At 36.6% G+C, this 72,089-nt stretch overlaps 2 protein-coding genes across 2 annotated transcripts; both read right to left on the reverse strand.

Annotated features, from left to right (window-relative positions):
* Positions 1-14,943: 14,943 nt before the first annotated feature.
* LOC120015035 (protein NO VEIN) lies at positions 14,944-38,477 on the reverse strand. Its single transcript, XM_038867222.1, has 13 exons — positions 37,557-38,477; positions 36,393-36,730; positions 35,173-35,854; positions 34,391-34,510; positions 32,226-32,394; positions 28,145-29,910; positions 26,138-26,350; positions 22,626-24,893; positions 22,196-22,308; positions 18,470-18,869; positions 18,083-18,397; positions 17,348-17,605; positions 14,944-16,450 (listed from the first exon to the last, which is right to left on the reverse strand). The coding sequence occupies exons 1-13, from the start codon at positions 38,229-38,231 to the stop codon at positions 15,317-15,319; spliced, it is 8,451 nt and encodes a 2,816-aa protein (XP_038723150.1). The 5' UTR covers positions 38,232-38,477; the 3' UTR covers positions 14,944-15,316.
* Positions 38,478-45,693: 7,216 nt separating this feature from the next.
* Positions 45,694-55,112, reverse strand: LOC120015684 (TBC1 domain family member 13-like). The gene is made up of 9 exons (XM_038868212.1): positions 54,641-55,112; positions 54,448-54,540; positions 53,854-53,958; positions 52,449-52,598; positions 49,501-49,599; positions 49,219-49,347; positions 47,339-47,518; positions 46,401-46,517; positions 45,694-46,127 (listed from the first exon to the last, which is right to left on the reverse strand). The coding sequence occupies exons 1-9, from the start codon at positions 54,938-54,940 to the stop codon at positions 45,963-45,965; spliced, it is 1,338 nt and encodes a 445-aa protein (XP_038724140.1). The 5' UTR covers positions 54,941-55,112; the 3' UTR covers positions 45,694-45,962.
* Between the last annotated feature and the right edge of the window lie 16,977 nt (positions 55,113-72,089).

The raw sequence follows: 72,089 nt of genomic DNA on the forward strand, positions 1-72,089 counted from the left end.
CACAATGCATAGAAAGTGGCCAATCTCCTAGTGACATGTGACGGAGGCAAGGAGGTTTTTTTATTAACCAGTGTTCATTTTGTAGGATTTTGATTGGTTGCATGCTTGAAATCCGGGGATTAGTTCACAAAAATCAGGACTATCCAAGATTTACTATCCAAAAGGCTACAATTAAGGGAGTCTTGGTCCTAACAAATAAATCCTTTTCAAACGTGGTTTGTTGGATAACTATCGAGATTTTAGTAGGATTATATTAAAGAGAACCTTGGAGAAATGAAAGTCTGTTAGTTGAACGTCCCAGTTTTCTCTCAAACTTGTTTCCAGTTGAAGCACGACTCTACGAAGCTCAAGCCACATTCGTCCTGCACAACTCAGAAGTTCACATTTTTACATGATCTTTCGTGTAGAAGCAAACACGAAATGATTGCCATGAGCCATGTTCCCATATTTTCGACCATGAACCCTGAAGACTCACGGAGCAGAGACTACCACGACTTCCAAGATAGTCCACTTCCTCCTTTAAGAATAAACACGATGATAGGTATGATAATACCTATTGTTTTTGGTAGAAATATCCCCCTCTTAAGCTTTCTTTTGATAAATAATGAGTGTATTTATGTGTTGATTTGTATTTTGATAGGTTGATTGCGGTTTGGATGAAAAGCGACGGAAAAAGGGCTGAATTGAAGAAAATGTCCACCGACCTTCGTGTGTTCAAATAGTCATAACTTTCTATCACATTATTGGAATCAACCGCAACAAAAGACATTGGAAACTAGACATCTCAAGCTTTCCGTAGAATCTAAAATCATGCAAATCGGAGGTCATATGGAGAAGTTATGGTCATTTGAATCATGTGCCTAGGGGTAACGCGCCTAGGCGTGCGCCTAGGCGTGGCGCGCCTAGGAGCACGCCCAGTCTAGAGAGTCGGACTTGAATTTGAAGTTGTGCACGCCTAGGATTGCGCCTAGGCGTGGTGCGCCTAGGCTTGAAAACAACGCGCCTAGGCGCAAAAAAAAATTTCCTGGGGTTTTCAAGTCGTGATTTGTCCGAGCTGCGGGAGTTTTTAGACCTAGAATAGAATTTCTGGGGAGCGAAAGCAGAGGGAGAGGCGACTCTTGGAGCTAGGAGGAGAGATTCTTCAGCTCAACTTGGATCTACTCAACTAATTTGGTTTATTCATGATTTTCTCATCTCTCCTTTTGTGTTTTTCTCTCATTATGTGTAACTAAATCACTTGTGCCAAGGCTAGGTTGAAGCCTTGGGTTTGATGATTTTGTTTATGACTTGATTCACATATATATGAGTTGATTTGGGTATAAATCTTGTGTTTCTATGTTTGATTGCAATTTCTTCATGCTTGTGGTGTTTGGCCAACACTTTAGGTTTTTGGATGAAATTGTTTGGAGAATTTGCTTAGACAATAATATGTCAAGTAGATTATGCTTCTTGAAACACTTGATTATGAATGTGTCTCCCTTTAATTAGGTGACAATTTGTATGAATCCTAATCTCCATAGAACTTCATGAATTCCTATGCATGTTTAGACCAATAAGATGGCTAGAATGTATTTAGGAATATCTGACCTAGACCAATAAGATGGCTAGTAATCAATTTTAGGGAGATTTGGCTTAAGTGCGCTAAAACCGACTTAGGTACGGATTCGTTATGCCCAAATTAGCAAATATGTGTGTGAATTTGTGTCATTGCAAGTTATTTCACAAGGGGGATTCCAAAGCTTTAGTGTTTATCTCATTTGCATTAGTTACATCCTTATTCAAAGAAAATACCAAAAATACTTTATTATTTGCTTGTTTTAGTTTAATTACCCAACCAAACAATCTTGAGTTGAACTTTACTTTTGTTTGCATTGTCCATACGTAAATACAAGTATAAATTTGGATTAGATATAACACCGTCCCTGTGGATTCGACCCTTGCTTATCATTGTGCTGTAGTCGCCGACTAGTACACTTGCTAGTAAGGTTAATTTAGACCCAACACACGACCAAAGAGATGCTGCCATCATCCTCATTTTCAGAAGCAAGTTGCGGTTATGAAGCTCACTAACCCGGTCACTGTATCCAGTAGCAAGAAAGTTGTTTTACCACAATCACCATGATGTCCCACGAATAATACTTGAAGAAGAATAGAAGAAGCGTCCATCACTAGGCACTATAAAAGAAGAAGAAGAAGAAGAAGAAGAAACAACAACCCACCCCGCGTAGAACACATACCTACCGTGTTCAATCCTTTATTGCTTTCTTAGGCATGGCTCTGGCCACTTATCTTTTTATTTATAATGGCTCCGCGCCAACTAGTATTTAGCTTTATCTTTCCAGGCTCTACGGCTATGTTTTAGTTTAAGCTTGTAAAGCACGCCTACATCCCAACATGTATCCGATTTCAATGAAGATCTTGATGCATTCCAGCAATCGTTGTTTTTCATTTCATTCTAGTAGAAGTGCTTTTCACTTTGGTGATAGTCTTTTTTTTTCCTACTTTTTTCCAGATTGACACTCCATGCATTTTAAATCCTTTTTTCAAAAGACAAGCCTAGAACCAGCAGCCTTGTGTTCTCTAACTACGCACAGTCCATTTGGTACAGAGGTCAGATTCGGTGTAAAATCCTACAACAATCCTATCAATTCCTTTGGGCTAACAACAAGCCCTAGCATACCTGTAAATCCAACATCCATATCCACAAAACTCCTCTTCCCAACAACCAGAATTATGATATCTCCTGTCCAGAGCAGAAGATAACCAACATATTTTTGACACACCTGGTGGGACTTGAAGTGTCAGTTGCTTGTAGTCATGACAAAGAGAACAAGAAAAGCAGTAATGGGTGAACCAGCTAGAGACCCATCTACGCCACCTTCACCAAGGGAATCACATAAAACTTCTAGTCTACTCGTTTCGACGAAGACGTAGGAGAAGGTAATGTGAGCCCTGTAATCGTCAAACTCCTGAGCTAGGAAATCTCCTCGACAAACCATAGTTTGATGCAGACCCTGAAGCAGATAGCCAAGAACCTGCAGTAAGCTTGTTAGCAAACTCTCCTACAAAATCATGAGGCTTTTCAAAGGAATTCCCAAGAGTTCCAGCAAGTTATTCATTCAATGCAACAAGGCTCACAGTAAGTTACATTTTCAGAACCTATTCCTCAACAACCAGTACAGACCATTCAGCAGCCAGCTCTACCTTAACCGTCGCAACAACTCCTAACAAGCTACCTACCATGTCGAAGGTCAGCCAATCTTCTTCCAATCCCAGTAGCAGCAATGGCCACCCTATTATGACTAACCCAACTCCAGTTTTTGTAGCTATTCTTCCAGCTCTAGTACAAAATATTCCTAATCTTGGAATGCCAGACATGAGTTTTTAGGTGATGCCTTCTGGCTCCACTTCTTTAACTCCACTTACTATCGTTCCTATCACTGGCAGCACCACTGTTCCCTTGGAGAGAGTAGTATTTCCAACCACAATAGCAGCAACACCAACCTTACCTCCAAGTTAAGCTCGGTGGGCAGGGTTCGTTTGGCTTTCAGCAGCATTATCGCTAGCCGCAGATGATTAAGCGACAAACTCAGCAAGCGGTGAACAAGAATAAGGTCGTGAACATAGTTCAGGACATGTTAGGCCTAGGTGCTTGGGGAGACCCATGTACTACAAGCCTTTTATTGAGAGAGTAGACCATATTCCACTTTCCAGAGGATTTCGACCTCCTGATTTTTCTTTGTTCTCTGAAAAAGACACCTAGTCAGCCGTGGAGCACATAGCTCACTTTACTATTCAGTGTGGTGAAGTTAGCTCGAAGGACGATTACAAGCTCAAGTTGTTTAGGAACTCTCTCACTGGTATAACCTACTCTTGGTATATCAAGTTACCCTCTAACTCTATTAGTACGTAGACAGAAAGAAGAGCCAGAAGTCACGGTGGTGGATTTGTCAAGAATGACTAAGCTTTTAGAAGAGCCAATTGAGTCGTTTTTTAGCATATTCAAGGAAGCCAAACTTCGATGCAACACTGAGATTTTAGAAGGAGAACTGATGGCATTGGCGGTGAAGAAGATTCTCGTTCAATTCAGGAAGAAGTTCGAGGACTTGGACTTCCAAGACTTTTCTCATTTGACTGCCAGATCTATCCGTTAGGAAAGATTCCTGAATGAAGAACAAGACATGGCCAATTTATCCAAATGAACCTACTACAGGGACTAAAACTACATGGTGGCTAATATCAACAATGATCTTAACCAGGAGGTGGTTATAGCACAGATTCTAAGTAAGAAGTCCTACATTTGTAAAGATATTGTCAAGTCAGAGCCTCCTAAGCAACCGGCTGCAGATCATCCAAATTTTATGCTTATAACATATCCAAAACAGAAAAGATCTTTGATTGCCTCTTGGCTGACAAGATGATCAAGCTACCTCTTGGGCATAGAATTCCTCCTTTTGAAAAAATTCAAAAGAAAACTTACTGGAAGTATCACAATTCTTGGAGCCACTTTAACAATGATTGTGTAGCTTCCAGGAACAAAATTCTAGGAAGGATAAAGAGAGGAGAATTTATTGTTCCCAAACCAGCAATGGGATTGGATTCTGATCCATTTCCTCCGGTGATGGGAGCCCTCATGGTTTCAGTCAACATAGGCGAATCTGGAAGATGTTCAGAAGGCTAGAGCTCCTAGCAGACACTAGAGACCTTTTGTCCAGACATGAAATCCTAAGGAGTACTTGTACAATCAATAGTTTTCATAGAGGCTGCAATCAATGAGATCTTCTAGAAGACTGAGGTTTTGTTCAGAATGCAGACACAGGATATCCAATCAAAGACAAAATTTACAGAAAGATGGAAGAGTCATCCCAACTACGAGGAAGAGATTGAAGGCTCCTTTCCAGAAGTCAGAAGATTCATGCTCAGGTCTAGGGGGCAAGTTCAATACAGGAAAGGTAAACTCAGAAGGTTTTAACCAATTTCAATAGGGTAACAATGGAAAAGGGATCAAAGGAACAAGAAGGTTCGATGGCAAACTAGTGCATCATCGTTCAACTCAACATAGGTCTAGGATGGTCAAACCTCTGGCTTCTCCTATCAATATTTGGGTAAAGGTCCAGCACCGAAGGATAAACCTACACTCACTAAGACTCAAAAAGAAGGTTCCAAAAGAAACAACAGAATGAGAGGAATACTGCAAAGCATCCTCAACAGCAGTTTGAAGAGCTTGCCTGGTTCCTATCTAGGCAGTCTATTGAAGAATACGTTTAGTTCGTTGCTGGTGATTTTTGCCTTTAGCCTTGGGAGGAATCGACTATCATTCACTTTTCAAGCAAGCGACTCAATGTCCAGCAAAAGAATGCATATTCAACGGAGGAGTTCGTACCAATAGGAAAATCAGAGGACAAACACTCTTGACCCAAAAAAGATAACATTTTTAAGGCATCACCCTACTGTATAGCAGGAACAGGGCTTGGGGGCAAGAATGAAAACTCTTCTACAGACCCAATGTATTCCAAAGATCTCTCCTGCAATATGACTTATATTTTGCCAAAGGATATTAGAAATGTTGAAGCAATCCCAATAGAAAGTCTATCTATCACGGATCAGCCAATAGTTGCTACTATCCTGAAAGAGTCAATCAAGTAGCAGAACTAGAAGTCAATCAAAGATGAATCAAAGAGACATTCTCTAGAAAAGTCTCGAGGAAACCAGCCAGTGGTGATCATCCATGAAGAAGCTTCTACAACTTCAGAAGATGAGGTATCGTCCTTTGTTATATTTGAAAAGCCAACACTCAACATGATTCAGCACTTACGGCATATGGATGGAATGATGGTCAACAGGCTCTTGGTGGATAATGGATTAGCAGCAAATCATATGCCTCGATCTACTATGCACAAAATTGGTAGGCAAGAGTTTGAATTGGTTTCTACAAAATGCCAATACATCAGACTTTCCAGTAGGTATTTTGGTTGTAAACCTCACTATTGGCAACAAGACTACTATCACTCCGTTCTTCGTGATTAACTCACATTCTTCGTACAACCTCCTATTGGGAAGAGACTGGATACACTTCTACATAGCAGTTCCATCCTCTTTACACCAATATGTGGTGGTCTGGAATGAGAATGACATAAAAGTGATCAAGGCATGCAAAAATCCATTTTTACCAATAGCAAACTATGTAGAAGCCAGGCTTTTTGATGAATACATTGGCAATCTCAAAGTTACAGGCTTGGAGAAGCAAGGCAGACCCAAATCACTTACCTTTAGCAAGGAAGAGGTAAAATCTATCTACACTCAGGTTTTCGACCCTTTCATGACTAGAATTTATAGGCCGATTACCCTTATCATCTAAGAAGTCAATGATGTTGAGATCGCCAATAGAAGTTGAATAGGCTCAAGCCTTGAAGGTCACCATGCAGAAGATTACCTCCTACTTAGCAGAAAAACATTTGGAGAGTTTGTTTCAGACTGACTCCCCAGTAAATGCAACAGAATTTGTCTTGGAAGAGGACCAATAAGAATATCATGCTCTCCAGATAAAGGAACTTTAGGCAGCTCTAGCAAAGCTAAGTGACCTGAAAGCTGACGTTCAAGATCCCCTGGACGAAAACAATTTTGGAATAGAAGAGTCTCCACGACAGTTGTTCATCAGTCAACTCCTGCCTCCAGATGTCAGAGAATAGATGATTCAATTACTTGTTATTCTAGACGCAGATTAGAGACATAAGATAGAGTTTATATGTCAGGTCTAGTGAAAGGATTTCAAGTGGAAATTTCAATTCTTTTTGAAGCTTATTTTAGAGTTTTTGTTTTGTTTTTTTTAATGTTTCTTCTTTTCTTTTATTAAGATAATATTATATATAACATTATTTATTTTTTCAATATATAAAATATCTCGAATTCATAAGTTTAAACTTTAAATTAAATTTAATAAAAAACTTTATCAAAAAATTATAAAATAATAATCTACAATGATTCATACAGTGTTCATTTTTTTATATAAATTTTGTTCTACCTTTTAAACTAAATTTAAATAGATTTTTCACAATTTATAATATAGCATCAGATATAAGATTCATCAAAACCTTATCACTTGTTTCACAGTTTATAAGCTAACTTAATTTTTCATAACTTATAAGCTAACTTATTTTTCAGAGCAAATAAGTACTACCAAACGAAACCAAGATATAACCACACTATCTTAAGTTAAAATGCCTCCTTCATTATATGTTCCCAATTTAAATATATTTCTCTTTTGTCATACTAAATTAAACAAAGCAAAAATGAATTGTTTGTAATACGATAATCTTTTCAAAAAAGCTTACTACATCAAAATTATGTAGTACTTTGACAACTTTATTTATAAGGGTTATGAAAGCGTGTGTGTTTACACACACTCATTAATCAACAGTTTAGGAAAAAAAGTTACGAAATAATAAATAGAGACCAAGCATCGCAAGTTGTACGAGCAAAACCCAAATAGGAAAAACCCCGAGTCTATATAGCGATCAACCTTCGAAAAAATCTACTATAATGAACAAAAATTACAAAGGATTTACTCAACATCAATTAACACAATTGTACATCCTAGATCCAACGTATGCTTCGACACAACATGAATCCACCTAAGTTGCAACCATTTTGGAGTCCACCAAAGCCTTGTAGTGTGTAGACCATCTTTTAGAATCTACCAACATGAACAAGTTATCCACCATGAGCTCTTCACAATGACGGTCTGCACCAGCAAAAAATTGGTAATGTTCGAGGTATGTGTGATGCTTGTTAAATGAGTAAACAAAATGCAACTTCTCATAAAATGGTTATCAATATTGGCACATCAAGACAATTTGAACCACTTCGTATGGATCTTATATTACCGACGAGAATCGAAAGTATTGGAGGTAAAAAGTATATTTTGGTGATTGATGATGATTTCTCCAGATATATATGGGTAAGATTTTTGCACAATAAATTTGAAACATTTGATGTATTCAAAGAATTATTTCTCTTACTCAAACTGAAAAAATGAATGATGAATTTCATCTATGCAAACGCAAGTCTGACCATGGTACAAAGTTTGAGAATACTAAGTTTGATAATTTTTGTAGAAAATATGGAAATAAACACGAATTTTCTGCCCCAAAAACACCACAGCAAAATGGTGTAGTGGAATGGAAGAACGGAGTTCTGTAAGAGATAGCCAGAACAACGATTCATGCAAAGTCTCTTCCTTTGAAATTCTGGTTAGAAGCAATAAACACTTCTTGCTACACTGCAAATTGGGTTGACATAAGACTTGGTACAAAGTTCACTTGTTATGAACGTTGGGAAGGTAAGAAACCCAAGGTAAAATATTTTGGTGTTTTCGGGAGTCAATGTTTCATTCTGAAGAATTGAGAAAATATTGATAAATTTGACTCTCGGAGTGATGAAGGAATATTCTTTGGGTATTCTATCAATAGTCGTTCCTTTTGTGCTTTTAATAAAAGAAGAAAAACAATAATAAAATCTTCAAATGTAGTTGTAAATGATGATCTAACTAATAATTTTGATGAATAGGAACCAGATACTGTCTATGCTACCATACTAGAAGACCTACCTGAGGAGTCAGAAGTGAACAATCAGCCCTGAAGCATGAGAACAACTAATGTAACCTTTAGGTCACCTACATCAAGAGACAGTGTTCAACCAGAAAGTATTCTGGAAGTTAATATAGCCTCTACGCACCCTACCTCAAAATCTGTTGAGTCATCTCATTTTGTTAAACTAAATCTTGCTAAAGATTTAGTGATTGGTGCTGTGTCAGCTCCAATGAAAACACGCGCGTAACCAGATTAGGAATGAGCTAAGTCATTTATGTTATGTGTCTCATATTGAACCAAGAATGTTAAAGAAGCTTTAAATGATGATTTCTGAGTTAATGCTATACAAGAGGAGTTAAATCCGTATACACGTAATTGCGTATGGACACTTGTGACTCGACCAAATAATATAAATATCATAGGCACCAAGTGGATCTTCAAAAACAAAACTGATGAAATAAGTAGCATTACTAGAAATAAGGGTAGGCTAGTTGCTCAAGGCTAAATAGCGCATTCTTGAATGGGTTCTTGAATAAAGAAGTGTATGTCAAGCAATCACAGGGTTTTGAGGACCCTCCGCATGATTATCATGTGTATAAAGCTCAATAAGCCTTTATATGGCCTTAAACAAGCCCTGTGCGCATGATATGTAAGACTCACCATTTTTCTCTATAAATCAAGTTTTAATAAAGTTATTGTTTATAAAACACTGTTTGTAAAACGTGATCTGAAACATATTTTGGTAGCACAAATCTATATGGGATATGTGTTATCCTATTATGATTAATCTTGATAATAATTATCATACTTACCACTGGGATTATTTTATTTTTTATCTCTCATCTTGAATCAGGCAAATGAAAAGAACATGTTATTCGACGATGTGTACTGTACTAATCTCATTTTATGAATTCATGCCTTAGAGATTTCTTAAATTTTTTACCTATAGATATATTGAACAATGTCCATGAAAATGAAGCTTGCCAAACAATATTGGAAAGGGCTACGTCATCAATACTCTTATCAAAACCAAGTATTCTCCTCTTAAAATAAAAAGGAATATACTCTGAAAGAGAATATCTTTTTGAAATAAAACCAAGTTATGTGATTGTGAAAGTCACCAATAAAAATAAGAAAATAATAACAATGCATGAAAAATGCTTTATGAGGGATATTAGATTTGAAGATCTTTTGGGTCATAATTTTTTATTATCCTGTACTTGCAATGAAAACTTATAAGCTCTTGCAGATTCACACACATTGCACAAGTTGAACAACATGCTTCAAATTTTGTTATGCTTGAATTCATGAGATGTGGCAACAAAATTCTTTCACACAATTTATTATGATTGTTCATCTTTGTTGTATCGATCAAGCATAAATGTTTGTATAATTATAAATCTCATCTTGGTTTATGTGACATATACTGACTGTCTGAATGAATGAATATTCCTTCTTATGTTAATCTCTTGAATTTTTATCTCGACCTAGTTCTTTGGTTCTTTCATAGTTCATCAGTTTTTCAAAATGTGTCAATTTGAGGTAACCGAGATGTAAACGAGACAAGCTTTTAACGAACTATTCGGGCTCGAGCTCGATTAGGCTTGGCTCGAATTCGTTTAAGTTCGAGCTTGAGCCGAGCTCGAACAAAGGTAAAGGCTCGTTTAATATTCGAGCTCGAACTCGAGTTTTAAAGTGTTCGGCTCGAAAGCTCGATAAGAAGCTCGGTAATAATTAATTAAAATTTTTAAAATATATATATACATTAAATATCAATTAATTATATAACAAAAATATTAATATGATTATTTTTGCGTGTTGATTCCACAAAGTCAGCATTCTAATGTAATTTTTGTGAGATTATGTTTGATTAGGGTTTATGCGATGGTTAAATGCTTGAGATAACATCATTCTTGTTCGAGCTTGTGAGTTCATTCAAATTTTCGAGCTGAACGAGCCGAGTTCGTAAAAAAATACTCAAGCCGAGCTCGAACACAATTTTGAATATAATGTTCTTAGGGTTATTATCGTATTTTCCTGTTTATGTTAAAGTGTTGTCGTTTTAATGTTTTCCCCTTCTTAGGTGAAGTTGTGTGGGTTATTGCCCTAACTTGTATATCTCAACTTCCTCTGTTTCTCTTCTACACAATACTTGTCGTTTTCTAGTATGAGATTGAAGGTACAAGTTGCATCAAATATCATAGGATACCCCACCACCTCTTGCATATGTTTATCTGCTCTAATATTCTTCTCACATAACATTATGGAGAGTTAGATGAGAGACATTGTAGGCTTGTGCATGCTATTCTTACTGGGATATCCATTTGTTCGTCTTCACTTGTCTTTCATCATATTATGAGAGTGTTAGGGAAAATCAGGCCTGACCCATCAAATTTCCATTTTGGGGGTCCTGTTGACCAAAATGTTGATTTCTATTGAAACTTCTGAAACCCATGACATTGTTCCTATTATGCCACCAATTGATGTTAAAAACCGGTTTGCGTAGAAAATAATTGGATCTTGGAACCTCTATCATTTTCTAATCAACTTCTACGCCTAAACCCATTGTCGTCAATTCTGAAGCAATAGTTGCCCTGCTACCCAAGTTGGAACCTTGCAGGTATCTGTTGATTCCCTACAGGTTCTTATCACTACAACGGTCCAAGAATTACAAATTGCTAGGTTAGAGTTTGCCACTGCCGTGGACTAAATAGCTGCACGCCTGCACAAGTGGATCGAGATATTGGTTTACAGAAGATTCAACATAAAGATCTTCAAGCGAGAGTGACTGTCATCTGGAGCACTCAGGAGAAGGGTGATGAAATTCTCAAAGCAATAGCTAAGAGCGCCAAGCTTAATTGATGTACTTGCCAATTGAAGAGAAAAAAGGGGAGTAGGATTCTGATTTGTTTTGTTATGGTGGTTGATACTTAGGATTTGTTTTGTTATGGTTTGATACTTGTTTTTGTCTGATGGTTTTGAACTACTAGTTTTGTGATGTTGGTTTCTGTGTTTGAGAAAAATTTAACATTTTTTTGCTACAGTTTTAGGGTTGAGTTTCATTGTTTAGCTTGGGACTTTTTGAAATGAGGACGAGAAACATTTGTTTATCTTTGCAATTTTCCATAGTCCGTTTGACAAAGTCTTACTCTTGTTTTTGAATTGTTGGTATGAGCTGTGCATATTAGTTATGTTTGCTCTATATGTTATTGATGTGCTAGTTATATATATACATATAATTATACATCCTTTACATGCAATCTTGTATCGTTTAGAGTCAATTTGGGATTGATGCTGCCTAAGAAATGTATATTTGCACATTACAGGTGTTTAGGAGCATATCGGACGAAAAGGAGTTAAGTTGAATCGAAGATTGAAGATCTTGAAGAAATGGTAGAGGGCAAAACCGATCGATCGGACTTGGTCCGCGATCAATCGGCCAAGCATAATTCAGATAATAACAGAGATGATTTTCGGTCGATCAGAGGCCAAGCTTGATCGATCGGACTAGCCCAGAAGTCGCGATTTCAGATTTTTAATTTTTCGAAGACACCCTAAACTCCTGTGGATCCGACTCAAAACGACGCCAATGCTTATTATAAACGACATATGGGTTTAGGGGGTATATATAGGTAGATTTTTAGGGTTTTTAGGAGGACACAACATTCTAGACTTTTGGGGGTGAGAACAGCTTGGAGGCCACAATTGAAGCTTGGAGATGAAGAGGGTTCACAAGGGGGTTTTCTTTCTCCTCTTTTATCTTGGTTTTTATGTTTGATTTCCACTGCTTGATGATATACCTTGACTCTATGAGTGGCTAGATTTCTTTACTAGGAAGTAGGTTACTTCGAGAGGATTAGATTGAATCTGCCTTAACAAATCTTATATGCGATTATCTGATTATTTAAAAAGTTGGATTGGATAGCTTTACCTCTTATCTATCTATTATCTTATCTCTCCTTGTGATAAAATCCTCATCTCAGATAAGTACTTATCATTTGGTAACTAAGAGATTAAAACAAACTGATTGATAAGATTGATTTAATTATAATCATATTATTTTCCAATCATCTTTATCTTTCAAGACGGTCTTGTATAAAGCACATGGGTATTTTTGGTGGATTATGTCGTATAGTGATATAGGAGTAAATAAGGTGCTTTACTTATTGCCACTGATGTTGGAGTTAATTACTTGTTTTACCAACTAGTAGAAATCATTTTAGTGGGCTTTGAAATGCTTGGTTTTTGTTGGGCTAAATTGGAGCAGATTTCCAGCAAACTTTGTCCGAATTGGCCCAAGGCCCCACCCTTGTTTCGCCAAATTTCATCGTTTCGGGCCTCAAACGGGCATTTGTTTTTAGGGGTAATTTTTCATTTTACATTTTAGCTCCTATTAGAGTTGTAGCCGGCCCTAGTGGTCATTATCTCTTTCATTCTATCAAATATATCAAAATCCTAGAGAGTTCTCTCTCAATTTCTAGTGGATTCCAGTATTGTTCTTTTAATCAAAGGTTGGTTTGATTGTTATTGTTCTTTCTTTGTTGATTTGCCTGTGTTAGTTGGTATTAGAGCTAACGAGTTTCCCTTAGATCTATGACTAACAACGAAGGAAGAGGACAACACCAAGCTACTGGAGAGCGTGAGATTGAAGCTGTTTGGGCGGCGATTGAAGCTCAACGAAAGCAAATGGACAAGTTGTGCGAGATGCTTAACAGATTCATGATTCAAGTGCAACCCACACAGCTTGTGCAACCTGGATAGGATGACAGTGAAGTTCCTGCTGAGGAGATGCCCTCGGTGGAACCAGCAACCAGACCCGCCAGTGGTGGTAGAGGACGCGGTGGTGGACGCGGTTGTAGAGGACGTGGTAGCCATATTCCTGTTCAGCAATATCAACAACCATTACCAGAACATTCAAATTCAAAAGATGGTGAAGATTTTAGGGGTTATGCTGGTTACCAAGCAGCTAGGCAACAAAGGCCTTTTGAGGACTGTAGGCTTAAGGCAGATATTCCTACATTCAATGGAAATTTTGTAGATTGAAGAGTTCTTGGATTGGATTTCTGAAGTGGAGAGGTTCTTTGATATGATGGAGGTTCCTGAGGAACGTATGGTGAAGGATGTTGCTAAGGTTTGGTAGAAGATGAAGCAACTGATGATGGCGAGGTTCTTACCACCAGATTATGAGCAATATCTGTTTCAACTCTGTCAGAATTGTTACCAGGGTAATAGGCCTGTATTTGAATATAATGTCGAATTTAATAGACAGTCCACGTGCAACAATTTGTCTGAATCTGAAATGCAAAGGGTAGTTAGATATTTAAATGGTTGGAAGCCATCTTTGAGAGAGAAGATTGGGTTGCAAGTTATATGGAGTGTTGATGAGGCTTTTAACTTAACCTTAAAGGTTGAGTTGATGAAGGGAACCATGGGGAAAATGAACCAGAGGCGTAGTGTTGCAGAGTCCTCTTATTCTCTATACAAGGGGAGAAGCTCACAGGCACCAGCGACTAGTCTAGCGTCGGTGTCTGAACGTACCACAGCGCCTACAACACAGAGAACTAAGGCTGGAAAAGGGGGTAGTAATAGAGTCCAGGGAGGAGCTAGGAGTACCAATCCTAATCCAAACCCTTACGCGAATGCAGCCCCAATTAAGTGTTATTGATGTAACAAACCAAGGCAAGAGTCAAATGAATGTCCTGATAGGACGCCAGTTAATGTAGCAGAATATGAAGATAAGGAGGATGAGCAGGGGGCTGGAGAAGATGAAGAGTATGAGGGTGCTGAGTTTGTTGAAGAGGAAGGTGAGCAGATTATGTAGTACAGAGGATTTTGTTATCTCCCAAACAGGAGGATACTTCGCAGCATCATAGTTTTTTAACAGAAGGTTTGTGACCTTATTATTGACAGTGGCAATTGTAAGAACTTTGTGTCCAGGAGGCTTGTGGAGCATCTGAAATTACCTACAAGGAAGTATCTCCATCGTTATGCCATTGGATGGATTTAGAAGGGACCTATAGTGAGGCTAGAAGAGATGTCATATTCCTCTTTCTATAGGCAAGCAGTATCATGATGAGGTCTTGTGTAATATTATAGATATAGATGTTAGTCATGTGCTTTTAGGTATGCTTGACAATTTGATGTGAATATGACTTACACGGAAAGAGATATAATTTGTCTGTTTAAATGGGGTGATCTTAAAAGGGCAATGGTTCCTTCCAAGGAACGTTCTGTTCTGGTGCCCAAGACTGCTAAAGTGGAAGGGAGTTCTTTTTTGACCATTGTTTGTTCTGAACATGACATTGGTGCAGAGTATAAGAATGTGGAAAAAATGCATGCCTTGGTGGTGAAGGTCGACCAGAAATCATTAATATTCGTTATTCCATGTTGTTGCTGTGTCAATATCGTACAAATTTGCACAACTCCAAAAACTTACTCCAGATTATCAACTGTACAGACTTTTCTACAATATTTCTATTGTACAGATCCTTTATCATCAATTGAGAGAATTTTGCTTTGGTGTTGAACTGAGTGAAACCTTCATACATCTGAAGTCCCCCGTATCCGAATTATGCATCATCAAAATTTGTGAGAGAAAAATCCCCTTCCAAAGGACAAATCCTTTTATGTGTACCAATAAACAATGCCAAATCATTAACATAAGATTATTCACCATTCAACAGTGCATCACCGCAGAAAAAGCCATAGAAGTATAAATGCGTATGGTACTAAATCCTCTTACCAATCTGGAGACTGGTGAAATCATTTTGCTCCTTTGGCATCATAACAACCAATTGTAGTTTCCCTTGCTGGCACAGTTTCACTGGATTTTTGAATGTTGTGACCCTCGCAACATCGTTTTGTAACCAGACATGCAAAATACTAAAGGTTTCGCCTGCATCAAATGCAAATTTCCACTCTCTTGTAGATATAATGAACCAATCTTTCCTCCCAGATTTGGTTGCCTTAACTTCAATGTACTCTCGTCTATTGTCCTTCTCAATAACAATGTCATATGGCAACCCAGATTCTCTCTCTTCATTAACCCAATTTACAACCTCCTTGCCAAAAATTCCAGTGAAGTACTTAAAAGCAACACGCTCACCCAATCTCCCAGTTAGAATTGCTTGAGTTGCATCTGGTGTACTCGTATGAAGCCGATCTCTGTGTCTAAATTTAGATAAATTTGACACAGAGCTATTCTCCAAAACATCCGACTCAACAGGATTGACCATAATGTCAGACTTAGAACCTATGTCATCGGGTGCATAAAGAATCTGGTGCTCCAGCATTTCAGAATCTGGCAAAACAAAAGATCTTGAAGTTGCAACCATATCACTTAAAATCGCACAATCAGTGTCGATATCCACCGGAACTGTGTCATGTATTTCCGGGAGAATGTCCACGGAATTATCCCCTTCTCTAATCTTCAAGCTGTCAATGCACTGTGGTTCTGCAGCCCATGTCTTAAAACCATTTGCGCGAGCATAACTGAAATCAGGTGCGGTTTTCCAATCTGCAGGTGGCCAACTGGTAGTCATTTCTCCTTTCCTCTTGTGTTTCGAGGAAACTTGCTCCTTTACTGCTGTTGAAGATAAACGTTTCTTGAGTTGTTCATCATTATCTGTCAAGGAAGTGACGAGGCACCATACAGCTTCGTCATCAGGAAGCCGTGGAACCTTTTGGCTATTCAAGATGAAGAACTCAGTTTGTTCCTCCGTGGACCCTGATTCTGCCATGATCGCAACCATATGAAGAAAATTCGCTAAATGTAGTTCAGGAGTTCCATCAAACAAAAATCGGGAGAGTTCCAGAAACAAGGTATGAGAATCTGATTCCTGGGTTGCGTACAAAACATTACCCTGTAAAACTCAATATTAGAAAAAAGGATGTGATTAGAATCAACATAAGCCCTTGTCCATAACAATATAGAGCAGCGAAAAATGTATGCAACTATATATAGAAGAAAAAGCAACTTTGTACACCACAAACAATGCAGCTAGCAGAAGTCGAGGAACCAAGAATTTTAGTTATAACATCGATGAACATTTTTATATGCTGGATATACATTTTCCATATATTGAGGAAGTTAGATTTAGGCAACTTATATGAGCTGAATAAAATAAGCCTTCCATTTTTAGAAAAAGAATTAACCAGTTCCATATACAGCATCCATTTTATGCTCAGATACCATGGACCTTGATCAGTAAGTGGCACTACTTGTACCATTTTATACATACATATATATACATATATATATATATATATTGAAATAGAAATATTATATATAAATCAAAGACACAGTGACAACTACATTCAGTTTATTTTCAAACTAATTCTACATTCATTTATGGTAGGAGAATTTTTTTGATAGGCAACACATTATTTAGGGTAGGAGTTAGCGCAATTGAAGACAAGATGCAAGAGAGAGCCATTTAAAATATTTTCGGGCATGCACAAAGCAGGGATATTCGTGCAGCGGTGAGAAGAGTTGAGAAAACTCAAGTACAAAATTGAAAAGGGAGGCAAAACAAATACATGGAATAAAGTGAACAACAAGATGTCGACCCTATAGATTAGTTGTGATAGTGACTCTTTAGATCAGCAATAATTGCATAAGGGAATCCAAACACATGACCAACTTATATTTCTCATGTAACACTTTGTTGTGACGATGATTAATTCTGCTCTCACATTTGAGAATACTCACTGTAAGACAAGAAAATGAAATAAGCTCAACAGAAGATCCACTTTCATACCTGAAGAAGACAGCTACATTTGCATCGCTTTTTCGATGCACCACCACAAGCTTTAATTACATACCTATAGAACAACTTTTCAACAACAATAATCTGTAGCTGACTTAAATTACTGAATCCTGACTGCTTTAGTTTTAAATATTTATCAGGGTGTACACCGTAGATGTATCTTTGAGCAAAAGGAAGAGCCCATCTCACCAATAAAACTTTAAAGCTAGAGTCTGCAAGACCATAATATATTGCTTCACGTGTTACAACCTGCATTGATTCAAAATATATGAAAATAATGAGAAGTGAGATGTAGTACTCTATATGACCTCATTTCTGTAAGAATGAGAACAAGTAATATCGTGCATTTGATATTTACTGTAAGCAGCAAATCAATAATTATATTTCACTGATTATATAAATGTCATAAGTTCAAAAAACATTATCATATATGGAGAAACTTGACTTCGTATATTTAGCGACTCTGGAAAGATGACAAAGTTTTCATAGAACATATAGCAACAACAGCATGAAGACATTTCTCTTTGAACTCAATTGACTGATCACAAGGATAAGTATTCCTCAGAGGTTTTGAGGGATCAGAGTAATCCCATGATAACTGAAATAATGTTGAAATCAAATACATTTTGCATATAAGTGAAATGGACTATCCTAATTCACATTGATGAGGATCCAAGTACTAAGTAGGATGAGAGAGAGAGAGAGAGAGAGAGAGAGAGACTATACTTCCGATAGAACTGGTATCCCTAAGCTTCGTAGAAGGATGGATACTTTAGTTTGAAGCATCTCTTGCTCATCACCAAGTTTTCCAAAATACAGGAAGTCAATATTGTCCACATGCTTAAATCTCTTTTTTAATTTCTTATCGTCACACCAGCACACGAGACCAAAAGACGGGTGTAGAGAAACCCACTTATCTTGTACAGTTGGAAGCACTGTAGATTCCAATTTTACAAGACTTTCTTTCAAGTGGCTAATATCTTCCGAAGTTAGTGATCCAGAATTCAGTTCGTCAGTCCACTTGAGAAATACTTGAAAAACCTACGGCATAAAATAAACACTTTACTTTCATTCTAAACAGCAAATAAGATTCCTTTAGATTTAGTTACTTACAACATGGGCAACTTGTGAAGGCAATGCAACGGTAGCTAACTGCAATAAAATTTGGAGGTGGCTGTGGAAAGGAGGGATCTCATTTACCCCACACTCATTAACAAAAAAGTCATGAAGTCCAGGATAAGTATTGCACAGTGACTTGCTAAAAGGGGACTGAGCTACACCTACAACTCGACTAAGGTCAATATCCCTCACTTGGTCAGCAGCACCTGTTGAATCATGCCAATATACCTCTTCAGATGACAGTAATGCACCACATACCACATCCTCACGCCTAGAGCCCAATGCAAATGGAACAAATATACAAGACCCTGAATGGAAAACCTCAACAACCTTCTGCTTTGAAGCAGCCATTTCATTCCAGATAAATGTGTATAGTCTGGACATTTGTGCAATGCTGCAACCAAAAACTCAAGTTTAACCAAAGAATAGAATACTAACGCTGATGTAAACTGTGGAAGACGATTTAAGAGGGACAACATATCATACATAATATCACAAACTCATTATCACAGGATCTACATATGCTGTTAAAAAATTTATGAGTGAAAATATAAATCTTCTAGGACAACATGTGTAGGATCACAGGCTCTCATCAGTGCAAATTATCAAGCCTATAGATCCATAGTGGTATGTCAAATTAAAATAATTAACTTACTGGCCATGATTCCAGTCCAGTAAGTTAAATTCCAGACCTGCAACAAAGCCGGAGAAAACCGAAAAAACCAGCCGTATTTGACTTAAAGAAAAAATTTTATTTTAAGTAATTTTTTATTTATTTATCTCAAATAGAGATTTTTTGATAAACAAATAGACTTATATAGCCAGTTATTCTTAGTTTTAAAGATGGTTTTGCGTTTATTTAGTAGAAAAATGTTCATCTTATTTATGTTTTGTTTCATTTTTATATGTATTTTATATAGATTACAAATATAAAATAATTTTTATATACTATTTACGAATGAAACAGTGTCCCGGAGGTTAATCCGGAAAAACCGGAATTGTAAGGCTTTCTGGTTCAACATCTGGTACAGTTTCTATAACTATGTTCTGAACTCTAGCCACCACTAAAAACCAGCAACGATCAGAGGATGGTCAAGATGGCCATAGGGGAACAACATTACAACAACATTTGCTGATTTGCACTATCTCAACAACATTTCACAAAAGGCATGTCTTCTGCCAATAAAATGGCTGCATCCCAGAGATCTTGCTGACTGCCATCCCCACGTTACCCTTACTGAAGTCCTCAGCTTCTAAGTTAAACTCTCATCATCATAAGCACTCAGAACAAAACTTTTCGATTCAACAAACGGAAAGATTCTAACTTTCCTCGAGAAGATATGTCTGATCCTTTAAAGGTATGCTTTATCAGACCTAAACTTTCTTGGTAGCCAAACAAAGCGTGAGAGAATAGGAAGAATAGTGATTGACGGTAACAGCTGCATGTAGTGAGCGAGAGGAGGTGCGAAGTAGCGAGATGCAGCAACAGTTGCAGTTGATGCCAGTAGCATGAAAGGAAGAGAGGAAGGGGTGGAAATATCCCACACTTGGTTGAAGTTCTAGTCTCTTAGATATTCTTCTACCATCAGATTATATTTCTTTCTAATCATTTTAAAGAAATATAATTCCAGTGACGTTTTTTAAGCAGCAAAATAAAGGAATTTGTTTAGGAAGGGACCAAGGGTTCACTATAGTACATATAGGAGGTTTAAGTAAAAGATGCAAACTCAGTAATATCTAACATAATATTTATCCCAATCATAAGAAACAGAAACCAGTAAGCTAGAGAGTGAAATGGGATTTTTCAATGCCTTAAAGACCCTTGAATTCCTGTCTCCAACTTCCAGAAGCATATTATAAATCTTAGAGAGCAGCGCAAATTCCATTAACAAAAAACGCATTCATCATGTAATTATTTATGGTGGAATTTCCTTTCTTTTTTTATCTATCCAAATATTAGAAAGGGAAAAGTATTATCCCATCCCTTCCCTTCCCATCCAAATACACCATAAGAGAGAAAAAGGCCTATTTTAAAATATTCCAACAAGAAGTTTTGTCATTGCATTCTTATCTCACTCTCTGCCCATAACACATTTACACTTTTCACCATCTTCAAATTATGCCCCTAAAACGTTTTTTGCAATAGAACTGTTTGGGTACTCCAGGACATGCAGTTATGGTCAATCTTTGGTGTCTAGACCCTTTTATTCAGCACAGATTTGGAGAAAATTCCGAATAAAGAATAAATATCTTCATTACTATTGATTTTTTTTTTTTGAATAGAAAAATTTTATAACCAGGCACCAAGGGGGTGCAACCCAAACAGGACTACAAATTAGAGGGAATCAGACTGTCAAAAAAATTGGAACTAATTCCACTTGTCCACTGCTTAAGCACAGTAAGCCAGCCATCTAAAAAAACTGTAATCGAACATTCCTTGTCCTCAAAAATCCTGAATTACGTCCTTTCCAAATTAACCAGCAAGTGGCCTGAAGAATCAAAGCCATAAATTTTTGCCTGGCTTTGTCACAGACAAGAAACTGCCAGGCCTTCACCCTGAGATCAGGTTCCTCACAGGGACCCAGTTGACACCCATCAAGTTCCAAATCGTACCCCAAACCTTTGCCACCCAACAGCAATGCAGCAAGAGATGAGGGATAGATTCCTCTTCGGATTTGCAAAGGACACATCTGCTGGGCAACAAGAAACCCCTTCTCTTAAGGTTATCAAAGGTAAGTATCCTTCCCCAAAGCACCTCCCAAAAGAAAAAGGAAACTTTAGCAGGGCAAGGGGGACGCCAAACCCAATTCCAATTCATGCTCGGAGACTCTATCGACTCTATCATTCGATTGGCTAACAAGAGGTGTGAATAGTAAGACTTAACCAAGAAAGTTGAGTCAGATAAAAGAAGCCAACACATCTTAATCTTCCTCATTACTGCGGCTAGGCAAATGAGCATAGATAGACTTCCAGAAAGTCATAGAAAGTCATTACTATTGATATTTGGATAAAGTAGGCACTAAGTGGTGGGAGTAGTAGCTAGATAGCAAACTTCATTACATTCTTTGTGCGGACTACTGCTGAGCTAGCGACAGACATAACGAGACAGGATAGACAGAGAGAGAGAGAGAGAGAGACAGAGAGAGAGAGAAACGGACTGAGAGCAGCAGCTGTGTGTTTGTGTATGGGTTTTGAGGAAAAGTAACGGTCTTCTTCTATTTTCAATTTTTTTTCGTGATTGAACGGTTCAAAGGGCACTAAAGATCACTGACTGACTTCAATCGTGACATAAATGGTATTTGATACATATGGCATTAAAAGGCAAATATAGCCGTTTTGTGATTTGACACATTGTACAAGCATATGTGCATGATTGGCTGTCAGCCAAAAGTAGGACATTGATAATTAGTACAAATTAAGTGATATAGCGTGCCTTAAAAAAAGTTGTGATATAGTGTAACAACACTGCAGTGGCAAGCACTGAGGAAGTCAGATGTATGTAGCCTTACCCTGCATTGCAGGGAACTATTTTCCAGTGATGCTTAAGATGTGGTAAGCAACTTTGTAACTACGCTTCATGTTGCCGTTAACACCCCACAAAATGCAAATTAGTTCTTTTGACTAAACACAACCACCCAAAAAAAAGAAAAAATTACCAAAGAATAATGCCAGATATCGAAGGCCAACAAGATAAACGTTACAATAAAGATGCTGCAATACCTGGCATTAAAAGGGGTCCCAGACCTTCTCCATACTTTCAGAATATCCAGGATATCATCAAGTGTAACTTTAGTCTTAAAGCCAATATCACTTGGTAACTTTCCACTCCTTACCTGCTTCAAATAAAAAATATACAGCACAAACTATCATATCTATATAAAGATAGCACTTTGATAAAAGGTGATGCGGTAAAATGGAAAATAAAGAGGAATTACACCCAATAATTCCAAATACTATGGAATCTACCAGAAGATAGAGTTCTTAGTAAAAGAGTACATTAAGCATCTACAGAAAACAGGCCCATCTAAACATATTCAGAGATTGCAACAAAATCGTCAAGTAATCTTGTTTTCACTTATTTATATGTCAAACTTAACCATATATCATTGAAATCTTCACAAATTCCTAATGTATGTACATTTAAACTAACCTTTGGAACAGCATAAGGAGCAGAATCACCCATGATCAAGCGCACTGCATCAGAGTCATGGAATAGATCTTTGGGATAATGAAGTTTATTATCCATACTTGATACCACCCACTGAACATCACAAAGGTTTCTTATAAATGAAGAACTGAAGGATCTTCTATTACAACTAGAATTGAAATCACAGTAACCTGTTGTTTTGTCACTAAAACAAGTATCCCACATTGAATCAAGAACCTCCAAAAGATATTTACAATTGTCCTGACTACCACTGGCAGACAAAACGGATAACAGACGAACCAATTCAAGGGATTCCCAGTCTTTGGCAATTGATATAGGAGAGATGAGGACCCTGTCCAACATTAAATTGTTTAAGACAGAATGAGATATATCAGCAATACCCTTATCAACTTGCACGACCTGCACAAAATCTGTGATGCCAATTTCCTGGAAAAATCCCCTCCATTTCAAGAGTCCAGATGACAGTGATTTCAAAGCTGGATGCTTCAAGTAGGCATTATCAACCTCATGCCATTCCATATCTATGGCACCAATCAATCTTTTTACGTCAACAGGATTTCCAAATTCTTCACTGAAATGAATTGATGTCTTGGTTGGTTGTTTGAGCCCGTGATTTGTCAATATAATAGGTTTAGTTCGCACTGCCGATATTATGAATTCCCTTTCTGTATGACAATTTGCACAGCTAGATTGTAGGTGGATCATAATAAAGCAGATGTAATCTATCATCAAATTCTTGTCCATATTTACAATTCTATTATCAGATACGGCAGGCAGTATGTGCAGCTTAATGATTTCATGTGCAGAGAGTTGTTGGACTCCAATTCTATAAAGCATCCTTGTAATATTTTGAGCAAAATTCATACTTATGTCTGCGGCATCAATAGCAGGTGCAGAGAGAAGAGCAGGACTTACATTCCGAAGTGTAGCATATAAATTTGGAAAAGCTTCAAGGCCATTCTCACCATCAAATCCAGTGTTTAAAGCATCAGAATGCAACCAAATGGTACCTTCACTAATGGAGCTGTATGTACCATCCGAAAGAGGAATAAAAGATATTTTGCGAAGGTTATTTATGAGATCCATTTCAAATCCAGTATGCATTGAACTTTGCTCAGAAGAATGTGATGTCATTGTATAAAATGCATCTAGCCAAGAAGCTAACCAACTTAAACCCATTGATCTGAGGCCATTATCCTTGCAACATAAAGATGATAGGATCTGAAGTAGAACCTTGGGTCCGTACTCCTCAATGCCTAGTGCCCTTGCCAGTGAATCAGACAAAATTATATCTTTGTGCAGGAATCCAAGGCCAAGGTGCTCCTGAAGCAAGCCATCAGGTAAGAGAGCGAGGGCCTGTTTATTCCAACCTCTTAAACCCTTGCATGGAGGAACCCACTGATTATCTTTTCCTTCCAATAGCAAGCAGTTTGACATCCGTAATTTAGAGATGATCATTCGAGGAAGACTAGAAAAAAATCCATGCACCTCTCCAACAAGCGGAACAAAGCTCAAATAAGCAGCCATGGCTTTTCCTAAGTTCTCCTTGAAACAAGGGAGTGCACAAAAGGATCTTTGTGCATTGACAAACAAACCAGGAAACTCAGACAACAACCACTGGTTCCAAGGACTATCTCCATCAACTTCCTCTCTGGATGAAGGAAGAAGGAAATCACCTTGGAGAATAAATTTCAGACCGTACGTCCTTAAAGGAAGAAAAGCAAAAACAGGTTGCACCTCCAGATAAGGACTGTAACTTCCATCATCTGTTTCCTGGAGTGTAAATGCTAAAGCAATTTCCGTTGATTGCACATCACGACGAATGACATCGACCTGCAACCTCTGAGATGCTACAAACCAAGTCATTTGATCTTCCCCACATGAAACCTTTATGATACCATTCCCAAAAATTTCCTTTCTCATGACAAGAAGAGAATCATTGAGCCTATTGCGAAACTTGATGCACTTGAGGCGATGAAGAAATAATAGTAAAGAAGGATGAAGATCAGAAAACATTGTCACTATGTTGTTCATGGCACTTCCTTCCGATAATTGTGACCGGAAAGGAAGAATGATGCAAGTGTTCCAACACTTATTATCAAATTGATCATCGTCTCTAGCCACCAGCCTGCTTAAATAGTCAATATTGCAAGGCGGTATTAGTGTTGGTAAAACAAAACCAATCTGACCGTCTCCTATATCGAACTTGACATGAAATCCATTAGAATGAATCTCAGGAGCATCTGTGACCTGCACACAAGGTGGTCAAAATCGGAAAGGGACTGTAAAAATCAAAATCGTCAAATTGTATCACAAAATCGTAAGATTTTACATACGACTGTAGAATTAAGGATAATGATCACTAATATAACACAAAAACAATAAATAAAAAAATGTCCTACAATTACATAGAACATGTTCATTGACATGCTTCTAACATAAACAAAAAAACTATAATAACCACACAATAACATATTAAAGTTACATAATGACATAAAACAAGTTGTCTCGTTAATGGAAATGTAGTGTATGCAAGTTAATGGCTAGTTTTATTTGAAGATTCGGACTGAGGTGTGTCGTTTCACTTTCACAATTACCTAAAAAAATGTTCATATTACCCAAAAAGTTACAATTCATTTTTTTCTCTCTCCTGTCAGCAACAGTGCAGTAGGCAGTGATTGTTAGGACTCAGTTGGGCTGGGCTTTGCATAAAAGCTTTTCATGGGACAAAAACTAGCAATTGTTAAATTTGAAGAGCTCAAATACATCAAGGCTTATCAGGCTTAGAATCTTTACTCAGCCCAGTATCATGCCCACTAACTAAATCCCAATTCTGCTGAACCCTTCTTTTGTTCATGATTTCCCAAATTTCGCTCTGCAACAAGAAGAAATATGAAGACACAAGCATCTGAAAGGAAGCGGGATTTTTGGCAAAAGCTGGTATAAAACTAGATTTGACTACCTTGCCTGCACACCATGCATACTGACATAACTGAAGATTGACATAGATAGCTGACGATAAGTTCATTAAACTTCAAGTACTTAATGATAAATAGCAAAAGAAACAAAATTTGAAGGGAAGTAAACTGAAATATTAAATTATAGACTTAATAGCTCAGAAGTCAAATTGCCAGTCTTTTCGTCAAACCATACATAAAAATTCATCAAATTGATAGATTTTAAAAAAAATAGTAGCCACCATTCACAGTATCTTATATGTCTTGGTCCTCAAATTTATCCTCAATAATCATTATATAGTAAAGAGTATTTGTCCAGGATCTTTTATCAGTTTTGGGATTTTTTTCCGACATAAAACTTCAGTTTCCTATGTGCATGATGGACCTCACATTAATATTTCTGCCACTGCTTGCCTTAAATCACATTTGCACATCAAAAACCACATCTGGTGTACAGAATAGTATAGAATATTCATTACTGTATATTTTTTCTCATTCTCAAAATAGGAAGCAAGAAAGCTAATCTTCTCAACATACCCGAAATACTGATTTGAACCCAATGCCTTTCTGCCCTATGTAGCCAGCACCAGACCCTTTCTTTGTCGAGTTCCCAACATCACACAGGGCTCTGATGTTCTCAGCAGAAAAGCCTTTCTCATTATTTAAAACAATAATTCCCGACTCTTGTAGAATGAACGTTAGAGTAGGTTCCACATTTTCCAAATAAATATTATCGTCCGCATTTTGAACCTGAAGAAGCATTAATGAAAATCAGACACTTGCAAGACACCAAAAATCTTCTTTAGAAGCATTTTTAAGTCTTCAAAATGTAACATTAGTACAAAAGTTAAAAGTCTTAAGATAATATAAAATGTAACGAGTGTAAAAGTGATAATGATGAATGAAGGGGGATGAAAGCAAGCAAATGACAAATGTTGCACAGTATTAGGTCAAACAAACAGCAATAGTAGAGAGTAAATCTCATGGTAGTGAAATCGTAAAATCAGAATGGGAAAAGGGGTGTAAAATTGGAATCGTAAAATCATAAGATTTTACATACTATCTAAAAATAAGCATAATTTTCAATACCAAGACATGTCACAACAATAACATCATGCAATAACAATTAGATAATGTCACACATGTTCAAAGTTCTAAAAACCAAACATAGAAAAGATTAAACATAACTCAATCTCATGTTCCAACAACCAAAATACAAACTAATAAACTAACAAAAATCATCAAGATCATCATTTTCACCACTTGCATCACTGTCACTCCCAACATATTCATCTCCCTCCTCCATATTCACATTTTCTTTTATAACTTCATCTTCAGTTGGGTCATCAGGACCATTAGGTTCATCTGCAATATCATCATCATCAATTTCAATCCCTTCAGTTTCAAGTTTCAATCGCTTCAGTTCCAACCGCTTCATCAATTTGGACAACAATGGCATCCTCATTAACAGATTTACTAAATCTTCTCTTATGAAATTGCCAACCCACACCATACGAAAGAAACAAGTCAAAAAATCCCACAATTTCGAATTGTAAGCAAGGACTCCCAACCTTTTTTTTCCTTTTTTTAAAATAGAATACATATATCATCAGTTGGCTGGTATATCGTCCATACTCACATCGTTCAAAGATTGTTATATGGTTAACAACCTAACACGGGTATCATCTAACAACCACCAGTGTAGCATATATTCCTAAAAGTGCAAAAAATTTAATGGAACTGAGAACCAATGTCAAGTTACACCAATCAAAGCAGGATGGCTCTGAACAAACTTCCATAATGAATAAATCTGAAGGATTTTCGACAATGGGAGGGACAGACAGCCAACTGTCCTTCTATAGATACAGAAAAAGCAACGTAAAGCACTTCTGCATATGCCCTTCTGTGGAATTCAGCTAAGATGAAAAGGTAGAACCAAAGATACAAGGCTGATAAAGCATTCAAGTTCTTAAGCGTCTAATATTGTTAAAAAAAAAGGACAATATGTGCATGCATGAATTCATCCAAAAATGCATGCACTTCATCGTCAAATATCAACAAAAAAAATGTTAGAATACCTCCTTAAACAAAAAAAAATAAAAAAGAAGTGAAGAATAACGCTGAAGAAATGGCTTCTCCTGTCAGACTAAAATCAACTTAATCCAAAAAGTCAGGAATTTCATTAGGCAAATAATAAAGAAGAAATCAGTTTGCATGTTACATATGACGAGACATCGTTGAATTCTAGTACATCAGTATATACATGATTGATAAATGATAACGCATGTCACATAAGCACCACTTTCAGTACCAGGAAATTCAGGAAATGCACAGCAGCTGTGGCGCAGAAAATAGACCATAAAAAAATAGAAAGTGGGAGAGAGACGAAGAGGGAGAGAGAGAGAGAGAGGAAAAAAGATGAAGAATAAGAAACAAACAAAAAAATTCATAAAATGCAGTGCAAGGCAAAGAAATCCCCTCTAATGTTGATCTAAACATATGTAATTACAATAACCAGAAAATGAACAAAAACAGTAGACTTACAAGCTCAAGCAGAAAATGTGAATCCTGAGAATACAATTCATGTGAAAGACAATGAAGGGCTCTTCCTAAGCGAGCATGCTGTTTCTTCAAGATAATACTCTCTGTGTCTGAAAGATTCGGATCTAGACCAAATTCATCCCGCCTGATTGTCTCGATCACCAATCCAGCATCCTCATTTTTATTGATTTCAGTTGACTGTGGAATGTCATCACATAAATTTTCATCACTGGAGACCTGTGGGCCATCAGCTTTGTCAGTACATTCATTATGGACTTCATCTTCCTCATCCTCCCTCGCAGAGACAGGTAAGATCCCTTCATTACAGGAAGGCCTATTGAATTTATTTTGTGCATCTGTTGTTCCTGTCTTTAACTCAGACATAGGAACTGCAGAGCACAAAGCCTCAGAAGCTATATCAGTAACACTAGAAGAACAAGATGCATGGTAATCATTTATCCATTCCACTATGCCCAGAGAAAATCCTATATGATGCAGCATAAGACGCTGCTCTGGTTGCTTGCATCCGCCCAAAATGGCAGAAGGAGCATCTTTAATAACAGGTCTTAGACCAGAAAGCAACACGTCAGCGGCAAAACCCCAAAACTCAGATGGAAGATAACCAAGACAATCAAGGAAGAACCTTGAAGCAACAGGCACCACTTTATCCATTTTGGTCAAATTCCATTGCAATTTACTACCCAAATTTTCAGAAACTTCATCAGGCATTTGGTGTTCACTTACTGTATTCACATGCATACCAAAAATTTTACAGCTATCTGCTTCCATATTTTCCAGGTAATTCTTCGTAATGACTTCAAATGCACGGCTTGAATGGCATTTTAACAGTGATACAGGAACATGCTTTTCACCTCCAGCCAATGAAAACAAAGATAGAAGCTGCACTGCTGTTTGGAAGGGCAATCCCTGAAGCGCAACTTCCAAGAATGTATCAAAAGTCGCTGAATGATCAAGTCGAATAACTTTACCATCTGCCGTGACCAAACATAAGAGCTCTTTTGAATTAACCTCACTTAACAGCCATCCTACAAGAGGACCAAGACTGGGAGCAAATATTAGGTCCCAATGTGACCACAAGTTCAAATCAGACAGCATGGGCGCCCGGAGTAAAACTGCGATCGCATCCTTGGATGCAACAGTATCAAAAATCCTTAATTTCTGTTCAGAGTCACATGTCTCTGCATCAGTTTCTAATAAGTACTTCTCATAATGGGCTGAGTTCTGATTGCGACATGTTCCAAACACTGTGGCAGAAAACAGGACACTTCTGGAAATTACATTGCTCTTGTACTTCTCCATCGTTTCTAGAAAATCTTCCAGGCAACCATGCTCTGAAACTCTGAAATTGAGTGAAGGGAATTGTCTCAAAAGTAATGCAGAAATGCTTGGCTTGGTGATAGCTTCATCGTGCCACAAACTAGTTGAAGCTTGTGATAATAAAACAGTCAACAGATTCTGGGGCATGCAAACTTCCAAGGTTAAGTTTTGAGATATATCACCAGCCAATGACTTCTGGAATTCAGGGGGCAGTAGAGAAGCATGTTTTTCAAGGAACGTAAAAAAATCTCCATGACCGAGGGACCTGAACACCTCAACACAAAATTGCTCTGCCAGCCAAGTCTCACAATTGCACAGCTTCCTCAGGAACATAAATTTATTTTCCTTTAAGGATCTTTCATTGCTCTGAAATTTGTGATCAAGCTCAAGATAGGAACAGACCTTCCCCATAACTTCTTCCACACTAACATCTAAGAAAACCAGTAATAAGTAGCATTATAAAGTAATATTCATATATGAATAAAGCAGTTAGAAGATTGGATAATGTACCACAAACAAAAGGGAATAGCTCAAATGGGCAACAAATTTTTTGGTATAGAAGCACACAAAGTTATTGATACTGCAAAACATCCTAAATCCTAGAAAGAGCAAGAAAGATGAAAACGAGAAACGTGATATCTTTTCAGAATCTGTCAAACTTCTACACCTCTTAAATCACCTAGCTCCTTGGCAAGACAAATTAGCAGGGCTGCATCGAATTTTGGTTATGTTAGATTGGTACATGATTCACATACCTATTCCAGATAAACTAAAACAATTCCAACCCGCCACAGAGATTAGAAAAGAATTCTATAGCACATGTTTTTGGAATCATTGCAGCCTTCTAACACCAGAAGACACCCAACGATTTAATCCAGAAACATATGAAATTAGCTTCTGGAGGTTCATGTACAACACTAAAATTAACCCCACAGCTGAGGACAAACTATGGTGGAAGGCAGCAAACAATAAGCTCTTCTCTGTGAGTTCTTTTTACAGGGAGCTCCTAAAAGATAAGCTTCACCTAGGTAACTTGCAATTTCCTTGGCTATGGCTATGGAAATCCAAAGCTCCTCTTAAAGCAGTGTTTTTCTGTTGGGAGACTATTTGGGGAAGAATATTAACTTTGGATAACTTGCAAAGGAGAGGATTACATCTGGTGAATAGATGTTGCTTACGTAAGGAAGCATCTGAATCAATTAGTCATCTTCTCCTACATTGTCCTTGGTCCACCAAAGCTTGGACAAATGCCCTGGTGATGTTGGGCATTTGATGGGTCACAAATTCTACAGTGGATAAGGAGTTCATGGCCTAGCACTCTCTCGGCAGGGACAAGCTTCAAAGAAGTTTCATTCAATTGGTTCCTATGTCCATGATGTGGCTGCTATGGCTTGAGAGGAACAACAGAATATTCAACGACAAAGAATCATCCATTGACAGTTTTATAAATAATTGGTTTGATTGTCTTAAGTTTTGGAGTTTGTCCTTCTCTGGGAATATTTTCAACCATCTGAATCTTGCCCCCCTGTAATTTATGTTGGGTTGCACCCGCTTGGTGCTTGAATAAAATTCTTTTCCAATCAAAAAAAAAAAAAGAAATTTCCAACATCATGAGAATTTCATAACACAAAATAAAATCAGGCCTGTTTTAGCAGGAAACGAAAAAAACTCTTGGGGGTGCTAAATGCTTAGTACCATCCACCATTAGGATTTAAACTGTAACACCCCAAGTATCTGGCAAGGGAAATAACAATGCCGATGAAGTCCTACATGGTGGACGTGTTTATTCACCAATGTAGATGGATGTTGAACAGCTTTGCTGCTTACCACATCTCATAAGACTTGAGGCACGAGTTGGCACACCATGATATCCGCCTAGAGTAGATTGCCAGTACACAAAAACCCAAAATATGACTTACAATTGGACCAAACAAGTGCTCGAACCCAACAAATTTGATAATTGGAAATTTTTCCCTTCCTCCTCTTCATTAGAAAAATAATTTTGTGACAGAAAAATGAATGTACAAGCCATTCAAATTTACAGAGGCTTAGGATGGACAGAAAGAAAGGAGTAACTAACTAACTATTACTTCACTTTTTGAATATATGCTTTTTCAGCTCCCCACCAACCTCTAAAACAAGATATTGCAGAAAAAAATTTGAAACCCAGCAAGACAAGCCCGTAAATGCGAACAAATGCCAACTTTCCAACATATACTTAGGATTGAAGAATAAATCTTGCATGAACAAAATGAACATTGATCATGGATAACTTATTTCTGCACTGCACAGAAAGTTTTTCCTAAGCTTTGTTCTCTTGAAAGTATACAGTCGTAGTAGACGCAATTTCTGCAGTTTCCGAAATTATACATTCTACATTTATACTATGTAAGATTTAGTTAATTATAAATTTCTGCGGTTTCTGAAAACAATAATCTATTTCCACATCTACCTCAAGCTCTATGTATAAATTTTTTCTCTTTATAAAGCACTATAGTTAAAATATGTAGCCTACGTTCAACCTTAAAGGTCCTAAGTCCAGATGTGCAATGAAAATAGTATAGATACTGATGCCACGAGGTTGCAATATGCTAACTATTCAAAACAAGGGACATGAGAATTAAATTGTAGTAGGAGAGCAGAAGTATTTGAATATTAAAACAAAGAACAACTCACTTTATGCAACATCCTTTCATCATAGTTGCAACGAAAATATTAATTGTCCGCTAAAGGAAACATTACTTACCATGAGTAGAATATTCAGGAACAGCTGTTACAGCCTTTACAATTGGACCGACATCAATGCTTTCATATTCAGAAATCTTACCAGAAAGCATATTACTTAATCCATGATGACTAATGGCTTCAAAAGTATCATATATGCTATCCCACATCCCATACTTGATAGATGTCACCTGCAATTTGCAAGAAGCATATTGGACACATCATGACGAGTAAAGAATGCATGATTTGAAACACAAAACACAACACGCATGCATACTACAAATAAAAATAATGATTGCATGGCTGATGATGTCTAGTGCACTTTTTGGAGTTCTAGAATAAGTGAAAGGACAGTTCTGATTCAGCGACCATCTCAAACCCAATTCAAGAAGGTAAAAATTCAGTTTTGCAGTGTCTTAATTCATCCTGCGCTTGCAGCCGGTCCCAAGCCCAAATAAAGGATGAGGGTTGCGATAGGTACCTATGAACATGAGTCAAAATGAGAAATTTGTTGGGGCATTCCTTATGCGAAACTTATTGCATCAAAACCTGGGTGCAGTGGTAAATAAGTTATGACTGACACGGGCATAACTCAATAGCAACGCACAGCATAGGAGCCCGGGGGTAGTGATAAGTGAGCAAGGGCATGCTACGGTATCCCCTGCAAACAACATGGTACATTGGCACCCAAATGCAGTGAGGCATAGGCAGGGGTTCCCCCGTTATGGACAGATGAGGTTTAGGGTTTATGAGCCTAAAAACAGATGAGGATCCATGACTTTAGGATTAGGATAGGCACTTGGAGCATAGGCTCACTTACAGGCAGATTAGCTGAATTAGTTGACACAATTATTAGATGTAGAGTTAACATAATGTGTCTTCAAGAGACTAAATGGGTGGGTGATAGGATCTTAATGGTTAAATTGGTGTAAGGGAAGGAGATAATTACTGTCATAAGTGATTGCGCCTGGCAAATAGGATTAGATGAAAATAGCAACAAACTATTTTGGGAGAGCATCAATACGATTGTTTAGACCATTCTAAGTATGGAGAAAATATTTTTAAGTGCAAACCTAAATGGTCATGTAGAGAGAGAATGAAAACTTTGATAGTGTACATGGAGGGTATGGGCTTTGGGATATTAATGAGTTTGGATAAACTATTTTATAGTTTGTTGTGTCGTATGACTTGTATCTAATAAATATCTAGTTTAAGAAAAAAGAACCACATTTAATTACATTTAGAAGTGGACATAACTCTGGTCAGATAAATTTTATTATTACGCAAAAGATAGACAGAAGACTTTGTAAAGACTGTAGAGTGATTTCCGGGGAGAGTCTAACAACACAACACAAAATGATAGTGATGGACATATGCTTTAAAAATGACCTAGAGAAAGTTGAGTAGCTCGAGAGTATAAAATTAGGAGCTGGAATCTAAAATGGGATAAATATATAAAGCAGTGGGTCATGGGTTCAAATCTCCACTCATGCACTAGTTTCCTTGGGACCACTGCCCATGGCATATGGGTCAGGTAATTGCCCGGTGCATGTTGGACAGGAGACTACACATGCTCATGGGAATGGTCGGGGCAGAGCCAAAGAAACCCTTGTTAATAAAGGACAGAATCATCGTGCTCAATTTGGCAGTTGTTGAGTAGGACAAGCAAAGAGCAACAATGCTACCTCCTTCAGATATAGGTAGACCAAATAAGCATCTTACAGAAGCTGGAAAATTCAGGTTTGAGGATAATACATCAAAACTAACAAATTCCAGAGAAATCAAGAGGTAGAATATTCCATGAGCTACAATTCAGTGTTTCTTTTAGAATTCTGTTAAATAAATTTTTACTTAACAAAAGGTAAATCCAATCTGAGAGTCTCGTTCATAAGGGTAATCAGAGGATACAGATTTCACTAGAAAATTGACCAAGGAGCTTTCAGCCTGAAGTTTTTTCAAACACAAATTCAACAACAAATATGAGCTTGTCATCACATTCCCCTGGCTACTACGTGGTTGATTTAGATAGAAAGGAACAATAAAGTATTCAATGATAAAAAAGTTGCCAATACATCACACTACACTGGATCCTGGAACTGGAGTGAGCTAACACCTACTAAAACCACCAAAATACACTCCAAGTAGTAATTTAGGAAACAAAATCAAGTGGCTTGAGCCATAACTTACAGCAACATTTAGTAATCCAATGAAAGGGTAATTTGACATCATCAATTTCCATCTCTTCCTTTTTAAGGTTGCTCTTTTAGAATCTGTGGAGTCGTAAAACTTGAGCATTCTCTCAAGAACCTACATAACAAAACATGCCCGCTGAGCAACAAAAGCTCTTAATCATTGGATAAAAAAAATCTAAAAGTTATTAACTTTACACCAGAAGCACTTATCAAAAATATAGCCACATGGTAGCCCAACACAAATTCTGCAATAAGTTTCCCGAAAAAGAAACTTCATAAATAAAGCAAACTCTGTCTTAGACTGCATTGAGTTGTTGTCAAAGAGAAAACATAAGTGAAAGCGGTTGTATGTTTTAAATTAAAGTCAATAAAAACTGCGCTTATGTTTATCTAGTGTTGTGTAAAACTTCAAAATAAAATACACCTATTGGAACTCGAAATTACTTAACAAAAAGTTGTGTCTGCCACAAGACAATGTAGACCATGAACTATTAAATATCAATGTAATGAAATACATAACAATCAAATATTGAAATCCAGGAAAAGTCAAACAGAAAATATTTGAGCATTTCTTTGACAATGGTATTCACTGAGGTTACCCAGTCAATTTTCTGTGAGCTTCTATCTATCCTTAAAAAGTGTAATTCACAATTGCAATGGGAATACATTGAGAAAAAATCATCACGGATAGCAGAAATGGAATAGGAGGGATAAAAAAAAAAGGACTGCACTACAATCATTGTACATCCGCCACAAGACTAATGAGTAATGACTAACCTCAATAACAGGGTATTCCCTACATGCATCCTTCCAGGTTCTGATGAACATCCCTATAGATTCACCTGAGAGTAAACAATCGGCTTCATTCAATTCGGTAACCTCGCCGGCTTCGTTGCCAACTTCAATAGGATGAAGATCGTCTTTGACCACATCTCTTTTGAAAAACTTGGCTGGTGCAGACATGGAACAACTTTCCTTTCCTAATTTTCGTTTCTTCGAAGATGATTCAACACTGTCATGGTTCATTGAGGTGCCAGTAGCATTTGGGCAGGCACCCATTTCACCTTTCAACCCCAGCCGATTCATCTCTTCAATTGCAGATGGATAAGGACAGCTACTCACCCTGTGAGAAGTTTTGCTATTCTGTGATGAGAACTTAAGGCGGCGCCCTGAATAATCATCATTCTTTTTCCCATTACTGCTATCTTCACTATCTTCATCCTCCGAGCTTGATGAAAGAAATTGTATGTGTTTGCCACAAAAGTTCTTCCCTGATGAGGAAAAAGACTCTACACGCTGGGAAATTGCATCAAAACGTTCATCTAGCTGCTTCTTAATAGAGTTAAAAAGAGGTCGCCTCCTGGATTTATTGTTGAATTTTGGTGGGTCTGCCTCTTGGAATTTCTTTAGTGTGGCATTTTCTGATTTCCTGGCTTCTCGAATAAAAGAGATATGCATCCTGTAGCCATTTGAGTAGCAGCATGAGCCATGAATCTTAACAGAATAACCAATTCAGCTACAACTTGCACCTTAAGAGGCACTGAACACGAAGCATGATGTACATCATGCATTTAACATAATTAATCGCGTTCAACAACCCAAGCATAATTTGCAACATCAGCATTGACCCAAGAATAAAAAGCTTTCTTAAAAAGGTTTGAATTTTGTTCCTCAACATACAAAATGTGCATGAACAACATCTTTTTATCATGTTCAAACAAAGCTTTCCTACGGAAAATCCAGAAATTTCAGTAGAATCAGCAATCATAAAATTTATAAATCTTCCTATGACTCGTCAAAGATGACATAAAACCCAAAATAAACCTTAATAGCAAGATATATTTTCATGACAGTGAACAGATATATTCCTTGGTAGAATTCAAAAGCCCAGCTATTTAGATCAAGCCAGCACGTAGCCTGAATAATAATCTGACTAACAAAATATATATACTTACTATTTCATAAATAAAATAGGATAGAAGAAATGCATTATTTACCCTAAACTTTGGATGCGCACACCAAGCTTCTCCTTGCCAACAACCGATCGTTTTTTCGCAATGAAATCCAAAAGTTCATCAATCTTAATATCTTTCTTCTTACATTTATCCATGAACTCGCAAAGGCAAAGTAATATCTCCTCAGTAGTTATTTTAAACACTTCAGTAGCATCAGAATTTACAGAAAAGTAATGTAAGGCAAGGGGATGTCGCAACAAAGGACCCAATTGCAGCTCTTCAAAATGCTCAGTGCCCTCATTCTTGCAGATTGCCACTTCCAAATCGTACAATGAAGTAATTCTCCGAACCCCAACAAAGCAATGAATAAATGCATTGATCTAAAAGTAATCAAATTGAAGAAAATCAATACATATGAAACATAACCAAATGAAAACACAACACTTAAGTTTAGGACTTTCATTCAGCAACAATAATTAGAAAACAATTAAAATATCTTCTTCTTCTTTTTCTTTCGATTGTTTAACCAAAAAATGGAGGCTTAGACTCAAAGAAAGCTTGAAGTAGAGGAACAAACAATTTGTTCATGGCCCATGAGCTGCATTCAGTCAAATATCACTGAAACAGCAAAACACCATCACTCTGTCAACCAGGCACGTTTCTATGGTACGCCCATATTCCACTGAATTCAGTAGCCAATGGTAACAAGAATTGTTGTCTTTTTCCTCATGTTAAATCATTTGGGTTCATTTAATTTTCTGCATTTTTCCAGTTATAAAAGGGTATTTCATTAACATTCATGCAACAAAATACATACAGGATAAACTAGCAATTCGACGGAATGGATTGAAACTTTTTTATCTTTCTTTTTGATAAGCTTGCCAAAAAAAATTGAAATCACATAGATCAAACCTCAAGCTTTCAACATTTTTTATTTTCCATCATTTTCTCAGATGAAACTAAGAATGATGGTAGCGGAATAATCAGTGAGGAAAAGGAGTAATATCATTATAAAAGAAATGAAGGCCAAAAAAACATGTAATTCAATGCTCCATGATGTCCCTTAATTTCAGTCCTAAAGTTGAAAAACGATTTCTGAAAGCACATTCCGAATCAGGCTTTCTCCTAAACTTGAAGGGCAACAAAACTGAACCAAGAATCATAAACTATTTACAATGCATAGAAAAAATTTTGCATTCAAATTACCTTCCCTTCTGTGACAATAAGTTGGTGGAGAGAAGGAATCTCCTGCATTTGAAACCCCAAAGAATTCCAGGAATCCACCTGCAGAGCCACAAGTGCAGCTTGTGAAACATTCCAGGCGGACACATTCTCTTTGGAAGCAAGAAGATTAAGGCGAGCCTTCATCACCGCTCGGTCAATCCTCTCAAGTACTTCCTTGGGCTTCTGAGGCAAAGCCCCTCTTGGGACTGCAAGTACTTCCTTGGGCTTCTGAGGCAAAGCCCCACTTGAGACTGCATTATCAGTTCTCCCTTGAGCTTCCATCGGCTTCTGAGATATGCCATGGCCCTTTCCCTGGGGCTGCAGCTGAGGCCCTGAATTGGAGAACTGCTGATAAGGGAAAGTAGGGTTTTGGAAAGGAAAATTAGCGTTTTGTATAGGGAAGCTATTCGGGTTGTACTGGAGAGGAAACTGCGGATGATTTTGTAAGAACTGAGAAGAGTTGGCGAGGTTTTGAAAGTAAACACTAGGGTTTTGAGTAGCAAAATTGGGAGTTAGCGGTGGCTGGAACTGAAGAGAGTTGGCGAGATTTTGGACGTAAACAACGGGATTTTGGAAAGCCAAATCAGGATTCAAAGGTTGCAGCGGCGCAGACGAGGCAGAACCGGCGGGAGTATAGCCGGGGCGGTGCCCGTACATTGGAGGTTAAAGGGGAATCCGAGCGAGCGAATACAGACAATTTGAAAGGGAAATTATCGAAGACAGCAGAGAGAATCAATACAAATCGAACTGTTGAAGGTAAACTGAGAGCTATTGAGGTGGATGGAGGCCGCCGTGATCGCAGTCGAAGACCGACAGAGTAATTCAGAGAACTCCTTGTGAAGGGGAAGGCAACATAAATTACGGTGCGTTGGCGGCAACAATGAGGGTACCCTTCCGGTTTATGTTAGAATTTTCTTCCCTTTTTTTATAATAAGCTCAGTTTAGGTTAGAATTTAGATATTTTTGTTTATTTTACAAGAAAAATAAATTAATTAATTATCTTTTTTCTAATTTATTCATGGTCTGAAACAAAGAATCCATTTATTTCTTGTCCATACAAAATCAAAATATAAATTTGCTTGTGGTTGCAGCCCGGACAAAGGATTAGTAGGGTTGTGATAGTTTGACAACTAACTTAAAACTTTGTTAAACTTACGAACATGAATCAAAATGATAAATTCGTTGGAGCATCCACTTCAATAGCTATTTTGCATCTGGAGCTCTCCGAATAAGAACTTCTACAAGATACAACAAGTTATTATTATAAACTTTTACGTTTTGCATCATAAGTTCGTTCAGTTTCACATTCATGTCAACTAATGTCGACTACAACATCTTTGATTGATTGATGGTTGATGTCGAACATGGCTCTACCAGTCGAATGATGATGGATGTCAATTACTACTCATCTGGTCAACTGATGAGAGAGATGTCGAATAGGGCTACTCTAGACGACTTATGGGGGATGTCGACTATTACTCCTACGGTGGACCAATGGGAGATGTCAATTGGTGCCCAGCTTGTCGATGGTCGACTAGAGACACCTTGGTCAATTGAGCGATCCTCCTAGTGTATGATAATCGAGCAGCTGCATTGAGTGGGCACTTAGTGATAAAGGGACGGTCGACAAAACGAGTTACCTTGAGTCTGTTGGTCAAACATATGCATTGGGTTGACTATAGTAATAAATGGATTGTCCATTATGGTCGAACGTGATCCCTGTTGAACGTCGACTTAGACATCTCATGTTTTCTGTCATGTAAAGTCGAATCAAACTCTACAAGCAGAATCATTGTCGAGATCCCACGATGAACACTAAATTAAAGTCGAAAAAAATATACAATTAAGAATTTACTGATAGCAACCATTAGTACCCTACAAAAAGTAGAGAGAATATGACATTAGAAAAGTCTAGTCAGTATTGGCATAGGCAAAGAACAAGAGACAACGATAGTAGAGTGATATTACCATGACCATCGTGGTTGGTGCAACTAGGCTTCAGGGCATCACATAGAATGGACATAGCTTAGGGAGTGCTAAGGTCATCGCGTAGAGTGCACATGGTCGAGGGAGTGCTAGAGTCATCAAATAGAATGAACATGGTCAAGGGAGTTCTAGGGGTGTCGCATAGAGTCAACTTGGCTAAGAGAGTGTTAGGGGAATCAGATAAAATGAATATGGCCGAGGGAGTGTTAAAGGCGACTCAAAGAGTGAACAAAGCAGAGGGAGTGTTAGGGGTGTCACATAGAGTAAATATGACAAAGAGAGTTCTAAGGGAATCTCGTAGAGTGGATATGGCCGAGGGAGTGCTATGGGCATCGCGTAGAGTGAACATAGCCGAGGGAGTGCTAGAAGTGTCTTGTAGAGTGAACATGGCCAAGGGAAGGGAGTGTTAGGGGGTCATGAAGAGTGAACAAAGCTGAGAGAGTGTTAGGAGAGACTCGTGGAGTGAACATGATAGAGAGTGCTCGGAGCGTCGCATAGAGTGAGCATGGTGAAGGGGGTTATAGAGGCACCTCCGTATAGAGCATTGCCAAAGGAGGTGTCAAGGAGTGTCTCGATGGTGTTTTGACTTGGTTTGGTGCTGTACTTAGAGCGAGAAAATAGATTTTAGAGAGATACGAAGTGTTTAGCCTTGTGGTCTTCAATGAAGTTTTCTTCTCTATTTGTGAAAGTGTGAATCGCTCTATTTATAGACACTTTGTGCGACCCCATGTTATGTAAGTTGTTAGAGCCTTTAGGCCTATGAGGTGACGACTTGACGTGGTGGGTTTTGGCTCTAGGCTAAGGTTTAGGGCCTCATGAGGCCTACGAGCATGTTCATACTTGGCCTACAAAGAGTTGTTGTGCTAGATTTTGGCCTTGTACCAAATTTGGGTCCAACAGCTCCCTCAGGGTGTCAAAGGCTTGCTGAAGATGATTCAAAGTTGATCAAAATTCTTATCAATGGTTTCTTAAACTTGCACACAAAGATTTGATTCGAACTTATGTCAACTTGCTCCGCAACTAAATTGTCATTTGCAAGACTTTTTCCCCATGATGATGACTAGATCCACCATCAAAGTGATAAGTGTCAGTTGTTTGAAATATCTCAGTAAACTAAAATGGTTGTGACTGTACGCTCAGAAAAGGCCACTAAAGAAATAAGGAAGACATTGAACCTCCTCCAAACCTTGGGGATGTTGACCGAACCTACTAGTATGCAGATTATATTGAAGACGTATAGCATATATGGCAAATGGTTAGAAGTCGCTAAAGCCAAGATACTTCCAAACTTTCCACAAAGATTTGTGTTATAATAACTTTGACAGGTGTGGGACGATTGATGTGAAAGAAAATTAGGCATCATAAATTAAGATATATAATGATGTCAATACATAGATAAAAAAAATGATTTTCCTCAACCCTCATAATAAGGAATCCTCAAGCCAACTCCCTCAATGCCGAACTCCCAATTCCCCTTAATCATTAGAAAGTCGTTCTCCACGTTCTTGGAAGAGATCAACAAGCAATAAATGAGGGGTTTTATACCATCCCTAACTTTAAAATGAAAAACTTGATGTTCTCACTTCTTATTATGATACTGGGATCGAGACCAAAACAAATTATTAGGGCGAAGTGAGGATAACAAGTTGGGTGGCAAGTTTTCTAAATTCGATGGTTTTGGTCCGTGGGTCAAACTCTTGGCTGAGGCCAAAAATCAGCATGTTGAGTTGTGTACAATTCATGTGCTCTGGGCTTGTTAACCAGAATAATTGACTGTGTTTGATCATACTTGAGTAATTGGGCCTAGCCATTTTAATCCACTACACCCCCCTCTCTACTATGGCCTCAATCAACCACCGAAACCAACCTTATGCTCTCTCCTCCTAACTAATATCACCTTGACATGGATGAACCTCTACACTTGTAGGAATATGACATTGAGCTCTAAAGTCATTTATGATGGTGTGAGTGGCTAAAATTTTTTGAAAGTTACCCATGAAAATAATAGAAAAACGGAGAAGAAGACAAGTTTACCCTTTGAACATTTGATATGAGCTTAAACTCAGTCCATCAACCGAGCGTGCATAAATTTTCCACCCTATAAAAAATACTTTGGCCAAATCCTAGCGTATGGCTACAAGGGTATTGCTCACAGTAGAAATTGAACACAGGACCTCCCAAATCCATACGGTTTTTCCCCAGAGAAGTATATGATTATACCTCCATGAATAAAGATAAGTTATATAAAAATTATATGTACTAATAATATTTGATAAAAAAAATCTGATTATTTTTTATTCTTTCGTCATGCCTCTCTTGCAAATAGTTTTTTTTGTCTTTTATGGTTATTTCATAATTCGTCTTTCCCACCCACACCATATATAGTGTCGTAAATTCAAATTTTGATGACTGAAAATTACTTGTTGACACTAAAAATAATTTTAGGCTGAACTGGGTACTAGGACTAAGGAAAATAAATTAAGTCATGGTGACTGCAACACAAGAAGTTAAAAATACCCTAACAGCAAATGGTTCGACAGGAAGAAGTTCAGAGTTGAGGCTCAATCTACTGGATTGAATGGTATTAGAGTCCACTAATGATTGACCCTGAACCTCATCCTCATAGCCCTGGCTCTCTCAAAAAAATAGTTTTCTAATTTGCTGTAGTAACAATGTCACGATTCATGTGTTTTCTAAGCAATGTAAAATATGTAACTATTTAGTTGACATTGTATGCTATCCAATAGACCTCGGGAAGAAATTAAAGAGAATTTTGGCTTCTATCAGATTTTAGTTGAAGCATTGGTTGTTCTTGCATGTGTTGGGATTAGGTTAAAAAAACTCAAGAAGCAGATTGGCATATCTCACCACATTTTTCCTACTAGGTTTTGCCTTGACCATTTATCCGCATTCCCTACCTGATTCTTGCATATGTTTGTCCTCCTTCGTTCCTTCTTAATACATAAATTGAGCTGTATGTTTCATAGCCTTTAAGAATAGTTTTTTTTTACTATTCTTGACTATCATTTAGTCTTATAGCTATGCTGCCACTTGATAGTAGGATTCACAGGGGTTCGAGAGGGTCTAATAGAAAAGGATAATGCTGGAGACCCACAAAAAATAGCTCCTGCCAAGCGTAATAGCTTAAATCGAGTAGCATACCTGACAACAAAGTATATTTGATGTGAACCTAAGGAGTTAATTGTCATTTGTAAGTTTTTGTTATTTCTGTTAAATGTAATCTTGGCCACGTGGTGTCTTGTGATTAGTCCTTGCTCTTCTAGAAGAATGAGCTTTAGCCTGTAAGAGAAGACAGTTATGAAATAAAATCGACTTTGAGTTCTTCTTTATAGTTCCATTTCTTTATATTCATCTGCCATTACTCAACAAATTCAAAGACCTGTTTGGCAAAAGGTGGATTTTCCCAAATTCTCTAATGGTGACGACCCACTGGTCTGGATATATCGCGTGGAGTGGTATTTTTCTTTCTGCAGTACTCTAGATCCATAGAAGGTTGTCATAGTTTCATTCCATTTGGAGACTGAGGTCCTCCAGTGGTTTCGCTAGATGGATTGTCTTCAGACGACACCAAGGTGGGAGGATTTTTCTAGGGCATTTTGCGGGGGTTTGGCCCTACTGATTTTGATGATTGTGCAGAAGCTTTATTCAAGTTAAAGCATATAGGTACTCTGAAAGACTTTATTCTTGAATTTCGTAGACTTGCCAATAGAACTAATGGGATTAGTCCTGCATTGCTAAAGAGTAATTTTTTGGGGGGTTTAAAACCTGAATTGCGATATGATGTCAAATTACTTAAACCAAAAACAATTCATGATGCTATTGCTATTGCTATTGCTTTTCAAGTAGATGCCAACTTAATCATCTTAAGCTTGGTGTATCTAAAACTCTGCCTTATAAGTCTGAAAGTTTGTCTGCTGTTTCATCTGTTAAACAATTAGATATCTTGCTAGGCGATCATCTGTCACTACTGATAGTACAAGCAAATTACCTATGAACAAAATTACACATGAGGAGTTTTAGAATCAGAAATCTAAAGGGCTATGTTTCTACTGTGATGAGAAGTATACAAGAGATCATAAGTGTGCTAGAAAGCAATTGTTATTGATGGAGGTAACTTTTGATGATATGTGTTCTGATAATGAGGAGGGTGACAATTCAATTCCAGAATAATTAGTTGATATGGGGGAGTGTAAATCTATGGAGTTGAGTGTTTGTGCTTATTATGGAATTGATTCAGTCCAAACTGTGAAGACAATGAAGATAAAATGTGTTATTAGAGATAGTTATGTCTTAGTCTTAATAGACTTTGGTAGTACCCATAATTTTGTGGATGCTAGAATGGTTAAACAATTGGGATGGCCTATTGATAGGGCTGGGCATGGGTCGGTATTATCGATCAACCGACCTATTATCGGCCAATCAATAATCAACCGACCCACAAGAGTCGGGCCAATAATGACAACCGACCCATCATATATGGGTCGGATGATGGTTCTTAAAATATTCAAATGTCAGTTGACCGATAATATCGACCAACCGACTATCAAATGGAAATTGCCAAATTGGGCCAAAAGCCCATAACTAACAAAAGTCTACTGTGCATTTGTGCCAAAAGCCCATCCACTAACATGACTTAAGTCCCACCCACTACCCACTAAGGCACTACCAGGCACCCACACGGCCACACAACATTCGACTATTCTAGATTTTAGGGATAAGGGATTAATGGTTAATAGGTTCTTCAGTTCTTCATCGAGACTTCCACTACGACGTGTTCAGTGTTCACTTTCTCTACAATTTCGTGTCTCAGCCAAGAAGCCTCGAGATAATCACTCGGTTATCACTAATCACTCGATCACTTGACTCACTTCATTGTTGTAGGCCGATTTCGTTTCTCTGCGATTTCTTGTCTCTGACTTAGACTTAGCGATTCCGCTTCTCACTTTCTCAGTTTCTCACTTTAGTGTTTGAATTATACAATACAAAATTGCAGATTAGTCAGAATTTTATATTTCAGTCAAAATTTTCAGAGTGGTATAAGGTCGGTTGTTGGTAACAGCCGACCCAGTTGGCAACCAATAAAAGTTGGTTGCCAACTATTACCCGACCCATAAATGTCAGGCCGGTAATGGTTTCAAATTTGTAGAATAGTCGGTTGGTCGGGTCGGGCCGATAACCAACCGACCCGACCCATGCCCAGCCCTAATTGATAGAGCAAAGGATTTTGAAGTCTTAGTGGTTGATGGTTGTAGGGTAAAGAGTATGGGATGCTGTAAAAATATTACTGTCTGTTGGTGATTATAGTTTCAAGATAGATTTATTAATGCTGCCATTAGGAGGATGTGATGTTGTTTTGGGAGTTCAATGATTATCTACTGTTAGTCCACAATCATTTGGGATTTCTAGTTGTTAACTATAGAGTTTACAGTTGCTAAGAAAACTTTTAAACTTGAGAGTAGTCCTCAATTGCTGACAAATATTCAAGTCATATCATTGCGGTCGATGGAAATGGACTTAAGTTTTATTACTGTATTCCACAGCCTTGGTAAGCTCAGATTTTGAGGATGTGTTGAGTGAAGAACAAATAGCTGAGTTACAGTTTGTATTGAACTCTTATGAAATTTTTTTTAAGGTTCCTACATCTTTATCACCAACAAGACCAAATGATCATAGAATTCCATTACTCAGTGGTAGTAAACCTCCTAGTGTAAGGTCATATCATTATGGACCTTTGCAAAAATCTAAACTAGAAAAAGCAGTTTCTGAATTGATGTAGGCTGGTTTCATTAGACCAAGCCATAGCCCTTTCTCTTCATCTGTGCTTTTGGTTAGAAAGAAAGACGGAACATGGAGAATGTGTATGGATTAAAGAGACTTCTTGTGATTAGTCCTTGCTCTTCTATAAGGAGCTTTAGTCTGTAACAGAAGACAGTAATGAAATAAAATCAACTTGAGTTCTTTCTTTATAGTTTCATTTCTCTGTATTCTTCTGCCGTTGCTGTTTCTTCCTGCTTTTGGTCTAGGTTTGAAGAGACGCATCAATATTATACAACATTCCACAACTGAAAATTAACATAATATACCATCTCCATTAGTAAGACTGGGAATCAATAATAGTATGAACAAACAAGAAGATCACGACCTCATAACACAGATCCAAAGAACTAAATCACCACCTTCTCAGTCTAGAATCCAATCAAATATGTACCTATTTCATTACAAGGTAATTAGTGAATAACAAAAAGAACGATCTCCCTGCAAGTTAGCGTTATTCTCAAATTGACATTTGCATCCAATAATTTACAAACACCAAATCCTACAACACAAAATTACTGGAGAGAAGATACTACAAAGAAAACAACAGTGCAAAAACATAAACAATTAGGTAGAGGGCTGAACACGCAACTTGTTTGCAACATAGAGCAAATGGCTAATGTTTGTCGATGGATAATTTTGGAGTAGCTTCAGATTAGAAGTGAAATCCCCTGCAAGCAGGCGTCTCCTAATGAGAATCAGCATTGCACAACATATCCGAAGCACGGTCTCCTGCAAATGCAAGATATTGTTAGCAACTTCCTTGTATGCAAGGTACTGTTCGCAACTTCCTTGTATGGGTGAGTGTCTTGTGTTCTTTTCCTCTTAGAATAATTAACAAGCTTTGCAAGGACTATTCTAGTCATGAACACTCGTGTGAATAGACCTTGCACCATATATTAGCTGGCTACACTTTAGAAAAAATACAGAAGAACGGGGATTCCTGATTACTCCCAAACTACGACTAAACAGACTCAAGCAAACATGGTAATCGAAATAGTCTACCTGGGGACCTTCAGGGTCGCTGAGAAGTGTGTCCCAAATATGAAGGCTGTCTGCGAAATTGAATTCCTGAGTCAAGAGCAGAGTAATCCATCTAAATGCGTAAAACTGGGGGTTGACCTGTCATTTCAAATAGAAACCAAAAAGCATTTGAGAAGAACTGGCCAATTAAAAAAAGGCAGCATCAAAATTATCTTTGAAGTTTAAACAAGAAAATTGATTTCCTTTTTCCTTTCACCCTTTCTTAAATTACTATAATGATTCATGATTGGCCCAAAAGAAATCCATGAAGTCTAACTCTGCATAGTTTGGTCAGTCGCTTTGAATCAGGTGGGTCTCAGCTGGGTAGCATGCCCTACTATGGAGAAGGAATTTGTAGCATGGAGCAACCTGAGCACTAACAAAAATAGGAGCAGAATTTTTCAGATGCTTCCTATGTCCATATTTTGGATGATTTGGAAAGGGTTATTGTAGAATTTTCAATTCTAGAGAGTGGTTTCGATAGCTTCACAGACAGCTAGTTAAGGTGCTTCAAAGTTCAAACTAAGGTGTAACTTCCTTTGTAACAATGTTCTCAAGGATATAAGTTTGGCGACAAAGTAATCTCTGGTTTGCACCAGCTCGATGCCTCAATTAAAATTTTCTATTTTAGAACAACTATGCATGTAATAAACACCACATATTGGAAGGATTGAACTCTAATTTGACACAGTGCAACAAAGAGAAGATTGTTCTTTTAAATGATAAATATCTTATTCATGAAGGAAATATGCCCATCACACTAAAGAAATCATGCCTTAAAACATATATAATTGAAAGTTGAACAATACATATTCTGATAAAGAAAACGTTGGCAAGTCGAAGACTAGTTTTTATTTTTATTTTTTAATCTGACATTCTGGAATCTGAAGCTGGTTTACCTTACACCTTATATAACTTACTTTGGTTGTGACCTCAAGATGACGCCACAGCTCTTCGTCGTGTTCCTTCAAAAGCTGCGACAACCTTGTCATTGTTGAACGAATTCCCACCACACTGTTGTCAAGTTGCTGACAGAAATTATCCCGGAATCCACTCAATAATTCAACAAAGCAAAAGAATGTGTCTGCTTCAGCAGATGCCTGCATGCTTAAATACAGGAAATGGTAAACAAATGAAGCAGAAAATTATAATCCCACTACTCATGACAGTAAATTAAATCTAGATGACTAGATCAATTAGTAATCCATTGAACTCTTGGCAAAAAAAATTTCATAGAGAGGCGCTTAACATTCAATGTGACAATCATCTAACTTTCTTATGACCAGTTTATCGTTAGTAAACAAAGTAAAAGAAAAGAAATCAAGAGGCAGAGTTGATATGTTTATATATTATTCAATTATTCAATTCAGGAACTAATTTATATATATTTAGTAGATTTGAAGAAAAATAAGGGTTTATGGGCTTTCCTATAATGGGTTAGCGTGGATATTTGTGGGATTAATCTAAAGCCACACAGATCAAAAGAAGAAGGTGATCTTATTTTCCATTGCAACAGCACGTCTAGGAGTGAGTGAACAAGATTTTATTGGAATTTTTTTATGTTCATTCCCCCCTTTCAATATTCCTTACAACTTCAACTACGGTCCCATAGGAAGTGCTAAATGTGACTCACCTGCTGGAAACTGCAGAAAATCAATAAATGACATCATCCTCATTGTGTTCAACATCTATGCTTCAATAATCTATCAGAGACTATTGGTCATACAGCTTTGAAAACTCCATTCTATTAACGGCTAATGTGGGAAACCTCATACGCTTCACTTGGATGTTAGCTCTATGGAAACTCAAGTGAAGGGTTGGGAACTCGTCAAAATCAGCCACAAGAAAATAGGCCAAATTTGACAATGATGTTTTTGTTTGAAGCACTTCTCAACAAAGTTCATCATAAAGAACATGCAGTTTACACACGCACAAACATGCTGAACAGTGATCAACGACCTTGCGGGAATTGTTATTTGAGAACGCAGACAATTAAGAGGCAAACTGCATCACACAGTTGCACACCAATCGAACTCCATAAAGATGACCAGTACCAAGTCGGAAAGGAGGTTGCTGATGAGTAAAGCTTCTACACAAGTGTTCACAACAGGCCTACTATTTAACAACAACTACTCTGGCCCATTTATTGCAATGCACTTCTGCTGTGTGTTAGACGATCTATTTAGCCTACGAAGGTATAACATCAAATCCATAAGATATACAATTCACCTCCAGTGAAAGAGGAAAGGAGCTTCTTCTAGCCATGTTAAGCCACTATGAGCTTGAGTTTCTTTTAAGTATTTCAATTTAGTTACTTTCTGGCATTTTTTCCTCTCTATTCATGATCGTACTTATTTATGCTTACTCTATTCATCTGCTTACGAAATGGTTTCAAGAAATCACAAGAGTTATCTCCAACATCTAGTAAGAAGTTTGTCTCCAGGATTTAGCCATCTTAAAGCAGCCCGGTTTGTTCTCATGCAAGGCCGCGGACATTGATCTTTAGTTGCCTAACAGATAATGGAAAATAAAAATAATTTGATATTTGAGAGGATATACATTTTAATCTAGGGGAGGGCAGTAATCTGTCCTTCAAAAACAGGTATCCTCCCTGCCATGCCTTTAATCAGAGAGTCTGACAGATTTAATATGTTCAAAGCACTTATTCGCAACGATCAAAAATACATAATTTTGGATTTAAAATGTACCTTAAATTGCAAAACTGGAACAATTCTATAGCCCTTGTAAAACAAAGATGATAAATAACTATGTAACAAACAGAAAGAAGACACATAGTTACCGCATTTTCATTGTCAGGGTCATTCCTGAATATATAGAATAATGGCGCCAAAATCTCATTCATCCCTTGAACATATCTTATCCCCGGATTTAACTTCGCAAATACAACTAATATGTTCTTCAAAGCCTCCTGAAAATGTGGAAACTATATAGGTCAACCAATAGACTGAATGCAATAGAGGGCTGCTATTTCCATGGCTTAAATTCATGTCACAAAAGTAATCTTAACACTACCGAGGCTCGCTCTCAGAAAGGCGCAAAAAAGGATGGAAAACAAGACTACCTGATTAGACTTTGCGAACGATGAGTCACCAGAGAAGAAGTGCATGTCAGGATGAGTGCGCATTACATCTCGATCAATCTGCTCTATGATCTCCGTATCCTGCAAAAAGTGGAAATGAATTTATAATTCCGGTACAAACAAAATGAACACGCTTCTGTTAGTTCAAGATCATTACCATATGCGAAGAACCTTCCTAAAAGGGAAAACTTACATTAATCAAAACAAGGTATAAGTTAAAAAAATTTAAAAAAAAAAAACAAAACAGTATCAACACATCAAATACGCAATAAGAGAACCAGATAGAACCAAAATCTCTACTCTAAGCTAGGCACGGACACACCATAAACCATGATGAGTCCGATACGCACTTGGTGTGGAGTCGGACTTGGTCTCCCTGTGTCCTACCAGTCAACCTCAGGGTGAACTCGTCTCGACTTGTCAAAAGAGCATAAATATGTAATCTCTTTGGCATAAATATGTAATCACAGAACCTACAAACCCAAATAATAATTTCTGACCTGGTACATGTTAGATTTGATGCTAATTTTTTTAAACTAAACTGCTCGAGATGCGTGAAGAGGGGAAGTCCTCAGAAACAAGACTCCTAGTAGGTTTGGTTCTATCTGGTTCTATCGCCTAGGCGCAAGGCGCAAAAATAAAAATAATTCTAACAAATAGAGAGGGCTTGGAATAATAACCTGAATGAGAAATTCAGGTTATTATTTCAGGAGGGCTTGAAATAATAACCTAAATGAGAAATTCAAGAACACTTGGACTTAGCCATAGTAAAGCAGACAGAGGCCCAATACTAAACTAAGCCCAAAATGATTAAGTTCAATGAAACCCAAGTTCAAAAGAAGACCTATGTTAGGGCACTGACAAGCAGAGAAGGGAAGAAACCAACATGAAACTTCTAGATCACAGTAGAGGCGCAGAGCTGAGAGAGAAGACCCACATCAGAAATCTGTTCAGGACTCCATGGAAGATCGCAGAAGCTCCTCTCATATGCTCCTCATCAGAGATCTAATGAAGACTCCATGGAAAATCGTAGCAGCTCCTCTCATCTTAACATATATGCCCCTAAAGTCATCAGGCGCTGCGCCTAGCGCCTGATGACAAGCGTGCGCCTAGGCATCACCTTTGCAAGTTCGTCGCCTTGCTCTTGGTCCAGGCGCTGAGGGTGCACCTCGCTGCGCCTATGCGAGTGTTTTTTGCGCTTTTGACAACTGTGCCTAATATTTGAGAAACAAAGTACGCACATGAATAAAACTTTCGATTAATATAATTTTTTTTTTTATTTCCCGAGTCCCCCCCGCACCCGTATCCTGGATTCTTTGAGGATTTGGGGATCAATATGTCCCCAAACCCGCATCCTGTGTCACCATATTCAAGTCAGTGCTATCTAGATTCAACGAAATGTCTTCACGAGTCTCTTATCTTACATCACATCCCATTATTCTATCCAACGAAAAATTTTAGTCAAAACATGTATAAGTAAGAATGAGGGCAAGGTTCAAGTCCCCTCTAACACTAATAATAATAATAAATAAAACTGACTTCTAAAAAATAGATTGGAAAACAGTATCAAGACATCATGCAAATAGTAAATGAACCTTGCAAACCAAGTGCGCTATTGGAAGCATGACAACATGATGAGTCTTTCGTCTACATCACATTCCAGTATAAAAAGAGCATCTTTGAGATATGCAATCAGAAGTGTTCATGATACCCCTTTATATGGGGCATGGCTACGGTGCCGTTGAGGTCAAAAGGCAGATCATGCCCTTTTGATCATACTTTTCGTAAATAGATCATATTATTCAGTAACTAGATCTTATTTTCAGTACACAGACCATACTGATTTTTTCACAGCATAAATAAATTTAGAATGTCCAACTTTTACTTGCAAATGATAAATCAATGGAAACATTCAAAAACTGCCTTAAATTAAGTAAAGATCTAGGAAGCACCAACTCGGATGCAGGGACACGGGATGTGGGGGCATGGGATGCGAATGCTGATGCGGATGCGGGGACGCGGGGATTCGCAAAATCTCAAAGAATCCAGGATTTGAGTGCGGGGGGACTCGGCAAATAAAAAATATATTTATATATTTTATATACATATTCTAGAATGGTAAACTGTAATATAAATAAGGGCCTTTTATATACATATTCAAGAAATTAGATGGAGAGGAGAGGAGATGAGAAGAGAAGAAGGAGGATGAAGAAGAGAGTTCAGACGATGAGAGGAGAAGAAAGATGATTGTATTCTACTTGAATTCAAAAGTGTACAGCTCATACTGAAATGACCTTATAAATTAATAAATTAGTACATAAAATAATTGGAAACCAAAACGATGAGTATAACCATCTTCAACCTCTGAAAGACCAAAGAACCTGCCGCCATAGAAGTCGACGACCAGACCAGTCGATTCTGAGACCAAACTAGTCAATTCAGAGAAGAAGACTGAAACCTCTGAAAGACCAAAGAACCTTGCCACCATAGCAGTCGACGACCAGACCAGTTGATTCAGAGAAGAAGTCGATGAAGACGACCAGACCAGACCAGTCAATTCGAGTTCAGAGAAGGTGCGAGTTCTGAGTTTTAGGGCTTCAGTCATGTGAATTTAAGTTGCAAAACGAGTCCCTCCCACGTCGAAGCCGAGTCAAAGATGAGTCTTTATCGGGTTGACTGTTCCGACGAGGTCAACGCGCGTCACAGCCGTATTTTGGCGCGTTAATCATGCATACGAACTGAGCTCGTACTCGACGCGGACTCGGCACCCATTTTGCCGAGTCCATGCTTCCTAGTTAAAGATCCTTAAGTAAAAAGCTTGGTATGTCGTTTGACCCATGATGGCAAAAAAATAACCCCCTTCTTATGACTGCACCTCCTTGGTGCCCCTTAACAATTTTTTTTTTGTTTTTCGAAAAAAAAGTGCATACCTGAAAGAATTTATTCCAAATGCTGGTCGTCCCAAGGCTCAAAGGATGCTCTCCATGAGTGACTTCGGACCTCGCAAGTACACCACTACTTCCACTATTTGGCTCATTGTCATAGATTGAGGATTTATCCAACTTCCTTGCGACTTCTGACTGGTTAGAGCCAAAAACATTCAGAAATTCAAGTCTTTAACAGGAAAGAGAATATGTAATGTACACAAACCAGAATTGACACCACAGCTTAGTTACTGTTAAAACTCCACCTATGACAGTTTACACCAAGCTGACCACAATTTTTACCAGCAACATGCTATATTAAACAGTAAAGAAGAATGGAAAACAATATAATCATACTGTAATGTGAGACAGCTTATCAGCAGTGCAAATTCATATAACTCATACCATATAATACCGTCTAAAGATAAATGACAAGAAAATTTGGAAAAATAGCATAGTAATGGAATGAGGATTAAGGACTCAACGTTTAGTTTGTAAAAACTTATAAAACATTCAAGCTCCACCTCAAACTGAAACTCATTCTAAATTACATTCAATTTTAATTTGGCCAAAACTAGACAAGCCATTGAGCATTTGAGCCAAGCTCAAGCAATTAAATTCTGACAAAGTTCCATACAAATATATAACTACATATATGTGGGACTAAATTTTATTTTTTCAAGTTTTAATGACGTGGGTAAATAGTTCATCAAACTGATTCTCACTAATATTTCTTATAAAATGAGACTTAAGCTTGATTTTTTCACTTATACAAGCATGCGATGCCGGGCTTAGCCAAGCACAAGAAGTTTCATGAATATCTCAATTGTTTACAGCCCCACCTATCCTTAGACGACGCATTGTAACAAAAATGATCATATTTATCGCCATTCTTTTCAGGAAATGGCATAATAAGTTGATTTTTAGACAAGTGCTTTTTTTATTTAGTAAACTTAGCATGGTTTCAAATGACAATCACTTCTGCAAAGTCAACGAAAGTTGGATGTTAGTCATCCTTCTAAGTAGATGAACAGTAAACTGGAGGAGATCTAAGGCACTTAAATGCTGAAGCGACTGCTGCAGCCAGACAAAAGATGGCTTTAAATCAGTGTACGACAATTACTACAATCCAGTTCAAGCATGAGTCGTGAAAGTTCAATGTAAGTTTCAGCCACCATATCAGTTCATTGTACAGTTTCATCCAGAATTTTCAAAATCACAGCCCATTTCAAGAAGCAGTGGGTGGTAACTTATAGCAAGAATTTTCATGGGTTTTTGGCATACTCTACAATAATTGGAGTCCAATGCAAAGTTTCTCAAATCCAAAACAGTCATTTTGTTCTCTCGAATCATTTCCAAGAACTGGAAGTCAAGAACCATTGGTAAGAAAAATAATGAGTCGATGACTTACAGGATTCATCAAAAGTTCTTCTTTAAAATGCTTATATTGTGATCTCTTCTTAGCCAATTCAGACGACCAAAGTCCACGATCAGGTGGCAAATACCCCAACAAGAGCTGCAACAACCAATACATTCAACCGAAATTTGATACCCGATCAAAATTAAAAAAAGTAAACAAACTATTTGAAGGACAATCAAAACACGACTTTAATGAACAAAAAAAATAAAATAAAACTAGCTTGTCAAATGAGTAAAACATATGATACATAGACATGCATTCTTGACTTCTGATGATGGTGTATTTGTACATGCACAAGCTTAAAGAGCTCATAAACAGATCTTTGACAAGAGAATATTAACTGAACATTGAACATGCTCGTTCTCAAGCAATGATCACCGTGCTTGATTTCATCCATACACAAGCCAAATGATTACCTGATTTTCATTTATATCCAAGATTTATGTAAATCAATGAACATAAGCAGGGTTCTTACACAACCAAAACTTTAGAGGTGCCAGCTTCAGTGATAATATTTAGAATTTTCTAATCAATCAAACTGCCATGAGAAATTCAGAACTGCACAACGTAGTACAACAAGCATACCTTCCAGACTGTAGAACGAATCCCGGCCCCATCTGGTATCCCCTGGGAAGCGATCCTCCTCAATTCCCGCATATTTATTACCTTCCTTGACAACTGCATTCCACAACGAGAAAAAAAAATCCCTCAATCAGTTAATCACTACACAATCAATGCAAGCACAGATTATTCACTTTGTAAGGGAAATTATAGTAACCTCGGCCAGCAGCTGGGCCTGGCGTGAGATGTCGTCCGGAGACGGACCACTGCCATTGCTGCTATCATCGCTAGCGCTACTGTTCCTTGAATTTTTGGTGATTGTTTCCTGTTTCGGAGGTTCTTGCCTCGTAACTGCCGGAGGCGGCACTGGAACAGGTGGCTCCGCCGCTGGAGGGTCCGCGAAGGCGGCAGCAGAGGAGGTTGCAGAGGGAGAGGATACAAGCCGATCTTCAGCGGGGGCCGGAGGGGAGGTCCACAGCGAGCTGTTGAGCCAATCTGGGACGCGTTTTCTTACCATTTTTGAAGATCGAGAGAATTAATGTAAGTAAATGTTTATCGCAGACCTACATATGTACATATACGTGTAATCAGAATGGCGAGAACAGAGAGATTGTCTATGGATTACTGGAAAACTAAGTTCGAAGATGGAACTTGAAAGTTTATTTTTGGTGTTCTGCCTCTGCTCTCCTTCACTCCGTTATTGAGGGTAATGGAGATTAAGTTACGTGACGGTCAGGAAAGACTTTGAAGGACCAATCATAAAAAAAAAAAATTATAAAAAAGCATACAAATAATATCAACGCAAAAAAATTCTGGCATAAAAAATATTTGGTAAAAAATGCCCTCGACATTCAACAAGCTGCTGGCATAGCAAGTACCAACTTCTTAGGGCTAGTTTGATAGAGCATTTATAAAGTAGCAGATATATTAGCAGAAATGATTGTAGCAGAAATGTTAGATAATTTTAGTAGCAAAAATGTTGGCTGAATGCTGAGTAGGTGTTTGGTTGTACTTTTGCAATTAACATTTGTGCTGTGTAGCATTTTGTGATAAATTACGTGCAGGGATATTATGCATATTTGTTGTATACGCTGTATCTAAACAAACAATTTAATTATTAAAAATAATATAATGAATTTTAAATTAATTAAAGATAATAATAAATTATATATTAATTTATTATCAATTTTATTTGAATTTAATTTATTTATTATTTCATTTATTTAATGAGAAGGATTTTAATAACACTAGTCCTTCATAAGTGAGGGGTAATATTGGAATAGCATCAACTTATCGGGGACAAAAATGAGAACAATTAAGAAATGCTACAAAAAAACTACTCAAAAGTAGCATGTGCAAGTTGATTGAAAATGCAAGGGAAAAATCTCTCGAATTCTGTGTCACCAAATTGTTGTTTGGTTTCAACCCAGCATTTCTTCTCAAAAGTAGTATAAATGCTCCTCTAAATTGTGTAACAAACTGGCCCTTAATGTTGGTTTGACGAGACAGACAAACGAGGTTGAATAGTTCGTGAAAGTTTAGTCTTTGGATCGACCATCATTAAGTTTTAGATTTTTTTATTGGGTTAATTAGCAATACTATCCCTCAAATTAATTTTTATTTCAATAGATTGATTCTAAGTTTTGTCAACCCATAAGAGCACTCGCATTAGTGGCTCTTAACCGATTCTCTATGTTACCTCTTCAAACACCATTTTTTGACAATTTACAGTTTATCTATTTATCAATCACTACATCAGTATCTCTGTTATAATCTTTACTTCATTAAAATATTAATTTTTTCTTTCTTTATTGATTTTATATTATTTAAGAGAGGAGTGAGATGGAGGAGAGAGGAGAGAGAAGAGAGAAGATATAAAAATAATATTATTTTAATAGTTCAGAATGCAATAGTGATTATCAACCTGTAGATAATCAATAGTGAAGTTATCTGTTATACAGAACTCTAACAACAGTAGATTCTCATGCAATTGGTTTTTTGCCCAAATCTGAATTTTCTATCATCTAAAATACGTACTTGCATCAATTTAGAGAAACTAATGCAAGTGCTTTAAGATCCATAAGTGGATAACATCTATTCTATTAAGAACAAATTATTTAAAATATTTTTTATGGACCATAATACCCCAAACCTTTATTTTACTTCTAAATTTAAACGATTAAATATCTTTTCTGACATCAATGTGATTGGATTGTCATAACTCACTCGTTTGAGTTCTGATTGAGACGATTTTTACGACATTCGAAAGAAAACTAAAAAATTCATAGAATTGTGTTTAATACATTTATGGAAATTCGAACTTTTAAAGGTCAAATCGAGACTCAAAGTTTGCACATTGGAAAAGGGTGGACAATTAGCTACAGCAACAGGTGATGTAGCGAAACTGATTACGAAAGGGGGAGAATCAACCACATTAAAATTACCTTCTCGGGAGGTCTGTTTGATATCCACAAATTACTCCACAACAATCAAACAAGTAGAGAATGTTTGAGTGAACTAGAAAAGTTTGGGTAAAGTTGGATCTAAATGTTGGCTGGATAAGCATCCTATAGTAAGAAGGAGTAGTTATGAACTAATAGGAATAGTATGCTAAAGGTCATTATTTTATGTAATATTCAAACTCGATTTATTTATTTGAATAAAACATATTTAGCATTTAAAATGAGAAAAGACATATTGGCATCAGTGTCTTTTATTCTATATGGTATATGAATTGGTGTGTAGAGTCTAAGCTTGCACACGAAAGATCAATTCATAAGTTCCCATCAAATATAAGTAAGCGATCACAACTAAGACGGAATTGGACAACCCGTCGGCTTGGCTGTGGTATAGTATTTCAGTATACCTATCTTGGTTACGGAGAGTGGCAAAGCTTGAACTTACTATACCAGACGCTCAGAGTGTATTGATCAGGACTACATGTGAGTCAATTTTCCGAGTCTGACTATATGGAAAATTGTACACTCACACAGACATTATAGAATTGTTCATATTCTTAATTTATTAAAGATTATTAGTACATGTGCATTTAATATATGAGACTTTGATTTACTAAAGGGTGAGGTCTTTTTGTACAGGCCAACAAACACCAAGTGAGTTGGGTCACCGCATTAAATGTACGATTGAAAATAATCTGTTAATAAAATTCACGTCCAATTATGGATTGATGATACCCTCTTGAGAATGCTTATAGGATTTGAGATTGTGTCAAAACCATGCAGATCGATTTTAATTAATCCGACACATTCAAATAAGTTAAGTGGTAAGCTCAATGAAATATTTAAAGATGTCAATTAAATATTATATGTTAGTGGCATATTTAATTGACAGGTACCTATAACTTAACGTGAGGAATTTTATGAACAAGTATAACGAAAGGCTCATATTTAATTTGAGATAAAACGAGGAGTGCAATTATAATATTTGAGTGGAATATGTTATAATTTATGAATTATAATTATGTCCATGGGTTTGGGCTGATAATTAAATTCATAGGAAGCCCATGTTTTATTTTTCCTAGTTGGTCCCCACTATAGCCCAAAAGCCCAATACTAGAAGATATAGGAAAACCAAAATAGACCGAAATTAGGAGAGGGAGAGGCTTAGGAGCCGGCCCACCTAGGGAGAAAACCCTAGGTGTGGCCGACCCTATAAATACACACATAGTGTGTGTTTTGTGAACACAAGTTTTGAGACATCAGTTGGCCTCTCTACTCTCTAATTGTTTCCACTAGTTTTGGTTTGTGTTCTTCAGGTTCTTGGAGAAAATAGACCACCCTCTCAATCCAAGTTTGGAAATTGGTGCATACGGTGGAAGATCCGCAGGTTTGAGCTTAGAATCAAACTCGCTGACTCCATCCTTCGTTCCTGATTATTAGAGATCAAATCAGAGAGATCTCAACGTAAATAATCTACTTGCAATTAATTGATAGATGGTTTATGCTATGGTGATTAGTATTTGATAACAAATTTTTGAAACTTGTCTAGCTATCGTTTATGTCTATGAGATCCTTATATGCTTCCACGAATTGCATGTTTTCAACATGAACCCTGTAGACGATCCCCATAGAGGTGGTGAAGGGAGGGTCTCAATTGGTAAAAAAAAACTCATAACCAGCTGGGGTTATCCTACACTTGAAAAAAGAAGTACACGAAGGAATAAATATAGCGATAATTTGATTCTTCGTCGCCGTAGTAAATAGGAGAGAAAATAGAATTTGTTTCTTCATCTTTACAAAAAAAAATAGGAGTAATTAACTGTGGCACGTTCACTAAAAAAAAATCCTTTTGTAGCGAATCATTTATTAGGAAAAATAAATAAGCTTAACACAAAGGCGGAAAAAGAAATAATAGTAACTTGGTCCCGGGCATCCACCATTATTGCTAAGGCTGTTATGGTATGGTATACCGATCAATCCGTAACGATGAACCGATAATTGATAAATTTACCAATTCTTAAACCCAACACAGTTATTAGTAGTATACCCAACACAGTTATTATGAGTACAGATCAAACTCCTTCACTGTACAATTACATGGAATAATAAGCTTGTTGTGAGCTTTGTTGTATAGGCAGTTGTGGATTTTGACTCTTTTTACAGTTTTTACTTTAAGTGTCTGGACACCAAGTCTTGCCGTCCGGACACCTATAAGCAGTTTTGGTTTTTAAGAACAGTGGCAAATCCCGATCGATCGGGATCCAATTCGATCGATTAGGGACTGGCGAGGCCAACTTCTATAAATTGGAAATTTCCAAGGGTTTTCACCCTAACTTGGTTTTAGGGCGCCCGTCATGAGAGAAAAACAGAGAGAGAGAGAGCACTTACAAAGGGAAAACACTTGAGAGAGAGTGGTGGGATCCAAGAGAGCTTCTTTTGGGGTTTCGATTACCTTGTGGGTAAGTGGGTTTCTTGTCTTTGTTGGTTTCTCCATTGGTTTTCTTCTTGTGAGAGATTGTAGGAACAAGATAGCACATAGGGTGGGTTTGTTCTACTTGTATTGGGTAGTCTCTCTTGTTTTGTAATCTTCTCCATATAGTGAAATTGATTCTTTGTTGTTCGGGGAAGTAGGCAAGTTGTGCCAAACCTCATATATCACATGTCTTGTCTCTTTATCGCTTTGATTTGCTTGGATATTGTTTATTGATTGATTCTCTGCATATTTAGGTTGGATCAATTGGTTTAGTCAATCGATTTGGTGCTATTGATTTATGGGTATTGGTGATTTTAGCACAACAATAATGATTAATTAGCCCTTCATTTGATGGAGAAGAACTCTGCACTTGACAAGTTCTCGTGGTGGCAAAACTAATTGGATTTCTTATTAGGGTAGAAAGATGGAAATTAGGAGAAACAAAGCCAAACAGGCGCACGATCAAAGACAATAAAAATACCGGGCTCGCTGTTTTCCTTCTAAAGGAAAGATTAGCAGAACTAGAAACATAATTTTATGGATGCAGATTATTGCTTGGATATTGAATTAATACCTAATCTTTTTTCAGGTGATCCAATGTTACAATCAAACAACATTAAAAATAAAAAATATTAATATATTTAATATATATGTCGGTAATCGGTAAAATTCCTAATGTTGAATTTTGATTACCGTTACTAGTAACCAAATTAGCGGTAAAAATATACATTTTTTTTCTAAAATCTGTCAAATACAAGAGATTAATCATTTTGAAGATTCATTTATGAAAAGAAAAAAGTCAAAATTGATGATGTCGTACATGGAGAAAAGTGGATAAGAAAGTGTCGAATGTATAGTTTGTAATTTTTTTAAATGAAGAGGGGCATATAGATAATTCAATGAGCTTTGTTCTTATTAATATATATTTTTATTGTCCTTATTGGAACATGTCTTTCCAATTGTGTCCTTATTGGTAATTGCCCCTTTTTTATTTCAAGGAGAAATTTTATTGAAAAAGAAAAAAGAACATGATGGAGACAACCTCTTTTTGTGAAGACTTTTTTTTCAATTCATTTCATGTCTTCCATCTAATATTCGACATATTGATTATATTAGTCACGTAATTTTTATTAACAGTTCCTTGTATACTTCCACACATCAATATTTCAATAACCGAAAAGGGAATGCTTTCAGTTCATAGGTTTTTAGCACCCCATCTAGCTATTGTGTGGATTAGCTAGTTAGACCAATAAAAGATTAATAGTATTGATTCGATTATATTGGGTAGTACAAGGAGTATCCTTATATAGCGGGATAGAGGAAATGTCAAACCTAAGGATGAAGAAAATTTAGAAATTAAGAAAATAGCATGCCCTCGTTTGGTGAAGCAGAGTCACAAGCGATACCACTTGCGATATCGCTTCACCAAACGGTGCCAACCACTAACGATAACGTTGCAAAACTGCTAGTGGTTTGCCAGCTTCATTTGCAATCGTTGATTCTCTTTTTTTCATTGGTTTTTTTTTTTGTTATTTTTAAAAAAGCTTCATTAGGTTATTATATATAACATTATAAGACTCTTTGTGATAATAAATTGTATGTTTAATTTTTTTTTTAGATTGAATTAATATTAAGTTTAATAATAAAAAGTATAAAATTTACAAAAAATTAAAATCATAAAATATAATAATTATATATAATATTATAAACTTTTTATGATGATAATAAAATTTTTATGATAATAATTTCAATTTTATTTATATAAAAATATTTGTAATTTATGCCATAAAATTAAGTTTAACAATAAATTATACTTATAAATTGATAATTTGTGTTAACATAAACAAAATATACTTTTCATAGCTTATAAGCTGGCGGTAGATATAAATTTTAACATACATAGGTCCTGTTTGGGAGGGCGTTCTAGTTAGCTTAAGAGCTAGCAGTAGCAGCTCTCCCAAACGACACAATTAAGCTAAACTTATCGCTAAACGAACGCCAACAAAACCGCCCCTAAAAATAAGCTCGAAGTCGGAGATTATTTGGAGCGTTTGTGTCATAACTCTATCCTTCGTTTGCTTTGTTGCTTTTTTCTCTCATTCACGCGTTCAAGGGTTTCCCTTTACCCACAATTCCTCTAGGAGAGGTGATCTGCCTTTACCTCTAGGAGAGGTGATCTGCCTTTACCCTTCCTCATTCACGGTGGTTGCGATCTCCCTTTACCCTCCATCAAATTTCTTCTTCTATTTCTATTTTTCTTTATTGCTGACTATTGGATGTTCTTGTTAGGTTTACATTTTTGGTACATGAGAGAGGTTGCGTCTGGAGTCTTATATTCGTTTGATTCAAGGAGTCCAAAATCGAACAACAGATTTACTGGTACAGAGAGAGGTTGCATCTGGAGCCTTCGTCTTCATTCGACCTAAGGAGACCACCAATCGGGCAGGAAAGTTGCTGGCAAGAACCCATATGCGTTTGTTATAGGTTCAAATTTGGTTGCTGTTTGGGGTGTTCTTTCACTGCTTTAGTACCTTGTTCTTGTGAATTTATGGTCAGATTATCAATGTTGTTGCTCCTCTTTTTTCTAGGGTTTTTGCCGACTACATTAATGGTCAATTTTGTGTTCAACATGTTTCTCTTCATAGACAAAATCTATGTACATTATAGAAATCCCCGATTCCACTGCTCTGAATATAAACATATGCAAAAGACGTGCGGCCACTAGAGTATGTTCTTTCTGCTACAAGACATGCATGTGCATAGCAACACATTATTGTTACACCTTGATACTCTGTCTTATGTTGATGCTCTGATTAGTGTATTATCTTTGACTTGTATTGTTTAGCTTGTGCAAATTTGTTCTTGAGAATTTATGGTCAGATTATCATTGTCACTCCTCTGATAGTGTCTGTTATTATAACAGACTTGTTTTGTTTAGTGTATTAACACAGATTATCATTGTTTCTCTTCTTTTATTTTCCTAGGAGTTTTGATTTGTTTTGTTTAGTTGTTTGCATCATTTGGTTGATTAAGCTTGTTGCTCCTCTAATTAGCGTATTAACACATACTTGTTTTACTGTTAGTATTAATTATCTCACCTTAATACACCTGATAGTGTCTGTTATTATTACATCTCATGTTTGTCTTTTACATGTACACCTAATGTTTAGATATGTCATAGATATGTCAAGGAAAGGGAAAGATAAAATGGCTTCATATGAGGGTAGTCATAATGAGAGAATTAAATGGGATGATTCGAATACTCGTGTCTTGGTTGAAATATGTGTTGCTGCTATGAAAGTTGCTAAGCGAGTCCCTGACACTCGTATACCAAAACTAGAATGGGAAGAACTTTTGGTCAAATTCACTGCTAAAGTAGGACATAAGTATCCAAAACAATCATTAAAGAATAAATGGGATTTGCTTAGAAAAGATTGGACATTATGGGTGAAGATGACTACCCAAGATACAAGTGTTGGGTGGGATGCTGTTACTGGCACTATAAATTTAAGCGACGAATGGTGGAAAGAGAAAATTAAGGTACATGTAAAATATATTCTGCTATTATTGCATGTATTTCTAATGAATGCAATTTTTTATTACTTTTAGGAGAACAAGGAATATGCCAAGTTCCGTAAACATAGCTTCAAGAATAAGGCAGACCTTGAATTCTGTTTTACTGGAACATATGCTATTGGTTCAGCGAGATTGGCATCGTCTAGTGGATACATACCAACTCCAAGATACCATTGTAGTGATGGTAATCAAAGTACCCAACCTGACAATGATTTGGAGGCTTGTTTTGGAGAAGGATATGCGCTTGAACTACCCAACACATGCAAAGATTCACCCTACCCATACACTGATCCACCCAATGAAGTATACCTTGGAGAATCACCTGAAAGAGTTATTGAGGATGATGATATTTCTTCTGTGAGTTCACCCACTAAGGTTGTTCCGGTGACACCATCTCACACATCCGGATCATTGGGAAAGAGATCATTCTAGGGTTCAGTTAGCAGGAACTCAAGTAAGAAGCGATCGGTCACCAGAGCTGATGAACATGAGACAATGCAGAGGTTGGTAAATGCTGTGGAGTCCCATGTGTCTGTGAGTAACTCAGTGGCAGCACCTAGGGTTCGCAACGTCACCAAGACCACTATGGCTATGGCTATATATATTCTGCGTTAGATGAAGAAGGAACATGGAATTTCTAATATACTTATTATATTTGCAGCTGAATTATTTTCTAATAATCGTGCCAAAGCGGACATGTTTTGCAACTTAGACCCTGATTTGAGGCTGCCATATCTGGAGCAGAAATATGAGGAGAGAAGCAATATGGGTGGTGTGTGATGACACTGACTTTGGTTGCATTTTATCTTTTTTTTGTGGATATTCCAATCTAGGTTAATGATAGTATTAAGATGACAACAATAATATTTTTAACTATTATGTATGTCTAATGAATGGAATATTTTGAACAATTAATGTGTTATGTGTTGTCTATTATATGTATGATACAGGTTGTGATTTTTCACCATTTAAGTTTGATACAGGTTGTGATGTTTATTTTTTCTTTAATGCATTTGATTATTTTGAGCACAACTCACAGATATTCCTTTACATTCAGGCAACAACACAACTGATATGGGTGGTGATGAGTTTGCTGAGACTGATGATGATGATGAGTATGACGATGAATGGGAATTGAACCATAAAAGGAATGAAGATTTTATACTCCTAGCGTATGTAACTGTAGCAGCAATTTATCCCAAAATATAGCCCCTTTAAAAATTATGTTGGTGTCATCGATGGAACACATATCCCAGCTGTGATTCCTAAACCTGACAGAGGTCGATTCATTGGGGGGAAAGGCACAACGACACAGAATATAATGGCAGAGTGTGACTTTGATATGCTGTACATATTTGTGTCGGCTGGCTGGGAGGGATTAGCACATGATGCACGTGTGTTCCAGGATGCAATTTCAACACCAAAATTATGATTTCCAATGCCACCTCGAGGTAAGTCTTACTTTATGTAGTTATTATACTTTCTTATGACATAATTTATTGTATATATAATTTATTTTTATTTGTTTTTACCCTAAACAGGAAAGTATTATCTAGTTGATGTAGGGTATCCTAATAGGACCGGTTTTCTTACACCCTATAAAGGTGAGAGGTATCATTTATCTCAGTTCGAAAAATTTTCGCCGAGCAACAGGTCCTCGTGAGGTGTCCAATCACACACACTCGTCACTCCAAAGTGAAATTGAAAGAATTTTTGTGGTTACCAAAAATAGGTTTCCTATATTGAGGAAGATGCCATCCTACCCCTATGAAACCCAGGTTCAAATTGTAATTGCGTGCATGACACTTCACAACTTCATTCGGTTGAGGGTGACGAATGACGAAGAATTTATAGAAATGGATGAAGGGGCAAGTAGTTCATCTCAAGAACCAACTACTAAAGATGCTGTTATTGGTGTTGATGATTTGCGCAATGACAGGACCATGTCCTCTGTTCGGGATAAGATTGCAGATAAACTTGCACGTAGGAGGCGGAGGTAGAGATAGTGAGTGCTTAGAGTGGTATTAAATTAATGTTGTAGTATTTAATTAATGTTGTAGTATTAATTTAAATGTGGACATGTAGGTTTATTTATCGAAAAAATTGTCAATTTATTCTTATGTGTTGTTCTAAAAATGACAACTCCTTTATTTGACAAATAACCAAACAATGCACAATTCAGTATATTCTTATTTCACAGCTTTAAGCTCAGCTTATTTTTCGTAGCTTAACAGCTAGCGTTAAAAATCAACACTACCGCTCTATCAAACGGAGCCTAACTAGCTTATAAGTTAGTTTATAAGTTCTAATAAACTCCAAAAAAATAAGTTTTAAATTGAAGCTTATTTTAAAGCTTATGCTTGTTTTTTTTTTAATTTTTTTTGTTTCTTCTTTTTTATTAAGATAATATTATATATAATATTATATATAATATTATAAAATATTTATTTAATCTTTCAAATTAAATTTAAATAAACTTTTTTTAGAGTTTATAAGCTAGCTTATGTTATAATTTTCGCCAAACAACTGACAGTTTATTTCACAACTTATAAACTAGTTTATTTTTCACAGCTTATAAGCTAACTTATTTTAACAACAAATAAGCTCCGTCAAACGGAGTCTTAGAAGCCTGTTTGGTGGGGCAGTCCTGCCCCATCAAATAGCCTATTTAAGCTAGCAATACCCCTAAGCACAAGCTAGCGGTACCGCCTCCTTTTCATAAGCTCCATTTCATAAGCTCCAAAATGGAGCTTATAAAAAGCGTTTTGACTTTTTTTAATAATATGGGGCCCATTGAACGATTGTACTGTTGTTAAGTTTTTTTTATTTTTTATAAAAAATAACTTGAGCCCCACTTGTATAACATTATAATATTTTTTATATTTTATAAAACAATTTCAGAACAACTTTTTCTATTTTTTCATTCTTTTACTAATTAAATTTTTTTTATTAATATAATTTTTTTAAAAATTATAAACTAAATAACATGCAATACTAAATTGTATTATTATTGTACTTAAACTTAATAAATTATATTTTTCTTGCAACTAAAGAACTGTTCGGATGCACACACTGTAATTTTAGAATATATTTTACTAAAAAGAGACGTTTTTATTAACACGCATCTGGTAAATAATTAAACTAATTAATTCAATTAAACAAACATTACACAACTCATTCAACATCTTATAAGCTCCAAACAGCTTTCACTTTACCAAACACCTCACAATTTATTACACAGCTTTTTTACACAACTTTTACACTAGCGTTGAAATTTAAGCTAACTTATAAGCTTAAAAATAAGGTTTACCAAACATGCTACTAACTTATTTCATAGTTTATAAGGTAACTTATTTTCACACCTTATAAGTTCTACCAAACACACCCAATAAGAATCTAAATCAATATAAATTAAGAAATTAAATCATAGTAATATATTCAACACTCCTCTCACACACATAACACATTAGGGTAGCACAATATTGAGTTTGCAAACGAAGATCTTTACTTCAAGAAGTGATTGATTGACGGCTATTGATTGAATGATCCGGCAAAACAAGCATCTAAGCGCTGATTATATTTTCAAAACATATCGTTGCGTGTATGAAAAAATCTCTACGGATAGCATGTGTAGTAAAACCTCAAAAGTATGAATTAAGATTTAACACCAACGGCAAAAAAGAGATTGCGACAGTTCAATGATTGAGACAAATAAACAACAAACTATTTTGAAAAAAAGGGGATGGTTGATAATCATAGCCATTGAACAGTTCGTCAGAGTTTATACACAATCAAATCAAGGAGGAGCAGTTGCCAAGGAAGAGTGCCAGAAGTAAGAAACTCTCTTTGAGCAAGTTCTTCCATTTGGCAAAGTCATGTCTAGTAGTCTTCAAATAAATCAATAGGAAGTCCTCTAGTTTTTCAAACTAATTAGATTGCAAGTCTTTACAGCCTCCAAAATAAAATTAGCTGGAAGTTTCTATTAACCTTTCACCAAAACAACTTTGTGTTCTCCATGTCAAATAAAAATTTAAAATTATGTGGATCAAATCAAAGTTTCCAATGCATCAAATAAAATCAACGCCTCCATTGCAATAAATAAAATCAATGCCTCCATGACATCAAATCAAGTAAAAATACTTGCACAACATCAAGTTTAAGTTAGTGCCTTCAAAGAGGGATCAAATGCACTTCAATTCAAAGAGGCACCAAATTTGACTCATGTCAAAATGATCTCAAATCCAAATCAAGTCAAATAAAATTCAAATCCAAATCAAGTCAAGTATTTACAACCGTTAATCAGAGGATTGCGCACGAGAAAAGCACAAGACAAAGGAGCCAAATTTAAATTAAAATTCAAAATTTTGCAGGACCTATTGTCAACACAAAACATTCTATATGACTTCCTTCTCTTTTTATCTTCTTCAAATTCAAGTGTGTCTCCAAGACCTTCAATATCCTAACAACAGAGCCACAATCCCTAATCAAACACTTTCGTAACTCTTAGTTAATCTGTGACTACTCTTTCATAGGCTTCTTTTGCTTGTACGTCTCTAAGATATTACCACTTTCACTTTTGATTATAATCGAGGATATGTCCATCCAACAACTTATAAAACATTCAAAAATCTTGTAATTTTTCAATATGGAATCTTTCAGTGGAGGTGTCTTCAAGACTTCCCCTCACTCAAAAAAGGTCAAATATGTACCTCTTTTATGTGACCTTGAATTATAGTAAACTCATCAGTTTCATCTTTATCATCATCTCGATCCGCTAGGGGTGGAACCATGCCTACCCAAGTGGTTGTCCCCTTTACAAAATTAATAGTAAAACTTTTAAATAATAAATTATATATATTAGATTATATGGGTCGTCACTCAATACATGTCCCCTCTTAGTCCAATAAAAGATTAGTTACATAATCTATGTCTAGGACAATACATTAATAAACTATAGTGTTGAAAAACTATTATTCATTTGGATGTACTAAAGTCTAACTATTGTATCCTCTTTTACAAAAGGCTAAACGTTGTGAACCCCCATAGATAGCCATGAGGCCCATGATTACATACATTAACTGTCGAATTTACAAATTGTTAAAGCAGTAACACAAAATCATATAGATATTACCTCGAGTTTCGCAAAGAAAGAATAATCAAGCCAAGTTTGAGATCAACGGGATGAGTCAAAGCCAATACTTTTTGGCTATGTGCTTGTATCTCAGTTTTAATGTACGCTCTAAAGAATTTGCCAAATTCTTATAGAATGCGACCTCACATTCACATACATGCATATAGGCGAGGCTATCAAGAGTGCTCCTATAGTAAAACACTCCACAACTTTTGTTATAGTCCTCATTAAGAGTTTAAATAACTCAACATTTTCCATCACTTTTGCTTAATTCTTTCACTAGTGTTCTTAAACAATTTAACACTAGGATTATAAGGAGAACAAACAGGTTCTTAGGTGCTTGCTTGAGACCATATAAAGATTTTTCTAATTTACATACCTTATGTTCTTGCCCAGAAATAATGAATCCTTCAAGCTGATCCATGTAAATTTCTTCATCCAAATCACCATTCACAAACACTATCTTTACATCCATTTGATGTACAATCAAGTTATGCACAACAGCAATAGCAAATAAAACATAGCAAACTGTCAAAAAAATTTCACACGCCACCAATGAGAAAATGCACCAAAATATAACAAAGTAGCTATAACAAGTTTAGATAATGTTCTATTTTTTCATTCAACTTTTTCATTCATTTCAGATGAATAAGGTGTTGTTACCTCATGAATAATGTGAAAATATTTATACGACTTAATAAATTCAGTAAAACTATGTTATGTGCCTCTATCACTACAGAATCTCTTAATTTTCTTTCCAAATTGATTTTTATTTCATAGATAAATACTCTAAACATATCAATATCTTCACTTTTATGTCGCATTAAATAAACATAGGTATAACTCAAATGATCATCAATAAATGTTATAAAATACCTTTTTTCTTTTTTGGTTAGAACACCATCATACTCACACATATCATAATGTATCAAATCAAGAGGATCAGATTCTTATTCTAAAGATTTATGTGAAGCCTTGCTGATTTTTGCTTGACTACACGAATCACATTTATCAAAATCCTCTAAATACTACTTACGAGTTATTCCTAAATACTTATGTTCTCAATCAATTTTTTGTTAATATGACAAAGTCTAGCATGCCAAATATTAAAAGAATTAACAATATAAGAAAAAGATGTAATTTTCGTTTCGGTTCGGTTTTTAGTGGAGAAATGTGTAAATTTTTTTAAAAAAACTGACCAATCGGTTCGGTTTTGGTTTTGGTCGTTTTTTTAACAGCCCTAGTAGAAAGTTAAAAACAAGATTTTTTTTCTCATTTCTAGAATATGCAGGACATCCTTTAGAAGGAGTGTTCTTCTAGAAGTAAACCTTAACTCTACATCCCCAGTTTCAGCAACCTTAGTGGTATGGGAATCACCCAATAACACTTTCACATCATTAACTTCATAATAAGTCTTGAATAAGGAACGATCATAGCAAGCATGGCGCATTGCACCAGAATCTGTCCACCCCCCTTTGAATCTAGAAATCATATTGATTTCAATAATCATAGCCATAAGTGGCTCCTCTCCGATCGTATTAGCTTGAGCTACAGGACGACAAATATTGTAGTTTCGAGACATGTGACTAGGTTTATTGCAAGCAAAACACATAAACTGATCATTGTTTTGTGTTTGTTGCCTTGAAGGGGGCAAAAAGTTGTTCCTGTTCTGGTTCTGATTATTTCTCTAATTATGCTTATTCCTCTAGTTCTGGTTCTGCTTCATATTCTTCCTGTTTTGCTCAAGGTGTGTTGGAATTTGATTCTTATTACTTGAAACAACAAAAACCTCCTCTTTCATATCTTGTTTCCGGGTTTCCTCCTCAATTTTGAGTTTGATAATAAAGCTTTCCATTGAGAACTCCTTAGATTTGTGGTGCAATTGATTCTTGAATTCCTTCCGACTTAGTGTAATTTGACAATCATCACAACAACTTAAACTTTTCTTCAATCTTCATACCTGTAGACAAAATTTCGTGAGCAATTTTTTGGAGTTCATGAGATTGAGAAAGAACCGATTTTTCATCAATCATTTGATACTTCAATTTATGACTAACAATATATTTCTTAGAACCAACATCTTTATTATCATATTTCTTTTGAAAAGCATCCCATAAATCCTTGATGGTCTCAAACGAAGAATAATAATCATACAAATCATCAACTAGACCATAAAAGATAAAATTCTTGTACATAAAATCATCAGAAATCCAATTCTCAATCTCTTTTGTGTTTTTAGTAGTAGAAGGATCAACTTGTGCAGGCTTAGTAGTAGTCAAAACAGAAACAACCCTTTTAGTAGTAAGATAAAAGAACATTTTATTTTTTCATCTCTTAAAATTCAGACCCTCAAACTTGAAAGACAAAATATTATTGTTATCAGAATTAACAGCAGGTCTATTTTTAATTTCCCTTGCAGAACGATTCGTCTTATAATTATTGAACAGTAATACAAAATCAGATAGATATTACCTCGACTTCTTCAAAAAAATGAAAAATCAAACTAAGTTTGAGATCTATGGGATGAGTCATGAACTAGGTCACTCTCTTTAAGATGATTCGTGGATCTGCTTTTGAATTGTGCTAGCAAGCATTATACAGGAAAGTTGTTCCCAAGATAAAACAACCCACTATCTCTCTGTAAAGTGATCTCTACACACAAGAACACCAAGAATTGTTGCGACAAATTTCTATCTTTCTCAATATGTATAAGTTATGGAGGTTTTCCTTATTTTTTAAAATAGAAAATAGAACGGATGTATATGTAAAATATTATTCTTTTAAATATAAACATAAACAAAAATTTTGGTACCCAACTCAAAAAATTCAAAAATTTTGTCAAATTTTGTTGGTTCTTTCTCATATTTCATTTCCTAAAGTTAGAAATGCTATCAATAAATCAAATTATAAAAACAAATGGACCTAACTGCCACTGTAGGTAGATTAGATTTTGTAATATTATATCAAACACTGAAGTACAGCAGATATGTGCAATGAGTGGCATACTTTTAACACCTTTTGATATGATCACTGATTGCAATCTATGGACCCAAGAATTCCCAATACATAACCCAAATGTCTTAACATGATTGCTATATCACAAATGGCAATGGCGTGTTTGTGTTTGTCAAGCATTTTCAAGGGGCCCAACAGAGGATAAATTGCTATTTCACTAAAAACAAATAAAGCTCACGCTTATAATGTGGAAAATTAACTTAATTTTGAAATGTTTATAAATATATAAAATTATTATATACTTTCTAAAGTTGCACTTGTGGTCATCATTAGTTAAAAGGGTCTCTGCCAGTGGATGTGCATCAACTCTATCTGTCAAAATATGCACTAGTAACTCTCTATCAACATTTGCAATGGCTCACATCACATTTTCCTTATCATTCAAGTATATGAAAAGAAACATATATATGCGTAAGGGTTATTAATTCTTTGCCAATAGACTTTGCATTCATTGCACGTCTCTTCGCGAAAAACTAATTAAAGACTTGTATGGTGAGGGTCTTAATGATCATTTGGGTAGAGATAAACAATTGTTATTTTGGAGGAGAGGTACTATTGGCCCAACTAAAGCGGAATGTCAAAAATTTTGTGCATAAGTGTTTTATCTATCAAACTGCTAAGGGATAGTCTCAAAATACTGATTTGTACATGCCTCTACCTGATCCAAATGGCATATGGGAGGATCTTTCTATGGATTTTATGCTAGGTTTACCATGGATACAACAGGGGCAGATTCATTTTTTGTTGTAGTTGATAGATTTTCGAAACTAGTCCTTTTTTTCTACCATTTTGAAAGACGTATGATGCGTCTCACATTGTCCGTTTGGTTTTCAGGGAGATTGTGTGCTTGCACGGAGTACCCTTGACTATTACATCTAACTGATGGGCAAACAGAAGCGACTATTTCAGGGAGATTGTGCCTGCATGGAGTACCATTGGCAACTTAATAAGCAGTATTTGTGGTGATAGACCAAAGTAGTGGGATCGTGCTCTTGCTCAAGCAGAATATGTA

This window comes from Tripterygium wilfordii, chromosome 14 (assembly GCF_013401445.1).
Source record: "Tripterygium wilfordii isolate XIE 37 chromosome 14, ASM1340144v1, whole genome shotgun sequence".
In the NCBI taxonomy this organism is placed as follows: Eukaryota; Viridiplantae; Streptophyta; class Magnoliopsida; order Celastrales; family Celastraceae; genus Tripterygium; species Tripterygium wilfordii.

Bases quoted from the DNA above. Each gene is read 5' to 3' on its own strand.
- LOC120015035 (XM_038867222.1), bottom strand. From the start codon at position 38,231: ATGTACGGGCACCGCCCCGGCTATACTCCCGCCGGTTCTGCCTCGTCT. The intron at 32,395-34,390 runs GTAAGTTATGGC...TGCAAATTGCAG, and splicing joins TTGGATTACTAAATGTTGCT to GTGACATCTATCAAGTATGG. The intron at 18,398-18,469 runs GTAAGTAACTAA...TTTATGCCGTAG, and splicing joins CTTCACAAGTTGCCCATGTT to GTTTTTCAAGTATTTCTCAA.
- LOC120015684 (XM_038868212.1), bottom strand. From the start codon at position 54,940: ATGGTAAGAAAACGCGTCCCAGATTGGCTCAACAGCTCGCTGTGGACC. The intron at 49,600-52,448 runs GTATGCACTTTT...CACTTTTTGCAG, and splicing joins TTTGGAATAAATTCTTTCAG to GATACGGAGATCATAGAGCA. The intron at 49,348-49,500 runs GTAGTCTTGTTT...CCACATTTTCAG, and splicing joins CGTTCGCAAAGTCTAATCAG to GAGGCTTTGAAGAACATATT.